This window comes from Bidens hawaiensis, unplaced genomic scaffold (assembly GCF_021521415.1).
Source record: "Bidens hawaiensis isolate Kalapana, Puna unplaced genomic scaffold, B.hawaiensis_p1.1 tig00023156_1, whole genome shotgun sequence".
Classification (NCBI taxonomy): Eukaryota; Viridiplantae; Streptophyta; class Magnoliopsida; order Asterales; family Asteraceae; genus Bidens; species Bidens hawaiensis.
In genome coordinates, this window is record NW_027493623.1 from 230948 (window position 1) to 303036 (window position 72089).

General features: G+C 37.6%; 1 protein-coding gene across 1 annotated transcript; it reads right to left on the reverse strand.

Annotated features, from left to right (window-relative positions):
• Positions 1 to 18927: 18927 nt before the first annotated feature.
• Positions 18928 to 37253, reverse strand: LOC143566977 (lupeol synthase-like). Its single transcript, XM_077053515.1, has 19 exons — positions 37223 to 37253; positions 36685 to 36892; positions 31133 to 31318; positions 30936 to 31025; positions 30645 to 30845; positions 30434 to 30518; positions 29363 to 29529; positions 29087 to 29275; positions 28894 to 29007; positions 28694 to 28813; positions 28487 to 28609; positions 28302 to 28400; positions 28147 to 28203; positions 27991 to 28037; positions 27746 to 27889; positions 26853 to 27030; positions 26687 to 26767; positions 19266 to 19349; positions 18928 to 19154 (listed from the first exon to the last, which is right to left on the reverse strand). The coding sequence occupies exons 2-19, from the start codon at positions 36883 to 36885 to the stop codon at positions 19044 to 19046; spliced, it is 2277 nt and encodes a 758-aa protein (XP_076909630.1). The 5' UTR covers positions 36886 to 36892; positions 37223 to 37253; the 3' UTR covers positions 18928 to 19043.
• Between the last annotated feature and the right edge of the window lie 34836 nt (positions 37254 to 72089).

A 72089-nucleotide genomic window follows, 5' to 3' on the forward strand; every position in this document is an offset into this window, starting at 1 on the left:
TTACACGATTTGAAACCTGTTCAAGGAGGGAGAGTGAGCTTTGCCGGTGAAAGTGGTGGCAAGATTACAGGAATGGGAACGGTGTCGAACGGAAAGATGACATTGGAGAAAGTTAACTTTGTAGAAGAATTGAAGCACAATCTGCTGAGTGTGTCGCAGATCTGTGATAAGGAGTACACCGTTCATTTCACTAAGAATGAGGCGATTGTGTTGAAACCTGGTTTTCAGATACCAGAGGAGTGGATTGTGATGAAGGCTCCACGTAAAAGAAATACATATATTATGGATATGAGATCAACTGAAATGGCCACGGCAGAATCATGCCTTATGACAAAAGCGAGTGAATCAGAGTCCGAATTGTGGCATAGGAGAATGGGATACATTCATCTTCGGAAGATGAACCACATTGTCAGGAATGGACTTGTGCTGGGAGTTCCGTTGAAGAATTTCAATTTTGAAGATAAATGTATAGCGTGCAAGAAGGGAAAGCAGCACAAGAAATCCCATCTCACCAAGAAAGTCAATTCAATTGCCAGTACTCTAGAATTGCTTCACATGGATCTCTTCGGTCCCGTGAATGCAAAAAGTCTAGGAGGTACTTTTTATTGCTTGGTGATCACTGATGACTACTCACGATATTCGTGGGTGTATTTTCTGAAATCAAAAGACGAAACGGCTCAGATGGTGAAGAATTTGATTACCAAAGTTGAGAACGTTATGGATAAAAGGGTTAAGTTCATCAGAAGTGACAATGGAACGGAGTTCAAGAATTTTGAGATGGAGATCTTCTGCCTTCAGAGAGGGATTGAACACCAATACAGCGCTCCATATACACCACAACAGAATGGAGTGGCTAAAAGGAAGAACAGAACATTAATTGAAGGAGCCAGAACAATGCTGGATGATTCAAAGCTTCCTGTGGTGTTTTGGGCTGAAGCTGTTGCTACAGCCTGTTATGTTCTGAATAGAGTCTTAACTGTTAAAAGACTTGGTAAAACGTGTTATGAGCTTATGCATGGGAGAAAGCCCAACTTGAGTGGTCTTGAACCATTCGGGTCCCCTTGTTCGATTTTGAAGACAAATTCTAAATTTGGTGAAGTAGCCGATGAAGGAATCTTAGTCGGTTATGTTGTTGGGACTCCCAACAGACGTGTCTTCAATACATCGACCAGCAAGGTTGAGGTGGTGTGTAACACCGATATCACAAGTTACCAACCACCAAAACCAAGCAACGGACCTGCTGAGTTTTTCGACTATGTTAAACTTTTTAAGTCTTTTAACATACCGTATTTGGATATTGCTGAAGAAGAAGAGAGAGTTGCTACGAAGATGATCCTTGATGAGGAAGAAAACCTATTGCAAAGACAGCTGATCGATAAATGTCAACCTTCCTCATCAAATGCTGTCGATACCCCTGCTACCTCGACTGAAGAAGAATTTTTCAATCCGTTTCACTCTCAGCATGAAACGACCATTGACGAGCTCTCTTCTAACTTGGAAGACAATTTGCATGTCGGTTCTGTTCCGACCACGAGAATTCATAAAGATCACCCTTTGGAGAATGTGATTGGTGATGTGTCCTCCGGTGTACAAACAAGACGTAGCTTGAATGAGCACACCTGTGTTTACACAAGCATCAAGGAGACAGGGATAATCAACGAATGCTTGTACACCTGCTTTATCAGCCAGATTGAACTGAAGAATTATCAAATGGCTCTCAAGGACAGCTCGTGGGTCGAAGCTATGCAAGAAGAGTTGGCTCAATTCAAGAAAATGGAAGTTTGGACTTTGGTTGAAAAACCGAAGCATGTGCATGCGATAGGCACAAAATGGGTGTTTAAGTGCAAGAGAGATGAGAAAGGGATTATCATAAGAAACAAGGCGAGGCTAGTCGTCAAAGGTTTTAATCAACAAGAGGGGATTGATTATAATGAAGTGTTCGCTCCTGTCGCAAGGTTGGAAGCCATTAGATTGTTTTTGGCGTTCGCTGCTTATAAGAAGATGAAGGTATTTCAGTTGGATGTGAAGAGTGCGTTTCTGAATGGGAAAGTTGATGAGGTAGTGTATGTTGAGCAACCTCCGGGTTTTCCTGACCCAGACTTTCCTGATCACGTGTACAAGTTAAGCAAGGCATTGTATGGACTACATCAGGCACCTCGTGCCTGGTATTCAACTTTATCAGATTACTTGCTTGAAAATGGGTTTGAAAGAGGGAAGATAGATAGCACGTTGTTCTTCAAGAGAGATGGAAGCGACTTCCAGCTAGTTCAAGTCTACGTGGATGACATCATCTTTGCTGCATCAAGAGTCTCCATGTGTCAAGATTTTGAGGCCGTCATGAAAAAGAGGTTTGAAATGAGTGCTACGGGTGAACTAACTTTCTTTTTAGGATTGCAGGTTGATCAGAAGAAGGATGGGATGTTCATTCATCAGACCAAGTATGTTCATGATGTGCTCAAACGCTTCAAGATGGAGGACAGCACTCCATTCGACACTCCAATCTGCGTCAATCACAAATTGGGTGCTGAGTCAGACGGTGATGCAGATGTGGACCCAACTCAATATCGGGCTATTATAGGTTCTTTAATGTACTTAACTGCTTCTAGGCCTGATATAATGTTTGTTGTTTGTCTTTGTGCACGCTTTCAGGCAAACCCAAAAGAATCTCATCTGAAGGGTGTGAAGAGGATACTGAGATATCTCAAGGGCAAACCGAAGCTGGGGTTGTGGTACCCGAGAGGAGGAGACTTGGAGCTAGTCGCTTACACAGATTCTGATTATGGAGGGTGCAATCAGAGTCGGAAGTCAACAACTGGAGGATGTCAGTTTCTTGGTGGCAGATTGGTGTCGTGGCAATGCAAGAAACAGACTTCGGTCGCAATTTCAACCTGTGAAACAGAATACATGGCAGCATCCAACTGCTGCTCCCAGGTTCTTTGGATTCAACAACAGTTGCGCGACTATGGTCTAAATTTCTTACTTACACCTATTTGCATTGATAACACAGCTGCTATCTCAGTAACTAACAATCCCGTGAAGCACAGTAAAACTAAACATATTGACATACGTCATCATTTTATACGGGATTGTGCTGAGAAGAAACTGATTGTGCTTGAAAAGGTGGATACGCTTGATAATTTCGCTGATCTTTATACTAAAGCGTTTGACAAAAACAAGATTTCAAAACCTTATCGAGCTGAATGGGATGATCAATCCCGAGTAACCATGCTTTTCATGTTATATTAAAAAAAAAAAAAAAAAACGTCACTATCGCTTAAAATATGTCGGTTACCTCAGTTTGAAGGACTTGTCTTCGGATATGTTTTGGTCCTCATTCTCTACTTGTAGAATTTGAGAATAGCCATTAACCAAAGGACTGAAAGTGACCGGGGCGGTTTATGATGAGTTTTCATTTTTTCGCTGAAAATTAGTCGATCATATTAATTAGTTAGAAGGACACATACTAGTATGTGGTCGGTCCAGCTGATCCATTGGATCTTCGGGATAGCCGTTTACCTGAAGACTTTGTTTTGGTCGGGGCGATTAATGTTAAAATTTTTTTTTAAGGGAAATGAAATTATTTTTCAAGTCTACTACTTCGTAAGAAGTTCGTTAGCTATGTTTAACAGAAAATTCATCCAACCTTGGAAAATGATAGATATACTGATTATGTGTGCTTAACAAGTGAAGTTATTAGGCTTAAAAGGCTTTAGGACAGTCATTGTATGTCATGGTAGCTTTTTATGGTGTGTAAAAGTAGATGTGATACAAACTAAAACTACTTGATTTTACGTGGAAACTCCTTACGAGTTTTGCATGTCTTCATATATATCTTTCCGAATGATAGGCAGAAAAGCGATTACCCAGTCATACACGAGCCCGTAAGTGTTCTGATTCCCGTGAAGATAGCGTTTCAAGAAACTGCAGTGATCCAGATTCGGGACTTGCAGTTATTTACTACTCTGAAGTCTATATGAATGTTTGAATAAAAAAAAATTAAAAAAAAAAAACTTATGAGTTATTGAAACATTCTAGAGTTCAAAATATCAAGACTTCTTAATCATGGAGTAAGAAAGAGAACGGGAAGCAGATGAAGAGTACTTACAAACTTAATCAGACACTATGGGTCGAAGTCAATTCGGGGTGACTTGGGGAAAGCCAAATACGCTTTGAGAATAGATAGGAGGCATCATAATCTCTGAGTTGTTGCCCACTTAATTTTTGAGCTTAATTGAACTTAACTCGTATCACAGAAATGATGAAAACCATCTTAAGTTATTTACCTGCTTACAACCTGTTTCTTTATGTCATAATACAGCTAAACACGGATCTATGTGACAATCACGTAATTAGTATGATTCCTGTTCGGATCTTTTCTAAAACGTAGTAGTCCCTATCGAGACTGAAATTTGATCCCTTATACTTTATTTTTTAAAAGTTTCTTGTACTTAGGTAGTTTTATAATTTTGTATTTGGTTACTTGGACTTGATCGTGTCATTTAAATTCTTAAAGGGAAGTTTTAGAACTTAATTGCAAAATTTTCGAATTATAAGGGTTGATCTTGTAAATATAGGCGATGTTGTTAAACAGGCGAACTTGTGAATAACTTCGCCTAGGCGAAGTTAACCGTAACTTCGCCTGTTTAACTCCGCCCCTATATAAAGAATTCTTAAGGTCAACAGTGTTCATAATTTCTAATCTCAGCGAACTTATTGAATATTTCTCGGCGAACTTATCGTTTGATTATCCGGCGAACTTGTCGTTATTCTGATTACTTGTTCTTTTTCCCAGTTTCCGTTACGTTTCAAGGTTCATGATGCCATTACATTGTATAATCATTGTTCTTCAATGATAATCAGTGGTCGTTTCGACCCGATTATGAACTTCGAACCGTCGGACCTTCAAATCGGACTTTCAAATCTTGTTGTTACGTGTTAATAACCAAAATGATCGTCAACATATCCTTAAAAGCTTGAGTTTAAGAGTCCTAAATCGTCAAAATACCCAGAAAACCTCAGATTTTCGAGTTTGAATCAATATATCTGTCGCCGATTCTTATTCAGGCGAACTTAGGGTTTCGGCGAAGTTATCCGTAACTTCGCCTGATGCTTATCTTCGCCTGAGGCGATGTTGTCATTAACTTCGCCTGAGGCGATGTTGTGGTAAGGCGAACTTGACGTTGAAGCGAAGTTGTGCCCAAGTTCGCCCCAACATTAACTTCGCCTGGACCTTTTTCTGATTAGTCATTAGACGAACTTAACGTTGAAGTGAAGTTGTGCCCAACTTCGCCCCAACGTTAACTTCGCCTATACAGACGTTATCACAACTTCGCTCATGGTAATAAGCGAACTTGTGTTAAACCTTAACGTTTATCTAACTTGATTTGTTTGTTGCAGATATGGCTGCTGTTGCCAGTGCTGGAGGTGCTGGAGGAGATGACGGAGGAGATAATCAGAGACAATTCTTCCCGGGTCACAACATGTTCATCACCTTAGACCTGGAAGCGAGTGGTGTGGAGGATTACCGCGAGATAATCACATTCCTCCTTCGCTCGAGGATATTCCACGCAATCACTACGACTCTGCCGATTTCCTTACCCAATATTGAGGATTTCTGGCAGACGGTGGAATACGATTGCCGCATTGAGCCCCCGGTTATGCGAGCAACCGTCAATAATCAAGAAGTTCAGTTCTCATCTGAACAAATACGGGTGGCGTTACGATTTGGAGAGGAGACTAGGGATGACCCTACGGAGTTTGTTGCTCCGTTTCGCGATGGAGCATTTCTAAGAATGGGCTATTCTGGTCCATTGGGCGATACACAACGGAGGAAGGGTTTCCTACTTGATCAGTGGCGCTTCCTCATGCACGTTATGATTGTCTGCATGTTTGGGAGGAAGGCGGGCACTGATGGTATGGGTGCGACCATGCAGTCAGCAATGACTGCTCTGACTTATAACAAACGTTATAGCTTTAGTCAGATGGTCATTTAAGAGATCGATAGACAGAGGAGAGCGATGGCCCGTGAGAGGTTCATCATGTATCCAAGATTCATTCAGATGATCTTGAATCATGTTGCTCCCACGTTGCCTCAACGACGCCCAATAAGATACGTGGAGAATGTGAGCAAACGTATCTTCGCTCAATGCCGTACATCCAGTGCGAGGAGCAAGCCTGAACTGCGTCCAAGGCATACTCCACTCTTTGGGTACTTAATAAACCCGGGGTATGTGCCAGCTCGTGGGGATGAGTTCAGAGACCCTCAACCACGACAGGTAGGAGCACCTCGAGATGTACCTGCTGTGCCTGTTGTGTCGGCTGAGGAGGATGTAGACCTTGATGCTGCATTTGGCGGCCAAGGATTCTTCGACATGGACCGGTTTGATTCGCAAGAAGAGGTGCAGGTCTCTGCTGCACAGGTTCGGGAAGTGAATGTTACTAGAGCAGCTACGACGGTGGCTGACTCAGATCTTGATGATGTTATGGATGAGGCGAGAAGGATGTTGGTGAGACGAGAAAGGACGATTGAGAAGAGAAAGAGGACAGTTGATGATACTGAGTCAGAAGAAGAAGAAGAGGACATTCACAAGCTGATTAGACGATCAAGACGTGAAAGGATAGGTGCAGGTATGGGAGCTGGAGAGACTTCAAGAGTTGTACGTTCTGCTCCGCCAGCACTGTCAGGTATGTCGATTGTTCCTACATCTGCCCAAGTCACAGGTTTATGCGCCGCGGAAGTTCCCGTGGTGGCTACATCAGCTGTCGGCATCTCATCAATCACTACTATCCAGCTGACGACTCCAGAGATTGTGTCTTTACCACCTCCAACGCTTACTCCTTCAGAGGTGGTGGCACAATTTGTAGAGTCGACAGTCGTTGCAACTGCAGGGTTGTCGGTCACGATACCACCTGCGGTTACGTCCACAACTGCTTCTGATGTCCCGGTTACATTCGAGATCCCTGCTGAGTATACTCAAGACACATCTAACATGAGGTTTGATTTCGATGCAACCCTCTCAGACTCGGAGAGAATAGCTGCACTTGAGCGGGTCGTGGTTGAACAATCAAGGGTGAATCTTGTCCAGACCCAGGCTATTCAGCGCCTTGTAGCAGAGAATCAACTACAGTCGTCCCTCCTGATTGAACATGGGAGAATTATAGATGCTATGAAGGAGTTCTTGGCATCTCAGGGGGAGACAGGCTGTAAAGGCGACGAGTTAAGGACAAAGAAGAGGAATGACAAAGACGATGATCCCAATGCATCGAAAGATGCAGGTGGTGAGTTGCCAAGAACTACTCAAGCTCTTGGGACTTCCACAGCTCAGGGGGAGTCTGCAGGTGCAGTTGGTGGTGATGAGGTGGTGATGGTTGATGATGAAGATGATGTGATTGATGCTTTGAAAGAACTAGATGATGATATGCTAGATGATGATGTGATGTTTGATGATGATGTGCTGCCTACTGAGGAGATTGAGAAGATTGGCGCACAGATTGTGATTGAAGAAGATGTTGAAGAAGGTGAAATAGTAGAAGAGAATGTGGAGCATGACATTCCAGGTGTGGAGAAAGCCGATATGGGTAATGAGATGGAAAATGATGAGACTGAATGGGAAGAGCAGCCTAGGTGGAAGGAAGGCTATGCTCAGTGGTTCATCAAAACGAAGAAACCAGCGGTCCCTACAATGTTTAAGAAGAGTTACAATATTAAAGGCTATGCCGAAGCGAAGAAAGGGATTATTGGCTGGATCTATGATGAGCAGTTGAAGCTCTTTGTGATTAAACAGTATGACGGCGTTCAGTATTTTAAAAGAATGTTAAGGTCGTTGAATACACTGCCGGAATGTGAAGTGAAAGACTTAGCCAGATTGGGGTTAATCAATCGAAATGACGATAATATGGCTAGAGTCATTGAGAAAATTGTATGGAGAGAGAGTATAAAAGAAAAGAAGTTTGAGCTGTTGAAACCGCAGAAGGGAAAACTTGTTGAAGACAAGGATAGAGGTTTGAGAGCTGATGGAAAACCTTGGATGGTCATGAAGTATAAACCGATCCGGTGCCTTAAAGAAGTACCGATGAAGCTAATGCCCAAGGATGTGCTTAAAGACCTAAAGTGGTGGTATGTGGATTGTGAGACAGCAGAGGCGGTGATGGAAGACGAGGATGAACAAGAGCTCCTAAGAGTTTACGATCCGATGCATTTGGTAAACTTATCGCAAGCTGATCTGAAGATGCTTAATGAGAAGAAAATCTTTTATATTCCTGCTTGGAAGGACGAAGCGAGGAAGTATCAAAGAGTTGTGTCAGTTTGTGTTAGAGAAGGAGTGCATGCGTGAAGAGACAAGATTGAAGATTACGAGACAAGTGCTTAAAGATCAAGATATGAAGCTACTGCCAAGGGGGAGTCTGTTGGTGCATAAATGTCAGTAGTTCATAGTCTAGTGTCTGTAATCGAGTCTGTAATGTTATTTATGTTTTTGTTTAAGCGAAGTTGTTAACAAGTTCGCCTAGGCGAACTTGTTGAACAAGCGAAGTTATGGACAACTTCACCTGAACATATCAGGCGAAGTTGTCGTGTATTTATACTAGGTTACGGCTTAGTGTTGAGGTTGTTCATCGAGTTGATCTAAGCTGGTTTGAGTTCATTGTAACGTGAGGACGAGAGTCTGTATCAGTGATTCATATCACGTGAGTTCAGTTATTAATATATAACGTGTTTCGGTTTATTCGTGTGTGTTTGTTTGATTTGCTTTCTACGCTCGTAACGATCTACGCAGGGATTCCGCACCTGAGTAGACCGAGATATCTCGTGTGATCCGTCAAGGGAACCTACATAGGGTCAGTTCTCTGCATTCGTCGACATTATTAGGGTCGGTTCCCTACATTCGCCGACATTATTAGGGTCGGTTCCTTATATTTAGTACATTGTATCATACCTGTCTTTACATACCTTTCTTAATATTACATACAATATCCAAAGATCGTTCACGGACCATCATCATAACATACATACCTCATTTACATATTATATATATATATATATATATATATATATATATATAATCATATCGTTGACTATCTCCCGGCAGCACATGCAATATCCGAAGATCATTCATGTACTATCATCATAACATACATACATCTTTCACTTATTATATATATACATCAATCATGCCTTTAACTATCACTTGACGGTACATGCAATATCCGAAGATCGTTCATGCATCGTCAAACAATCATCATACATAAATCATACAAGGCATACACTTACCACTTAAGGTAAGTGTATTAACTATCACATCGAGTATGCACATAGTCCCAAAATCATAACAAGGAAGTGGGGCTAGAAACTCACCTAAACGCGATTACGTTCACCGGTTATAGTTAGTCCTTTCCTGAGCTGGGCAAGACTAACTGTATAATCATACATATATTAAATACGGCTCTAGCTCCTCTTATCGTCTACTTAATTAATCTCATGTATCTAAGTCGGTTTTACTTTATTAGATCATTACCGATTAGATAATCGTTACTCGTTATCCTTTAAAGGTATCTTTCATAAATTATCAAAGTCCAAGGGTTATTTTGTAATTATCTCATTCTTTTCGAAGTCCAGGGACTATTCTGTCATTATGTTAAACTTCTAGTTCGTTACTTATCCTTAACGAATTGGGTTACCATAACTAACTGGTTCTTGTAAAGAATTGAACCCTTTAACGAACTGGACCCCTTAACGAATCAGTCCATGTAATGAATTTTTCCATCCAACTCATTATCTCTTCTAACGACTGGCTACAACGAATCAAGGGTAATTCGTTATCTCCTTTAACGAATGGTCATAGTGAATCGGAAGCTAGTTCGTTATTTCATGCTTAGCGAACTTGAACACGAACCAAGTCTAGTTTGTTAGGTTAACTTTAACGAACTGCTTGGCGAATCACCCCTAATTCGTTAATTCCCCGTTAACGAATTAGGGTTAGGTCAGAGAATGTCAGGAACACTCTCTGATATTCCCCCTTTACCTCGTACCATTTCCGGCGCCGTCACCGGAAAAATGCGGCTTCGCCGGAAAAAACGAGTTTTGACTCGTTTTTCACCGTTTTTCGCCCCGTTCGATCCAAATCTGAGCTAGGGTGACCACTAAGCTCATCTTAGGCTCGGTTTATACCCGATTCCACCTAGATCTCGTGACTTAAACGGTTTAACGGTGTCGGTTCGTCGTTTCGTGATTACATCTAACGGGTTTAAGCTCAAACAACATCATACTATCATACCTTGGATCGGGATTGGTTTTCCTTAGTGATTTCGGCAAGAGCGAGAGAAACTAGAGAGAGAGAGCTTAAGTGTGTGTTTTGGTGGTGTATGGAATATGTGTGAAATGAATGATTAATGGGTATTTATTACTTATATAATTATGGATCATGGACTTAAGCCCATGGTCTTTTCCTCTTTCTTTCATAACCCAAGTCCATAAATCATATCCATTTAACCCAGCACTATCCCAACTCATAATAACTCGTATTATCATTTTTCGACCGTTTTGGAGCCCAGGATGATGCGCCGGATTGTCGAGTTGCCAGAATGGTGGGATCCCTGTTCCAGTTTAGGCCAAGCCAAAGTCTCTCCAAGAAGTTAAATACTTAAATGTCTTCCCTTTCCGCCCTTCCTATTTCCCTTGCGCTTGATAGTCTGCTAACGCTTGAGCTTGGATGTTAGCATCATTTTTGCCACTACTGCAACCGCTTTGCTTCACTCTGTTGTATATCCCATTATTTTTTGGCAATCTTTGTTTATGACATTCCAATGGGCTAGAACCCCTTCTTTACCCCGGTTTGCCCGAGATCTGGACCAAGCTTAAAAAATTTTCTTCCAAAATATTTTGACGGATTGAAAGTTTGCTACAATTAAAATTATTTTTACTGTTAATATTGCTTTTTAAATTACTAAATAAAATTAAATAAATACTTAATATAAATAACTTGCAAACTTAGGATCCTCCGAAATGGTGATCCAAGATCGTGTAAGAGCTAGTTCCTCCTCTGTCGTCCATGGTATGTAGTCACATGGCGTAGCCGGCTCTCCCGGTTCCTTCTTTTTGTGTCTACGACCCCCATTTCAGGTTAAACCAGAGGCCCTCATCGACTGAGTTTCTGGAACCGTCTCCGACTGTAACACTGCGACTTAAAGAAAAATACGCTCGGGTGCCACGTACATATTGCCCATAAACTCGTAACACTGTTAATAGTGACAATATAATTATTTTAATTCATAAATTCGCAAGAACACAATAGTTTGATAATAAGACAAATATCATTACATCGTAATAAAACAACATTTTATTCTTTATTTAAATATCCTAAGGTCGACTAATGATCTTTGTCCGTAGCACATCATTGAATTCAACCTGCAATACATTTAAAATATTATATTTTTGTCAACAACACATGTTGGTGAACTTTTTATAAGTTTTACGTATATTGGGGTGTGTGTGCGTGTGACACGTTTGTCGATTTACCTTTCGAGAATATAGTGATACCACCATTCTCGTCAACCGAGTGGTAAATTTTATTTAAGAATTGGGTTGCGATATTTGTTAGTCAAACTTTATGAGTTCATCGGTTCAAGAAAGTCAAACGGGCCTAAAAAGTAAGAAAACGGTTTAAGAGAGTGGTTCGTTTTTAGTCGGACTTGAACCCGGTTTTTATGTAGGGTTCGTTTCCATCATAATTAGAATGTTATTCTTTGGTTAAAACTTTAGTGGTTTATGATTTTAAAGTTATATGTAGAAAAAAAACCAAACTTTATCCTAAATAAACATAAGCGAGTTGAGTTCGTTTTCGGTTTGTCGAATGTCGTTGACGGATATTTTAAAAAGTCATAACGCCCTAAACAAATTTAACTTTCATAAAAAATTAACAGACTAACCCGAGTAAAGAACACAAGACATAGATAAAACTTAGAACTTGGGTCGGGTTGTCTTTTTGAAGTCAAACTTATGCTAAACACCAAAGAGAGCTCAAGAACCAGGAAATTTAGTAAATTTCGATGTAGAAAGGTAAGAGACACATAATGAGATCAAACTATAGGAAAACTGAGCCAAAGATGTTACAACTTGATTGAGTTGGTCAAGGAATTAAATTGGATTAAAAGTCTTTAAAAGTTTTGAATGTAATCATCACTTTGTAATTGTAATAAATAAGATATGATCAATGGATGTTATGGACTCATAACAAAGGCAATCAAAATAGAAAACTAATTAAATCGTCCATGACTTGGATTGAATGCTCGTTTTCAAACAAAAATTCCTAACGACGACTTTGGTCGCGTATCGTGATGAACCGGGGGGTGGCTCCGTCGTGTAGCGCGATACAATGTATCCGTTGAGATTTCTGACTCTGTCGCGCTACACGGCACGTCCCTAAACTTTGTTTTAAACTTATTAATGGTTCAAAATACATGAAATTCAACTTGTAAATAATTACATAACATTCCCAAAACATAACATGCATAAGTACTCAATAAATATTCAACTTTGTTAATAAACAAAAATCTGAATTTTAAAATGGGTCGGGTTTTTGGGTTTGAAAATTAATGAATGTTACACCGGCTCCGGCTGGCTAGACCGTAACACCGGCGTGGGGTTTTGGGGGTTGAGCAAGTTGGCATACATGCTTAAGTTCGGGCCGGGGAAAGGAAATGAGTAGCTTAGGTTCGGTTGGTTTCCGGTGTTCTGGAAGTTGGTTTGTTGGTTTTGCAGAGTTGGGTGTTGCCCGAAACCGAGCCATGGATAATTTAGATTCAGTTAGTTCCGACTGTTCGGGGAATTAGTTTGTAGGTTTTGCGGAGTATGGTATTGCCCGAAACAAAAGAATGGTTGGTTCAGGTTGTCTCTATGATTCATTTTCAAATGTATCTTTGGAGAAGATATGTGGTATTTTTGTTTGAAATATTAAATTAATTTTATAGCTTTGATGGTCATATGGTAACTCAAAAGCCAACCGAAGGCCAGAACTTTCCGAAAATGAAAACTTTATCGAAACCCAACAACTGAATTGAGCTAACTAAAACTCTCAAAAGTTGAACTATAATACCTAAACACACAACACCAATATTATAAAATTATTTAAGTGTAAACTTTCAATAAAGGAAACTTTATTCACCAGGAACCCAACAAACTGGCTAGCACTTAGAATTAACTAGTACACAATACGCATACATTTTATGTTGTTGTCCATAGCTTACTATTTATTAATATATATACAAGGCGTACTTGGTGGTTCTTAGCGTAGTTACAAGCTCATAAATTGCCTTTCATTTACAAATATTGCATACGGACTCACGTGAGTTTCGTGCTGCCCTTTTTAGTTAAACGTTTTGGGTTGGATACATATTTTTAACTATTTTACTTATGGTGTGATGATTATCAAGAACTGTTTTCTACCATGATTTTATGCCACTTTAAATTACATAATAATTAACTCAGGGTGTGAACCTAAGGCTCGTATGGGTAGTACTATTTGGGAGATCCCCATGCACATTGATCCAAAGTTGGGTTAAACGGATCGTTGTAGCATATGACCTAAACATTTGATTATTGATTGGCAGGTTAATAATCGGGGGTGGGTGACGCTCGTTTGTATGTATAGGGGGACTTATGATCAGATGTAGGATTGAATGGGACTTGATTAATGTGCACCATGATTTATACTTACATACACGCAAACTTTTACGCTTTTATAACTAAACTGTATTATGTGTATGTGAGCTAAACTCACGAACTCACCAACCTTTTAGTTGATACATTTTAGCATGTATTCAGGTACCTTGTGGATAGAAATTTAGATTAGCACTGTAATGCGTATGCATAAGGATAGAGGCGTATGTCGAATATGAACAATGGAGATTAGATGCCAAGAAGATTAGCATAACCTAACACGAGATCGAAGCAGTGTCAGAGATTAGATAGTTGTATAGTTACACCTTGTATTATGTACATAATGTAAACGTTGATTATTTTCATCAATAATATTCTGCTGCTTACATTTGGTAGCAATTTGTCCATGATACTACCAGGCCCCCATGACAGGGTGTGACACCTGCATATGACCATTCATTCATCCTAAAACCAGGAAAGTTCAATTGGTTCATATCATTCAAGAGTTATTTTCTTACGGTAATAGGTTGAGCCAGTCTGCTTTTATCCTAGCTAAGACATGCGTGAGATGGGGTTGGGGGAGCTGTGATTCTTTAAGTGAGAGACACATATATTTAATGATCTAGTCAAAGCTTAAATTCTACTGCAATTTGAGCTTGATAAATCAGTGACTGGGTTTAATTGGACAAAAATACCGGCATTCGCAACTTTTGTGTTAATCTGTTATTAATCAAGTAACCTAAATGTTTTGAAAGCCAATATCTGATTATTCTTACATTGCAATTCTTTTTTGGGATGAAAAAGGCTAAGTGTGGTGATGTGATAAGTGGTTAAAAGAATATGTTTCCAGTGTTTGATATCGTGTATTTTAGTTGTTTATTTATATCGAACATGATTACTTTGATTGATTTTATGTGTATAGGTGTTTGGAGCTTAAATGAGCTAATTTGGAGTGTTCAAGATGTTGAATAATCAAGTTATAGAAAAAGGAAAGCAACCGGAGGATTTGAACAAATCAAGAGCATCAATAAAATGAAAAATGGGACGTATGACTAATGGCTGGTAGCTTAAGGCCCTGATTGGGCATAAGGGAAGGCCATAAGGCAGTCTGTGATGGTCGTAAGGTAGGGCTAACCAACGTAAGCTACGATCGTGCCATAGCTTACGACCTTCTGGACGCGCAAAATTGGATATTCATGATTTTCAAGTGTAAGGTCTATTTTCACATTAAGTTGTATGCTCTTGATACGTCAGTCATCTGGGACAATTTTGGATCAATTCTTCATCATTTTTACACTTCCCAATAATCAATTCTTCCATGCTTTCAAGATTCCAACTAACAATAGAGGTAATGTTGATGCAAAAGAAAGGCCAAACCATCCGTGACCCACTCGGGTGTGGGGTTTGTGCTAAGAACTGATTATTTTGTGATTTCTACATGCATTTGTATTATGTTTTGATTAGTCTTCTAGTTAATTGAATTTATGCTATTTTTAATTGATTAATCAACTTTTTGTCTGGGGTTTATAATTATATCAGTTATTTTGTTTGAGGTCATCAACATATAGGATTAAGTTCTTTTTATCATTGAACCATTTATCAACAATGAATTGATAGTTGTTAGGTTTTATACAAACGTGCTAGTAATTAGGTAAACCCTGTTCAGTTGTGTCAATTCATTGGGTTAACTTATGCAAATCATCATATCCAAATTACAACGTTTGGTAATTATATATTAGTTCTAATGAACAAAATCACATCCATGTGATTTTCCAATTGGTAAAAGTTATAATTAGTCAGTTCATGCGTAACTTGAACCTAAAGTTTGGTCACTAGTTCACTCATTGATTTCAAAAGTTATATTGAAGATTTTGATCAAAGTATTCTCATAATCAAATCTTTAAAATGGTTGAAATCGTTTGTATACCCTTAGTTGAATAATTAGTAAACAATTTCTCTTGTTATCACTTTCAACTAATTCTCTATAGATTCGACACCTTACTTGCCCTTACTGGTAAATGTATTTTATAAATATTTTTGATTAACCTTTCGACATCGATCAATCATGCTACTCCAAGATACTGGAACGAAACACGAGTTGTGCGTCATCAAAACATTGACCAAACAGATTAGCACGACTGTGATGACATAGGAACATGGTTTGAACAACATGATTTTTAAAAAAGCACAATTGCGCCGACCAAGAGCTTGACTTTGTCAACACAATTATAAAATATGGATGACTGTGCCTTTGCATTTGCATGGTTGAGTTTTTATGATTTGCCTCGTTATGGCATGGTTGGGTCGACACGATTATTGGAAGTCACGCTAGTGCTCGAAGAAAGGTACACTTGTGCTAAAAGAAACTGTCATGTGGTACAATAATCTATGTGAACATAGATAATGGCCTGAGTGGCACATGTTGGTAGGCCATGCTTGACTAAAATTTTCTTAATAATAGAGGATATCATTTCCTAATTTCTCATTGATTCCACTCCTCACCTCACATTATATTGATCGAGTTTCAATAGTTCCAAAACGTTTCATCATATGTCGAGTGTCAAAAGGTATGATTAAACCAAGTGATGGTGCCTTTCTTTTGGACCGTCGAGGCTAAGCTTCTTATGTTCTGATTAATACTATTATGGTTGTGTTTAATTGTTTTTTTAAAATGCGATCGCTAAAGCTAATTGATCACGAAATCTACTCCTTGAGCCTTTTATTTCCATTCTCAAAGCTACCATCATTTACTATGTACGATAACATGTATGAAGTGTACCTTCAAAGAAAACATTTGAAGATTGGTGGATCTAGCATGCCGAGATGCACATCCATTGTGTTAGTGAAGATATGCAAGTATCTTCACTAACATGCTCCCTTAACATTTGTTCCAGGGCTTCATATCTAGTTTGAATGTTTGTACTATTACCACTCAAACAGGGAAGATTATAAGAATATATTTGTGTAGATTTTATTTATTTGTATTCATCTCAGTCCTTTATTCTTGGCCGATTAGTTGTAATATTTACCCTATATATTGGGTTTTTGTAACATCCCGTTTTCTAGTTTCGGTTAATAAATGATAATACGAGTTATTATGAGTCGGGCTAGTGTTGGGTAAATGGATATAGGTTATGGACTTGGGTTATGAAGAAAAGAAGGAAAGACCATGGGGTTAAGCCCATGATCCATAAATATATAAACCTTTAATCACCTATTTAATTTCATTTCACACCTATTCCATACACCATCAAAACACACACTTAAGCTCTCTCTCTAATTTCTCTCCTTTCTCTAGCCGATCCAAGATAGAAACCGATCCTGATCCAAGGTAATGATAGTATGATGTTGTATGAGCTTAAACCCGTTAGATATGGTCATGAAACGACGAGCCGACACCGTTAAACCGTTTAAGTCTCGAGATCCGGTGGAATCGGGTATAAACCGAACCTAAGATGAGCTTAGGGATCACCCTAGCTCATATCTGGATCGAACGGGACGAAAAACTGCGAAAAACGAGTCAAAACTCGTTTTTCCGGCGAATCCGCGGTTTTCCGGCGACAACGCCGGAAAAGGCAATACGAGGTTAAGAGATGTCAAAGAATGTACTGACATTCTTTGACCTAACCCTATTCGTTAACGGGAAGTTAACGAATTAGAGGTAATTCGTTAGCGGTGAAGTTAACGAATTAAACGCAATTCGTCAAGCGATTCGTTAAGGATAAGAGGAAGAACTAGCTGTGATCATTCATTAAAGGAGATAACAAATTGGAAGGTCCAATTCGTTACTTGGACTTATTCGTCATATGAACTGATTCGTTTATAAACCAGTTCGTTAAAGGGTTCAATTCGTTACAAGAACCAGTTCGCTAAGATAAGCCAATTCGTTTTGAACCAGTAACGAATTAGAAGTTTGATAAATGATAAGAACAGTCCCTAGACTTAGTAAAGAATGAAATAATTACACAATAACCGTTGGACTTTGATAATATACAAAAGATACCTTTAAAGGTTATCGAGTAACGATTAACTAATCGGTAATGATCCAATGAAGTAAAACCGGCTTAGATATATGAGATCAATTAAGTAAATGATAAGAAGAGCTAGAGCCGTATTTAAAACATGTATGATTATACAGTTAGTCGTGCTCAGCTCAGGAAAGGATTAACTATAACCGGTGAACGTAATCGCGTTTAGGTGAGTTTCTAGTCCCACTTCTTTGTTATGTTTTCGGGGCTGTGTGCATACTCGATGTGATAGTTAATACACTTACCTTAAGTGGTAAGTGTATGCCTTATATGAATTATGTATGATGATTGCTTGACGGTGCATGAACGATCTTCGGATATTGCATGGGCCGTCAGGTGGTAGCTAAAGATATGAATGATATATATGATGTATGAATGATGTATGTATGAATCATGTATGATGTATGAATGATATATGTATGGTATGTTGGATATTGCACGAGTTATATGTATGATATGATGTATGAATGATATATGTATGGATATTGCACGTGTTATTAAGGCAAGTATGTAAAGGACAAGTATGTTACAGTAGCACAATATAAAGGGACCAGACCCTAATAATATCTGTGAGGATAGGGACCAGACCCTAATAATATCTGTGAGGATAGGGACCAGACCCTAATAATATATGTGAGGATAGGGACCAGACCCTAATAATATCTGTGAGGATAGGGACCAGACCCTTATAATATTTGTGATGGTAGGGACCAGACCCTAATAATATCTGTGATGTTGGGGACCAGACCCTTATAATATCTGTGAGGTTATAAGACGGAAGGCTCTTTATATAGTATGGATATTTATGCAAGTAAAATAAAGTATGAATAATGTACACACCTTCGGGCATGTGCGCAAGTATGTGAACAGATTGTATGTCGTGTGATTAACTAAAACTCATTCAGCGTAGCTGACTTTTAGTATGCACGCAGGTGAGTAGATTGAGACAGCTTGCTTAAGGGGGAGCACATGACATGATCTTGAAAAAGCTAGCATCTCAAGAAAAGTTATGTTATTTTAAAGACAATATTTTATGATTAAATGTTTTGAATGCCCGTTAAGACAAGAATGGATGGGTATGTAATATAATGGTTTGAATGTTTTAATATTCCGCGAATGTTTTTATTAACTCTGATATTGTGAACTGTGTTTATGAGTAAATCCAACGTTAAAGTAAGGCACCGGTAACGGAGCCCTACAGTTTTTTTTGGGTTAATGATATTATTCAAAAATTCAAACCATAATACTTTTAAAGTGTTGCTCTTAATCTCATTATTTTACATGTATGCTAGTGCTATTCATAAAGTCCCGTCAAATACAAGATCAATGTCCATAAAAAGAGAACATAAGTAATATAAAGAGTTTCATGCATAGTTGACGATGCGGCAGTATTCCCCAAGAGCCCATATTGGGAATATGTTTCGATATGATGAGTAATTGAGGGTGCAATTCTTCATAAAAACTCCTGTGATTTCCTGTAATTCAAAGATAAGATGTTTTCGGATCATAAAATGATATTTAGGCATATGATCAATTGCAAAATGTTTACAAAATTGAGGAATAACTAAAAAACATCATTGATAAACCTGCTGAGGGAAGTCCCCGTCTTCCATTTGTGAATTTATGAGGAGCCGGATTCCACGTTTTATAGGTGTATGATCAACTTTAGACTGGCCAAAATAAATAAAACTGATTGTATTTGGTTTCGACTATACACGAAAGAGAGAATAAAACAATAAACCCCAAAATTCAATTCTTATATATGAACTATATATCTCTTTAACATTCAGTTGTTATCAAGGTGCACAATAACCTTACAAATGAAAATCACAACATGATCGTACTAAATGTTACAATAACTGAAGGGATCTAGCCTAATGATACAAGTACCCCCTTTGTATTTAGGTATGAGGATTCTATTAATATAATAGGGGTTTTCAGTATATTTAACAGGTGTAGTTTAGGAACTGTTCAAAAGTAAATAAAAAAATAACAACCTTGTCTCCTGCTACACGTCTATGCCACTCCACCAAGTATCAACGTCACTTCTTCAGCCAAGTGATCTTTTCCAACATATTTTTGACGGAAAGAAATTTATTAACCAAATTTTAGAAAAGATATCGCTATGACTTATGAGTCTAATGACATGGTTAGGTAGTAACAGACAAGTAATTGATTAAAAATTGTTAATGTATATTAATTGTATTAAAACTTATATGTCACTATGTGGTTAAAGTATTCTTTCAACATTATTAAAGGGTCTTCAGGCGGGTAATATGGCATGGAAAAGTCCTCGTAAGATAGAAAGGCCTTCACGCAGCGGCGTAACTTTAAAGAAGGGTAGGGTGTTCCCGGTTACGGTCGTTTTTTCGCTTCGTCGGGCAAATTTTTGGTATTTTGTCCGAAACCTTTTTTAGATATTGAGCCCGGTCACCTCTCAATAACTTCAGTAACTGATAGGAATTGATATGGCTTGATTGTGATAGAATGGATTTAGGGAAGATAATAGGAACAAAATATACATAACGATTGTAATACTGAAATGTAAAAGGAAAGTTACAAGATAATCTTTGGCTATGCCCTTTCTCCATGCGTCACACATGAGCCTTAAAGATATACACAAACTCAATCCTAACCTCACAATCCTTACCATCCATATAATACTTATACTACCCCGTATTACACTTTAGCCACTTGTATTATTTTTCCTTTGCCTCCTTGAGAATACGTATACGTTAGTTTTCCGTCATAGCTCATTCCCATCACTACTCCTCCATTCAAAACAGTCTTATCCTCAAGACTCGGATATCTTAACTAACTCCAAATCCAATTCAAAACAGTCTTATCCTCAAGACTCGGATTAGTTAACTAACTCCAAATCCAAGTGGAGGTCCACGTTGTTCTCAAGGTAACTTCAAGAAAGGAAACTAGCCGAAGAGTTTGGACAAGATATGAAGTTTGAGGGATATAAGGATCTGATGGTTTTGGCTAACAATGCAAAACTTAAACTTAGGAGGGAAGTGACCATGATGTTGAGTGACAAGGGATGTGGTGTACAAGAACATGCAATTGAACCATGGGAAAAAGAAGAAATTCATATAATCGGGGCCGTAATAACACGGTAATTGACCAAAATCAAGGTATAACAGTGAAGGTTGGCGATGAGGATTGAAATAACAACCAAACAGTGTGCTATTCCCTTAAAACCTACTCTAAAAGGTGGAATGTAACCGACCATAATCTTTGGGGGTCTAGAATATTTCATGATGGGGACTGTAATAGTTAGATGTAGACCCAAAATCAAATTACAGAGTGCCATGATTGCAACAGAACCCTGGGTTATTAGTTGGGACACAATCACAAAGGGAATGGAGGGTATAGGAGGTGATACCTAAACTACAAGAAAAAGTCCAACATATGTTTATAGGAGGTTTGTGATATGTGGCATCCAGATTCAAGATGTAGGGTGCAATCCCTCCTTTGGGACACAGACGTCGTTGATTTTGAACATCGAACACCACTGTTTCCATCAGAAGTTATTTTGTCAGCGATGGAGGTTACTAAAACAAAATTACAGTGATTAAGAAGTTCTTGGAACCTAGGGATGGCAATGGGTCGGGTTTGGGCCGGGTATTGGTAATCCCATGCCCATACCCGATTGTAAAATCGTGTCCCATAACCGGCTCATTACCCGTCGGGTATTTGTTGGGTAATTACCCGTCGGGTATCGGGCATACCCGTTGGGAATTTCAAGTACATTGTTTTTAGTATTAAAATTAATTTATACCTTTTATTCATACAACAATTATTACAACTTTAAATATAATACACTGCATATATATAAGTGTGACAATAAATATATAATATCATTATACTGTTTATATGTATTTTTATATATATGCTTCACAACCTATGAAATACGAAGAATTTTTCGGGTATATAGTTCGGGTAAACGGGTATGTGTTTTCGGGTAATCGGGCCAGGTATCATCTAATCTCATACCCGGCCCGTACCCACGAAAATTTTTAAATCCTAATCTCCTACCCGGCCTATACCCATCGGGTTTCGGGTATACTTGTCCCATTTGTTTCGGGTTTCGGCTAAACCCGTCGAGCTCGGGCTTTTTTGCCATCCCTATTGGAACCCCGAATCGACCAGCAAATTGTAGGGGTGTTCACGGTTCTGTTCGAAATCGTAAAACCACCCAAACCGGTCACCAGTTTGGTTTCACGGTTGGTTTTTTTATAGCTATTGGTCGGTCGGTTTTTAAATTTTCAAACCGTAACGAACAGTTTTGTTTACGCTTAAACCAAAAACCAACCGCATAAAACTGTATCGGGCCGTGTGATTTAGTTATTTAAATTTTTTAAAATTCAAATTATATATTTATATATGTATGTATTCAAATATATTACTACACATATTTATATTAAAATTTTTAAATGTATATTAGATATATTACTAAATACTTAACACTAACAGTTAAGTAAAAGATGAGTGAATCCCAAATGTATACAAATAATTTACTGGACACCTTGTGGGCATGTTGCTAGATTTGTGTTTTTCTTATATATGGACAACTTATGTTTAAACGTGTTAAATTCTTCGAAATTTTGACAACTCTACCGGAGATATATCATATGTTGATTTGGGTTTCTTGTATATAAACCCAACTCTAAACCGTGAAACCAAACCGTTACTAACGGTTTAGTTCGGTTTGGTTTAAGAGTGCTATGGTTTGGTTTTGGTTTACAAAAATAAAATCCGTTAGAAACAGTTTGGTTCACGGTTTGACCTAAAAACCAAGAAAACCAGACCATGAACACCCCTAACAAATTGGGTGGGCATGCCCTTAAATAAAATTGACTTCGATAGCAACCCTAAATCAACAGATGGAAATACAGTTAGAAGCACTAGGATCAGAATGGAATGTCCTCCACCCTTGCGTAATGATTTAATAGTCATACCGGAGCTAGATCATGAGATTATAGCCATAGTCTTCAATTGGTTTAACGGATATTTGACAAAAGAAACTAGAGTACATGGATTCAGCAGTTTAGAATCATAACCTAAAGAACGTGAATCTGTATGATTAGTCGACATCAAATGTCCATAGCTATGCAAGCGCTCTTTAGACCTGGAAGCGTGCGCCTCCAGTTGAGCTACTAGAGACGGAAGAGCACCAACCAAATCCCCGTCAAAAGCATATATTGGATCATATCCTTATTGGAAACATATTTGGGATGAGAATAGGGAAGTACCTCACTGAAATTACCTCCCAAAACCAGTCTTTTTCTCTTGTTGTATCATCCAATTCATCACCACGTTTCGAAATTCGCTAGATTCACCACGATCAACCTCCAATGCTTTTAGTGTAGCTTTTAGTCTCATAAACATGAGATTGTAATTGTTGAATATATTGTTCATGAGCATCCAATCGAGAATTCTGATTCACCATGATCTCGGCAGATCAAGAGCAGGTCGGACCAATGATAGGAATTGATATGTATTGATTGTGATAGATTGGATTTAGGGAAGATAATAAGAACAAAATAGACCGAATGATTGTATTAATGACATGTAAAGGGAAAGTTACAAGATATTCCAGGGCTATGCCGTCTCTACATGCATCACACGGGAGCCTTAATGATATAAACAAACCCAATCCTAATCCCCACAAGCCATTCATCATACTACCCCTTCTCCGTATTACACTTCAGTCACTTGTAATATTTTCCCTTTGCCCCCTTAAGAATGCGTATATATTAATTACTTTTCTATCATAGCTCATTCCCATCAGTCACCCCTATGATTTAGTCTAAGCTTCGTCACTGCCTCCATGCATAATAGTATGGACTTCTCATAAGTCATAAGTTAGGCAAGCATTTTGGTTAATAGTATATATGTGTAGGACAAACTTGAGTAACCTAAATGATAGAAATTTAAACTAACTTTTTTTTGGCATGTATAATTCGAGCTGAAAAGAGCTTTGTAAAATGAAAGAAGTTTTATGAATGATATAGGTTCACAATTCTTTAAAGGCAAACTGGATTATAATCCTAACTTAATGAAGTTGGTCGATAATAATCCCAACTTTGAAAATAGTTGTTACTGGTCCCAACTTTCACACTATTTGTTTTCATTGAACATCCGGTAAAAAAAACTTAACGACGCTAAGTTTTTTCCAAATTTCAAACTGATATTTTAGGGTTTTTGATCAGAATGAGGATACGAGTCGATTATTGTAAAAGTTACCTCCAAGCAGTGGTCCAAATGACTATAGGATGGTTAAATTCTGGTGTTTAAACTTTTAAAATTAACAAAAATCAAGTTGTTTGAAGCATCGTTTCAAGTTAAGATTTGCAACAATCAATTCGTATTCTCATTTCGATCAAAAGCCCTAAAACATCAATTTGAAATTTGAGAAAAGCTTAACGTCGTTAATTTTTTTAACAGGGGTCCAATGAAAACGAACGGTGTGAAAGTTGGGACCAGTGACAGTTCTTTTCAAAGTTGGGATTATTATCGGCCAACTGCTTTAAGTTGAGATTATTAAAATCCAAATTTCCTTCTTTAAATGGATTCGTTTTGATAAGAGGATAGGAAAAGGTATGTAATAGGATTACTGGCAATAACTTGGGTGGTTTTTATCTCGTGTTGATCAAAAATGCCAGGTGTATAGTTTGATGTAGACCTATAATTGAACCGAGCGTTTAGTGAACTGTTCAGAAGAGATTTCGTTTATATAATAAACGAACCAATATGAACAAAGGTTCCGTTTGTTCATTTATATTCGTGAACGTTCGTATATGTTTGTTCATTCATGTTTCGCTTGTGTTTGTTCACATATGTTCATTTATGTTCTTATATGATTGTTTGTGTTCATTTATGTTTGTATGTGTTCATTTAAGCATGTTCATATATGTTCAATTATGCTAATTTATGTTCGTGAACTATTGGTTTGATTTTAAAGGGGTATTGGTTTTTAATACTTCAGACTTTCATCCGTTGGTTAATACCACTCCCAACTTTTAATTTGTTACTCGTCACTCCCAACTTTCACTCTATTTGTTTCTGACACTCCCAAACTTAATGGACCCTAACTCCGTTAGTTTTCTTGCTGACGTGGCTTTGTTCTTGCTGACATTGCATTGATCTTGGTGACGTGGATTTGTCTTTGCCAAAGGTGTTTTGTTGCACCACCACAACCCACCATTACTACCCACCACTACCCATCTTACTTCTCCATTCCATAGGTTCAAACAAACATCCCATTCTCTATATAAACCAAGAACACACCTCTATCATCATTATTGCTCTTCAGAGAACACACTACTTAGCTGCGATCATAATCAACTAGCTAATAGCCAGAACCACTGTCGTCAACAACTCAACACCGGAGTACCACCATCAAAACCAAATACACCCGAATTCATTACAATCCCTACCATAACCCTGAAGAATCCGACAATTCCTCTTGTTTTCAAATCAACCTTCATCGCTGTCCTTTTCCCTTACTCAAAATCGGTCACCTATGCTATCATTTTGCCATCGCTGCCGTCGATTCTTCCGGCCAAGCTCCATTATCATCGATTCGTAACCAAGTCGAGGTAATAATACCATCACTCTAGTCGTTTTCATTTACCGAATAAAAGCCCTAAAGTCCTGACTGTTAATTTGAATATCTGAAATTAATTTAAAGGACAATGGGATGGTTCCTAGGGTTAATACATGAAGAAGATGAAGTTTTGTTTTAATTTGTTTTCAGTTTGTGACCAACAAAAATGGGAAAGAAAGGGAGACAGTGGTGGAGGGTGGTGATTATGGTGGGATGTGATGTTAGATGATGATGATGATGGTAAGATTATTGTAAGTTCTTTATTAAAAAAAGGTTCGGTGGAGGTTATAAGGGCCAGTGGGGTTGGGTAGTGGTGTGGGTCCCGCTTTTTTATTATAATTTCATTAGAAAATGCCACGTCATCAGCTGAAACAATGCCACATCAGCAAGAAAACAAACGGAGTTAGAGTTCGTTAAGTTCGAGAGTGATAGAAACAAACAGGGTAAAAGTTGGGAGTGTTGGATAACAAATCGAAAGTTGGGAGTGATATCTACCAACAAGTTAAAGTTGGGAGTATTAAAAACCAATACTCCATTTTAAATAAACAGGCATAAACGAACACGGGCATGTTCATTTTCAAAACAAATGAGCATGAACACCAAATATTTGTTTGATTAAGTGTTTGTGTTTGTGTGTGTGTCCATGTTCATTTGAAGTTAGATGAACAAACATGTAAAAACTCTTGTTTGTGTTCGTTCGGTTCATTTACAAACTTAGTTTGGTGATGCAAAAGTGCGATATTTATAATGAAGCGTTTTGAAGAATTACAAATATTGAAATTTAAAGCTTTTATATTTTATATTAAACTTATCCGTAAGCTAGTCCGTGTGGATACATCTCTGGCTATTTGACAAGACCAGAGAGGACATTGTCGAATAGTGAATTGCTTTAAATGTATTTTTATTAAATTCACAGTTTTTTTCTTTTGTAAAGTTTTGAATTTGTAATGGTCACGAATTATGAGATGGTATTAAACGCCTTCCGTAATGTTTGTTGTGTGTAAACCAGTTTATAACATGTCCAGGTTTCGAGGTGTTAAACGGCTTGTGCTGACTTGCACCCATTTTGATAGAAAACCCAAGTTAATACATTACTCAATTAACAATAAAATTTCATTAAAGTCCGTCATTATATATGTTGTGGTTTTGGTTGTTTTAACTGATTTTCCCAATATTCTAATTTTAAGTTTATAAGGGATTTTTAATGTACAATAACGATTTTCCAATAATTTTTCTTCCATTTAAGGTTTCTGGTAGGCAAGTTAACCACTTGAAAATGTCTAGAATATTGTAAATTAAATAGAGTTTCTACACATTCCCTCCAAAAAAATCTAGATTTGTAGCCAAGTTGTGATGAGTTGACCTTATAATTAAACAAGCATAACGAACCTGTCCGGCTTTTATAAGTGATATTAAAGCCCATGATGTCTGAACTAAATTCGATCGATTTCCATCCAAATTTGTATATTCCTATATCAAACAAGAGATACAAGACATTAGACCAACTATTTGTTAAATAAACCCGGCCTACAAGTTTCTATCATCCCATTCTTACCTTATTTGCACTCGAAAGATAACTCTCTCCCCATCCACCATCAGGAAGTTGTTTGGATAGCAGAAATTCACACGCTTTTCGAAGGGTGAGACTGTTATTAAGGGTCTCACCGCAAGCTACTAGTGCATCGACAGCGAACCATGTACCATAGGTGTAACATATTCCCCAGCAACCATACCTACACAGATTTCAAGCTTACATGTCAATATTTTAAACTTCATGTGCAAAATTAGCTAGTTTCCAATCTTAACTGAGCTAAAAATTAAGGGTTGATAAACTAATATAACAATAAGAACGACCTCACCATGCATACGCAATATATATTACGAGTATACGGCTATATGGCCTAATTACTTCTTGTACTTCCAATGAGTGAGGGATAGTCAAATAATTTGATACGGAGTTGAACAAAGGGTTAGACGACCCCTACTTGGACAATCTAGACAATGATAAACTAGACAGAAAGCGCACCAACATATAGAAAAACATAACTTGGGCTACCAGTGGGCAGTGGAGTTACAAATCAATCATTAAGTAGTGGACGGAAAGGTCTTGTGGAGCCGGATAACAAATGACAATAGGCAGATCGGCAACAATCAGACTTAAATTCCATCATCTACAGCTCCGATTGTCATTAAAGATTTGCCTCCGGTTTTAAGTCATGTCTAATTTTATCCTTATTTAATTTGAGACATGAATATCACTAATTGAGTTAACTTACATGGTTATTTATGTATTTAATCTCATAAATTAAGTATGTTTTCAATTTCGATGATTTAGCATTATTTGTCAAATTTAAAAGATAAAGTACGTTTTTTCCTTGGAATTTGTTTTTGTTTATCTTCTGTGCTTCCACTCTGCATCATACTCGAATTGAAAGAAGACACGCTTACCATGAACCATCAGGGTTTCGTGTGTCATGAATGTACTTCAGAGCCCTTGAAATGCAATTTTCGATCTCCTCCGTTCTATGCCCGGGGTGCAACTTCTTGAAGAGTGCCAAACCTTGGATGGCAGATGATGTGCATTCCACATACCTGCAACAACAATAGATTTAGTAAATTCTTTATTTTAGAGAAACAAAAACCATTTAAACATGATGAGCATTAACACAAAATAATTTAGGTGCGAATCATACTCTCTTTCTATCAACACGTCTTCAAAAAACTCTGTTGGATTGAACTTCTGTAATTCATAATGAACATACAATGTAGTTACGATTTATTTTTGGCATGCTAGTTTTGTTTTGTGTTTTCACTAAATATAGAGTTTCAAATAAGAAAAAATTAAGTACCTCCAGCCAAGAATATGCTCTCTGTGGTTCCCAAGCTGGAAATCCACCATTTTCACTCTACATTTAATTTACAGAACATTACATCAGAGTAATATCCCAAACGTTGAATTAATATTGAACAATGCCAATATAACAGAACAATGTTGATGACATACCTGCAATGAAAGAATAACATTGACAGCATCGTAGAGACACTCAGTTTCAAGTTTCTCACCAACAAGTTCTTGGCTCATTTCTGAATATAAAAGTGCAACCTATAAAACAAACATCAATTTTAAAGAAGATAGATTATGGTATCATTATCAAAAAGCATTAGTACTTATTACAACTAAACAAGAACCTTCAAGCCTTCCGCTGTACAATCTGAAACTTGCCAACCGTGGTCTTGAATGGAAAAGGTCCAAGCACCTTTGGAAGTGTGTCTGTACATTTTACTGAAATCTCCAGGGGGGTTATCGCGAACCTGAAAAACATTTAATACGTATACACAGTTTAATTTGTATAACCCTTTATATTTTTTTAAGAAGCTTTATTCTTGTTGTCATACCTGTGAGGATTTCACAAAGTCATGTGCTTTTTTAAGAGTTGGTCCGTATTCTTCTGTTAGATTACTTGACATAATCGCCTGAATAGCAAAGGCTGCATCCCACATTTGACAGCCAAAACTCTGAAAAATCAACTGCTTAACAAAAAATTTAAAAATAACACATGAATGAATGACCAAATTTGGTAATAAGTGACTAAAACCTGCATTTTCATTCCATCTTCGGCAACCCAAAAATAGTCTGGTATTCTTGCAAGATGATGCTTATATGCATCCCCATTCGGATCTTCCACCCAAGTCGCAATCAAGCATACAACCTAGTAAAATTAATTTTTGCTTGTTAAAGTTGTGACAACTGAAATAGGTTATGGTTTTCTCATGGAAACAAATTAAAACCTTTTCCACACATCCAATGCAAAGATATCTACTACTCTGATCTTCATAGTGAACATGCTCCATTGCGACTTTTAAGGCCTTTTCTCGTAATTTCGAAAAGGGCCAACGTGCTAAGATCGGTTCAGCAACATTATGAAGAACGCCCCATACCATATCCTGAACAAGAGGATGCGGATAGTAGAGATCTTCCTGAAATACATCATCCACATGATATATATTTGGCATATTTTGTTAGATTGAAATGAGAAATCTGAGCCTTTTCAGGATAAATTAAACCTTCGCACAACTATTTCGTGCTTTATTCCAAATAATGTCTTCATACGGCTCTCTATAAATCTCTTGCCTTAGGGCTTTAACCAAACTAGTTATTCTTCCCACAAATCTTTTGCCATATAAGTATGACATTGGCATGTAAACCAAGCGACAATAACATAACATTTTGCCTGTGTGTTTTACATCAATGACATTATTAGTTGAATTTTATTGAGATTAAATATAGTACAAAGAGAAATATTAAAACTTAGCCTGGACTAATATAGGACAGGGAGAAGATATTGACATAGTATGACATTGATGTTTCTTTTCTCACTCAAAGCATAACAAGACAATGCATATACATGGTAATTAACCACATGCACTTTGGCAATACCCATTACTTAACAATTAACAATCACCACATGATAATAATAAACTACAGAAATACTAATTATTAATTAATATTATGATAAACTACATAAATACTAATTATTATTTAATATTATGACGCTTAATATTCTAACATGCCGTCTAGCTAAACGTGATTTAGATTCGATGTTTAGCTTGAAAAAAAAAAGAGTGCAACAAAAAACAACCATGATAAGTTGACTCTCAAAGTTGGGAATAAAATGTGAATGATCTTGTCATTGAGCTTTCTCCTTTTTTCCTGTCCATTATTCTTCATACGTCTTCTTTTACATTGCAGACTAGTGTTGTATTTTATGGTTCCGGTCATTAAAGTTTCGGGTCAGTACTTATTCAAACAAACTGAAATCATTCAGTCACCTTTAGCGTTTGAATCCATATGTCCCCATATTGATATTAAAATTTACAGAAATTAGAAACTAGCTTACAATAATCTAGGCTCCGGAGGTCTTGTGACATAATATGTAATTAATGTTAATGTATGATAGCAATATGTCAATATTCAATTACCCATTACATTAAAATTAGCTATCAATATATGGTAATAATAAACCACAGAAATGCTACTTTAACTAATGTTATGATGCTTAATATTCTTAACAATTAAGTAATACCAACGAGAAAAATTATCCAAGAAAGAGGTCGCGAGATATAAAAGAAACTAACCTGGATGAATCGGGAAAAATTTAGGGAGGAGCCAAAATTCAGGTGGCATAGGGTTACAACCTGACCACTCGTATACTCCAAGTACCTACAAAGGCACAAATGATATTGGATATATATCTTCTAAAACGTTGCAGTGACATACATATATAAACTATGTTAATGTAACAAAAGCGAAAACAATGTGCAATCATCATAAGCCAAAGAAACGGACAGTAAGCCAAAACTTCCCCCACGAAGGAGTCCCAATTGCACCACCATGGTCAAGGATCCATTTACGACCTTTAACCACCGCCATGTTCTCTGCACTACTATCGGCTTCTTCTCCAAGCAATCTCAAGGTGATGTAACTAAGTACGGATCCAAACATTGTGCTGTGACCCTCAATATGTAATCCCCAACCTCCATCTTCATTCTGTTACAAAAAGTCGAAATCAAAACAAAACCGAATGGAATATAAAATCATAACATATACTTCAAAAGTATACAAAAATCTTTATAGTACCTGATGGTTATATATGTAGCGTTTAATTTCCAGTTGATGTGCAGGTGTTAGAATTGCAGTCATGTCTCCTGTCACATATAGTGCTATCACCTGTGTATATATACACATATTACTAAATCAGGCAAATATTATATACTTGGGTAACATAGATGCATATTATTATTAGCGTGTACGATTAATGATCCTAACGTTGTTACCAGTGGAGGAAGGAAGAACAAAGGGCCAGCAGATTCAGCAGGCCAATGGCCATCATGGGCCTGGATAGTGGAGTAGAAGCTAATGGCTCTTCTGAGTGTAATTGTGACTGCTTCATTTGTTACCTCGTCTGTTTCTTCCAATTTTATTGCTTCTGGTATTTCTTTAACTGGATTCTCCTTTTTTAACTGAGTTCACAAACAGATAGAAAGTATTGAAATAAGATAAAAAAAATGACATTTTTTTTGGAGGAAAGTATAGTGGGCGAAATAATAGCCAATGTTTGGAAATTCGGACTGGACTAGCTGGTAAATGCAGTTGAACCGGGATCGGTGTCATCAGCAATGTGAGTTTAATTTGATAACCAAACCATGCATGAAGACTAGTAATAAACCATGCAACAACTTTTGTGGTGACTTGTATGGATTTAACTTTACCAGCTTTGAGTTACAATTTGTAACAATTCAATTATTAAAGGTAAATTGGTTTTAAATAATCTTAACTATATCTTATTAGAAAGACTTTCTCCTGTAATGAATAGAATAGGCCCGAGAGCTATGAAAACAAATAACAATCTTAGTTTAACACTTTGCAAGTGAGAGTTCTAACTAAAGGTTTATTTGTTTCCCACAATCCATGACTAACGGATGGTTAACTCCGTCAGTCCGATGGGCACGCTTTGTTGTCAAAAATTTGATCATGTGACAGCTTACTAGAAACCAGCACCACCCATCCAACTTTTTTTCCAGCCGCACCACGCCGGAAACCTGCAACTCATACAATCTATTGCGGAGACAAATTCAGCTGTGTTTTGTTTAGTTTTGACCTAATAATCAACACACTCATTTTTTCAGTAGTGTTTTGTTTATATTCAAAGAGTTAGATGAATAATTCTTCTTTCAATTTTGATTTCAATGAATTTGTGAATTGGTAGAACATAGGGTTGTTGATATTAGGTTATGGGATTTGATTTGTTAATTGAGGCCAACCTGTTTATTGATCTTGATTTTATCAATTTTATCGATCTGGATTTCAACGATTCTTAGCAGATTTTCCGATTGAATTCACAAATCGATGGATTATACTATTCTTGAAATTAGGCTTAGGGTTTGATTTGTAAATTTAGGTGTTTTTGTTTATTGATCTTAATTTCATGATTAATGTGTAGTTCAGTAGTTGTCTAATTTTGTGGTCAAATACTTTCAATTTGTTCTTAACAACAGTATTGATTTGAAATTGAACATACACAAATCTGTAAAGGCCTAACTGGCAAGACCATAAATCTTACGTTCTGTTCTTGAGTTTTTTTAAAAGAGGGAAAAGAAAGAAAAAACTAACTATAGTTAAAAAATGGGTGTTCTTGAGTTTTTTTAGGATGGAAAGGAAAGGAGTAGGAGTTGGGAGGGATTAAATTAATGTATTTTCTCAATAAGTTATCCTCTAAAAAATGGGATGATTACTAATGATAACTACTTTTTAACATAGTTATCCGTTCTTTCCTCTAATTTCCTTCCAACTCAATAACACACCTAATTAAAAAAAATTCCATTCCCTTCCCTTTCTTATCCTTCCATCTCATTTCATTTTCTTTCCTTAGTTAAAAAACTCAAGAACAAAGCGTTAAGGTCCAAAGCTCTGGCACTATCAATAATGTCAGAGCCAAGATCCAAGACAAGGAAGGAATTCCATCGGAATAGGGGAGGTTGATCTTTTCCAGTATAAACAACTTGAAGATGTCTAGACTTTGGCCGACTACAACATCTAATAAGAATCCACTCTTCACGTGGTCGTCCGTCTCCATAGTACTGGTATGCAGATTTTCCGACAAGGTGCGGCCTGAGAAGAATGTGGATGGGTGGTGGTGGTGGTGAGACAAATGCCATGTAATCAAGTTTTTTATAACAAAGTGTGTCACGTAAACATCAGAGACTAACGAAGCTAACCATATATTAGTAGAGGACCGTTGAAAACAAATACGTATTTAGTTTGGACCACCGCTAGCCAAATGTTAAATTGAAACTGTTATAATATGGCATAGTATGGATTATTTAAAACCAATTTACCATTATTATATATAAGGGTAAGGTTAAAATACAAACTAAAATAAAAATGTGAAGTTGAGAAGGAATCTAATCTATTGATCTTAAATTTGGATGATGTAGATTAATTTAAGAATAAAAATTTATGATAATGACATAAATGTAATAACCCAATTATGATGAGTTTTTCTCTCAATATGCAAGAAATATGTCAATTTCTCCATCATTTTAAAACGTCTATAATTTTTCATGCGACATTTTTTTAGAAACTTTTTTTTACCATAAAAACAAGTGTTTTTTTATCTTTGAATGATTATCATATTGTTATATAAAAATAAAAAAAGTTAGTATGTTTTTTTGTATTGTGTTATTTGGTTGTCCATTGTGTTTTTTAATTGCGTTTTTCTATGCATTTTGTTATAGATTTTGGTTATTGTGTTTTTCAATTGGTACTCATATTAAAGAAAAAAATTAAAACAAAGATTACGTCATTGTGTTTTTATGCTCAACATTTGTCTTTCTACTTATTATTGTGTTTTATTTATTGTGCTTAACATTCACTTAATTTGAGAAAATTAGTATTATGTTCATTGTGTATTACGTTCATGTCATTGTGTAATAGTAGATTCCATTGTGATTTACGTTTCAGGTCATTGTGTTATATGTATTCATTATTGTGTTTTACGTTTCAGTTTATTGTGTAATATGTATTCATCATTGTGTTTTATGTATTAGATAATTTGTTGGTATTTTTCATTATATTTACATATTATTACACAACAGTGTTATTAATATTTATTTAAAAAAACATAATGATCTACACAATGGCGAAAAAACACATTGAAAAACAGAAAGACACAATGGTAAGCAAAAATACACAACAACGTAATTTTTTTTATTTTTATATAACATAATCATACTCATATTAAAGATAAATAACGCTTGTTATTATTGTGAATTTTATTTTTGGTGACGCGGATAAATAAATTTTTAGACATCCGAAAGTGACTCATAAAAGTCTTCGGGTTCTTCTATCTCGGCGAGTCGTTGAAGTAATTCGCCATCAACTAGTCGTTGGCGAAAATACGGTATCGTTCAATATATGTTCTTTTTGAAAGGGGGGGGGGGGGGGAGAGCTAATAGAATTCATATAACTTTTCGCAAGCACAATCGCACTCGTAACCGCCTCTTTATCCGCGTGGTCTTCGGCTTGTCGGTCGGGCCGAAAAGTTGGTTATATATAAAAGTGGGAGAATCCATAGATTAGGTTTTATAGAGAATTTGGTGTGAGAAAATATAAAGTTTAATAAATAAAGGTTTATATATTTGGTGAGTTTTGATTGGGGATGAAGATGATTATATATAAAAAAACTGTTTTAAAACAAATGGTAATATGACCGTTTTTCAACGGTCAGTTGTTGAAAATGTTTAAAAGTTTTTGCAACGTAAGAGTTCTGTAAAAAACGCCAGTGACGGATCCAGAAAATATTTTCACAGGGGTCGAAACTATTCAAGTGTCTGATATGTATGCTAAATATTAAAATATTTTTGTCTCTATTTGGGTTGGTTCGGGTCAGGGTCGGGTCAGGTCACATAATAAATAGATAGGACCAAGTTAATTTCTATTACACAACACAAATACGTCAATTGTTTGAATTTAATAATAAAGATACAATATAGTTTTAGTTATCTATGAGTTTTGTTTTTTAACATGTCTACAAAAATGTGTGTGTATATATATATATAGAGGATTAATATAATTACAGAACTTTTAAATTATTTAAGAATTTGAAGAAACCCTTGAAAATTAATGTTTCTTACAAATTTTTTTGTATGTTGGTGTTATTGGAGTGTAGTTTTATCATTTTTTATATTTATAATTACGATTACAATTAAGAAAATTAGTTTTTACACATATCTAAACTTTTTTCTGCATATATGTAAATTTGTTATTACATAAATTTTACACATATATAAACTTGTGATTTATATATATAATAACAAATTTATATATAAAATATGGTAAAACTAGTTTTAAACAATGTTAATATATGAACAAAATTAAAAAAATATTTCTTTCTTATGAGTTCCTAGAAATTCTTAACTTTTTTGAAGTTCTCAAATGATACTAACCCTATATATATATATGATTGATTTTTTAGAACCACTTTAAGTTTTAAGAACTCGAAAGAACTCAACGTAACAAGTTTTTTTTTTAACTTTTTTTATAAATATGTAATACGTAAGTGTAAGTAACGTAAAAAAAATTATAATATTTTTTTACACACCGAATTAACTTATTACATATGTGTATTTAACATTTAAACTTGTGTAATTATCAAAAAATATTATTCTCTCTCATGATTAATTTTTTAATCAAATTTATTCTCAGCCACATATTCAATATTCATTTAATTGATTGTGTGATTCATATTAAGTTCTTGAAGTTCTTACAACTCATCAAGTTCTCAAAATTCTTCATATATATATATATAATATATATAATATGTAGCATTTATAGAGTAAATTAAAAATCTAATTAAGTCTAAATAAACAAAAAGCTTAATACTTTAAAAGCAATAAGTCCAATGGAAAATAAATTCAAGCTTGAGTCTTTGACAAGAGTTGCACATGTTAGTCATAATTATCGCTTTGAAACAAGATATTTTGGTTGGTGTGTTTTAAGTTACATATAAAACCCTACTAGTCTAAATGACTTTAACAAATTAAAAAAAAAATGCCATCTTCTTCTAAAAAGACCTGTAACCATCGGATAACTTCCCGGTGACCTCTTAAAAACACTTGCACTCTTTTTTTCTTAAGTCATCTTTTTCCTATTTTATTTCTTCAAATTTTACAGGGGTCGATGTCGAAATTTCATAAAGGTCGATCAAAAATTATCATTCCCTGCAGCTTGGCAGTTGATCCGCCACTGGAAAACGCCTATTCAGAAACAAGACAACCCCCTCCCCCCCCCCCCCCGCGGGTGCCCCCGACGTTTTCACCACACAACGGCACAACGTAGGCCATTACGGATGGTCTTATATATAATTCGTAGTTATATAAATTTGTATAATACACGAGTTCCAAATGGTTTGTATTAATTTATAAAGTACGGAGTAAAACACTTACATATTTGGTAACTGTTTCTTTAAGGACAAAAAGGAAACTTATATATTTGGTAAAACACTTATATATTTGGTAACTGTATATATTTGCTCATGCAATAAATATACGAATTAGATAAAGATCTATAAAACGGTTGCAACAGTACGTTTATTCATATCTTGAAGCACCATACTCGTACACCTAGTCACCGCACAATTAATAGACCGTCCATGGGTCTGTGAGGCAGATGCATCAGTAACATCATGTCAATTAATATCAATAAATTAATAGTATATACTGTTTTTCCCCCCTATGAACCGACTTTCTATTTACTCTACTTATGTTAACTTTCGTAATTCGTATCTACTGGCCGGATTTGCTTAAATGAATTACCATGATTAACTTACTTGCATCCGCATTAACAGATCGGCGCTTTGTTTGAACTCGAACCGATTAGTTTTGAAGTTATTACGAATCTTGTCGATCGTAGCTAGTTCCTCTTCAGTTCCTGCATCCTGGCCGAACTCCCAGTGTTGGCGGCCGACATGGTTGTTGGTGGTTGTTAGCCACTCTTCACCACCTCCTTCTGCTATCTTCAACTTCCACATGTTCCTGCTTCAAAATTCATCAGCAGTTTTGTTACCAATAGAAGAGAAACAACGATTTGTTTAACCTATTACACATATACTTTTTTTCTTTTGAATAGCTAGCGCGGACTCGGTAATTGCACTTCTAAATTTAGTCTCTTGTTCACCACTAGACTCAAACTTTCAATCACATAAGAAATAATTAATGACACATTTTTACACATCTTGATATCCATGGTCGACGTGCAGTTGATTGTTAACCTATTGCATGCACATACCCTAATAATACTTGCCCAACCATAAATACATACATAGAGGGAGAATAAGTGGTACTGGTAGGTATCTTTTGTGAAAATACCTTGTACTTAGTGGGCTCTGATATGGATGGTGGAGAGCAAGACACAATGCACCGTTTATATAGAAAGCACATATAAGCAATGGGCTATATAGGAAAGGATTATATCATTGAAGTTTTATCAATTTATATAGGGTTAACTTAAAATACAACGGCCAACAAAAATGAGAAGGGTGAGAAGGAATTTTGTTCATTGATCTTAGATTTGAATGGCTGAGATTAATTTAATAAATAAAAATTGATGGAAATGACATGAATGTAATAACACACCTTTGTTGACTTTTTCTCTCCACATGCAAGACACATGTTAATTCTCCCATCATTTTAAAATGTTCATAACTTTTTCATAAGACATTATTTTTTTTAAAAAAAATTCACCATAATAATAAGAGTTTTTTTATCTTTAATATGAGTATCATATTGTTACATAAAAATAAAAAAAATTAATGGGTTTTTTAATTGTGTTTTTTTATTGTTCATTGTGTCATTGTGTAATATGTTGTTTCCATTGTGTTTTACTTTTCAATTCATTATATTCACCATTGTGTCTTACATTTTAGGCCATTGTGTTAAACGTATTCACCATTGTGTCTTACGTTTCAGGTCATTGTGTTATACGTATTCATCATTGTTTTTTACGTTTTAGGTCATTGTGATATACGTATTCACCATTATGTTTTACGTTTCAAGTTAAAGACACAATGGTGTGCGAAAAGACACAATGACGAAAAAAGACATAATGATAAGCGAAAAGACACAATGGTGTGCGAAAAGACACAACGGTATGCGAAAAGACACAATAACGAAAAAAACACGATGATAAGCGAAAAGACACAATGGTGTGCGGAAAGACACAATGGTTTGCGAAAAGACACAATGGCGAAAAAAGACACAATGATAAGCGAAAAGACACAATGGTGTGTGAAAAGACACAATGACGAAATAAGACACAATGATAAGAGAAAAGACACAATGGTGTGCGAAAAAACACAATGACGAATAAAGACACAATGATAAGCGAAAAGACACAATGGTGTGCGAAAAGACACAATGACGTGATTTTTGTTTTAAATTTTATATAACAAAAATCATACTCATATTAAAGATAAAAAAAACGTTTGTTATTATGATGAACTTTTTAAAAAAAAAAAAAATATCATACGAAAAAGTTATAAACGTTCTAAAATGCTGGGGGTATTAACATGTGCCTTGCATGTGGAGAGAGAAAATGTGTACAATTACCTCTATACCCTTTTTCTTTTGATCCCCACTTGACACATGTCAATTATTTATGGCTTCTCACACTTCTTATTTTTGTTACCCTTTATAGAATAACTTGACTCATTTATATAAACGTTTAATTTTTGTTATTATAAATTCAAAAGGCGTACACGAGGACTTCGGCATTTAAAATACTGTTGGGATGATTATTGATTACTAACGTACAATCATTTACATGTGTTTTAAATACATATAAATCATTAGAGTGATCTGTCAAAATCTTTCATGAGGTTTAGTCAGTTTATTTATTATTTTTGGACCTTTAAGGTTTTCCAGTTGTTGTTGCCAATGTGGTTTCGACAGGGTTGCGAATCAATTTCAGTTTCCGATGGAGATCAATGGGATTACGAACACATAAGAGCATACATATGCCATCTCCTTCCCATCTCTGTATTTTGATTAAAACATGTCGGTTTTTTAATATATCTCTCGTTCTTTAAAAACATCTTAGAGCATCCACAATAAGCTCCATCTCCATTGGTCCGGATCTACGTGGCTGGCGGCAAACTTGAGAAAAGTCAAGTCCACCACTGTGGAGAGAGGTCTTTAAAAGAAAAGTTTGCTTTTGCAAACTTGAAACAATCTTTATGTGATTTTTGTTTTAAATTTTATATAACAAAAATCATACTCATATTAAAGATAAAAAAACGTTTGTTATTATGATGAACTTTTTTTTAAAAAAAAATATCATACGAAAAAGTTATAAACGTTCTAAAATGTTCAGGGTATTAACATATGCCTTGAATGTGGAGAGAGAAAATGTGTACAATTACCTCTATATCCTTTTTCTTTTGGTCCGCACTTGACACATGTCAATTATTTATGTTATCTCACACTTCTTATTTTTGTTACCTTTTGTAGAATAACTTGACTCATTTATATAAACGTTTAATTTTTGTTATTATAAATTCAAAAGGCTACACGAGGACTTCGGCATTTAAAATATGGTTGGGATGATTATTGATTACTAATGTACAATCATTTACATGTGTTTTAAATACATATAAATCATTAGAGTGATCTGTCAAAATCTTTCATGAGGTTTAGTCAGTTTATTTATTATTTTTGGACTCTTAAGGTTTCCCAGTTGTTGTTGCCAATGTGGTTTCGACAGGGTTGCAAATCAATTTCATTTTCCGATGGAGATCAATGGGATTACGAACACATAAGAGCATACATATGCCATCTCCTTCCCATCTCTGTATTTTGATTAAAACATGTCGGTTTTTTAATATATCTCTCGTTCTTTAAAAACATCTTAGAGAATCCACAACAAGCTCCATCTCCATAGGTCCGGATCTACATGGCTGGCGGCAAACTTGAGAAAAGTCAAGTCCACCACTATGGAGAGAGGTCTTTAAGAGGAAATTTTGCTTTTGCAAACTTCAAAAAATCTTTATGTGACATATTCACTCTCTTTTTCTATCTCACATACATATATACACATTATATGTATATAACTTTAATAATTTTTTTATAGGTTTATAGAGGTTTGTTGTTGTGGAAAAACAATAATATTATTAAGAAAAGTTTGGAATCTGATGTGACGATAATGTGACGGTTTGTTATTGTGGATGCTATTACATCTCACCCCAAAAGTCTATCCTTATTCAATTAAACAATACATTTTTATTTTTTTTAATTATTTTTTTTTCTTTCCCATCTGTTCACATTCACTCACAAACAATTTTAAAAAATAGATGTGGGGTGCACGATGTGTATGTTTTTCTCTAAAAATGTAAGGTTGAAGTACGGAGATAGGGGATGAGAAAGATGAGTTATTAGTTGTTAAGGAATTTTGTTAAATTATGAAGATAAGGTTAGGAAACAATAAAGGTTATCATCAAAGTTTTTCATTTTATATAGAGTGAATTGCGGTTTTAGTCGAATAGTTTTATATTTGTGATTTTCGCTCTTTTGGTTTTATTTCACTTGTAATTAAACTTGACCTCACTAACCCTGTTAAGTCTGATCGTTAAACTCATTAGCGTTCCCTTCACATGAGGGGCGGACTTTCCCTTTTTTTCCCAAATTCACCACAATCTCTCACGTGAGGGTGCTTGCGAATTTAAACGAGATTTATTTGGAGAGGAAAAAGTCAAAATTGCCCTTTACGTGAGGGGCACGCTGACGGGTTTAACGACCAGACTTAACGGGGTTAGTGGGACGAGTTTAATTGCAAGTGAAATGAAACCACATGGATGAAAATCGCAAATTAAAACTATTAGACTAAAATCGCAGATTTGAACAAATCATAGGGACGAAAACCACATTTTACTCTTTTATATAGTTATTATTAATTAAAAAGACACGAACTTTAGCTTTTAAAATATAGTTGGGATGATTATTAAATATGCCTCCATAGTTAACGCTATTACATATTATACTGTATATGGTTATTCAGTATACTCGCAATTCTCTATTTTTTAATATATTACGTCGGTATTAGATGATTCTACATGCATTATTAGTCATGTAAACTAACCAAACGTTCAATAAATTGTTTGTGAATCGTTTGGCAGGAAGTTCGTTTATTTAATAAATGTATGAAGATGAACAAAAAGATTGTGTTCGTTTAATTAAACGCACGAACATGAACATTTGTTTCGTTTATTCATTTATGTTCGTAGACGTTAATATATGTTCGTTTATACATTGTAGGTCCCGTGACCGGATCAAACAACAAACAAACTAAGTACTAGTCGTCTTGGATCAACCTCTCAACTAGTTGGCGAAAACAACTAGCTAGGACCGAGATCTCGGATCTTGTGATGTTGGTAATGAGGGCCGAAGGTAGAGAGAGGGAAAGAGAGTTTGTGAGTTTGTAAGAAAGATAATTTGCAAAAGGTTACTTGGTGTATGTGATACACACACTATATATATGTGTGTATTCCCATACACCTCTTTCATATAACATGCCCAATGGGCTCCAAATACAATAGGCCTTGGGCACAATACATACAAAAGTAAACAAACTAACAACATAAACGAGACTACATACAAATACGAAAGACTAATACAGAAATGGGCCTTACAATCTCCCTCTAGTCTTTAATATTTGCTTTATTTTCTTCCATCATCACTCTCACTCGGACTCGTAGTTGAAGACAACATCTGGATCTTCAACAAATGGTTGCCTTTCAACAAGTAATTTGACAAACTTGTTGAAGTTTCCGACGATAGTGTCCGTGTTGTCACGACGGACGTCTTCAACAGTACAAAGTGGCGTCTCCACTAGCTTCTTGAGGTCGCTGAGTCCAAATCCTGCAAGTTCATGCTCATCAAAGAACCGCAGCTCGTGAGTGCGTGTGCTGTGAATAATGACTTCACCGTGCTCGTTGTCAAATTCTCAGGCGATGAAGTCGTAGAGAAAGTCGTCCTCGAAGGGCATTCTATGGCAGATCAGCTCGCTATGATCATCAGGTATCTTGTATCTTCGACCCTTGGATGGCTTGTTAGTGAATGGTTGATTTTTCTTGTCTTGTATGACTTACCCTCATAAACCATGATTCGATAGTGTCTTTGCTATAATCTCGATCTATAGTCTTGCGAAAGTAGTTCATGTCGAGATGAGACAAAGTGTGCATATATTTGTAAGTATGATATGGCAGATCTCCATTTGCACGTCGGATAGCCCAACTTTTGCTATCATTGTGGTGTTTGGAGTACAAAATAAGATCCAAATCATGGTAAGGCTTCGACCTCCATCGCAAGCTTCCCATTCTTCTCACCCTGTAGTACTTGGTGCCCTTTCTCTACTTTCTTCGAGCAGAAGTAGCAATAGGAGTGACAACAGGTTCATCAGCAGCCGACTCAACATTCTCCCTAACTGGTGGTGTGTTGGGGTTGGGGGAATAATTGATGCCATTATCACTATCTTCTTTATTTTCATCCACGGCTTTCTCAACTGTCGGGACGGTACCTGCAAAAGAGCAAACGTTTAGTAAAGAGGCGAGCTCAGCCTTCACCACAACATTCGATTCCCTCGTCTTCTAAGCCTCCTTTGGCGGGTCATCATCAGTTGCCTTATTTCTGGTAGAATCACCGCTACCATTTCCACTATCACTACCACTGCCGTCACCGTTTCCACCACCACGAGTATCATCAAAGCTATCGTACTCGTGGTTAACATCCTCATCACCATTGTCCTCATCATCATCCTCGTCTACACCATTAGAATCGTCATCATCATCCTCATAATCACCGTCATCACCATCATTATCATCACCGTCATCACCATCATCACCATCACCTTGTGCTAATCGTTGTGCTTTAGGATGAACAATCATAGCAGTGGTGAACACAACACTTACTTGCGTACTCGTGGTGGGTGCAACAAGTGGTGAACTTGTAGTACTGACCTGCTCAGATTAAACAACACTAGTAGCTACAGGCTTAGTGCCGGCAACGGTTCCTACAACAACTTCAGGCTCATCAGCAGCATTTGAATCGGAACCTCCTTCTCCTCCATCCTTATTAGGTTCTCCCGTGTAGAGGAAGCCATGTACACTTCCAAGAACTCTGACCCTCTCGGCATCAGTGGCTAAACGAGCAAGCATATTTTGTCGTCGGTTGACTTGCTCAGCCCTTGGCTCGACTACACGAAGAAACCTTCGAAAGGTCCCCATCAAGTGAACACATAGGTTCTCAACATCCTCATCGGTTAACCGCATAACCTCCATCACAGTGAGGTATCAGTTAACCAACGACTCATTTATGCGCCCTTGTTCAACGCGTTGGTTTTCCAACTCTTCCTCAAGCTGCTCAACAAGATTCTGTAGCCTCACACTTTCTCCCATAACCCTGCTCAAGTCCTGACTCTCACAACCTTCCAACCCACTCACCCTTGAGCTCAACCGCTCAAAATCAATCCACACTTTATCAAGTGTAGACTCAATCTCCCTTATGAAATTATCAGTAAAGTTAGAAGAGGAAGGAAGATCAGTCTCCAAATGTCTAACTCGAGACTCAAGCCTTTCCATGTCAACGTGTTGATCAACGTTTTGGAGAGAGTTTTTGTTGATTAACTGCTGCTGATTGTCAATTCTTTTCTGCAACATGTTGATCCAGTTTTGCTGACTTTTGATTCTGTCTTGATCCAGGTCACGTCTTTCTTGAAGAATGGCCAATTGATCGGCCAAGGCATCACATTGACGAGTGACCTCCTGGTTGATGGCTTGTTGATCCTTCAAGAATTTGATCAATGAGTTCCCGCTTTGCATGGTTCTCATTAGCCTTTTCCAGTGCCACAAGCCTATCGTGGAAAGGATCTTTGAACACGGGAGACTTCTTCGATTTCCCACTTGAGATGGGAGTGGCGGTAATCATAGGGCTCCTAAGTGTTGAGGGAGGTGTTTTTGAAATGTTTTAGTGTGGTGTGGTTGGGATGGGTAAGGTTAAGGTTAAGGTTAAGGTTGGGAAGGATGTGGTTATGGTTAGGGGTAGGCTAGTTGGTGTGGTGGTTGTTTCTATGGTGGTTGAGGTGGGTTGGGTTTGGCTGGATGTGGTGAATGTAGATGACCAAAATGAGGTATCCCTAATAGGTGAGGCAAATTGGTATGTGGGTGAGGTGACGGGTATGGTGGTCCTAGGTTGGATGGTTATAGGTATGTCCTCAAACATTGAGAACATTGGTTCGTTTAAGCGGGCTGGGGAGGTTTCGAGTGAAGTGAACGGTTCATCTACAATGGATGGTTTCTGGGTTTTGGCCTTTTTCCTAAGGATTATTCTAGGTCTAGGTTTGGTTGGGGATTTGGGTGAGGTCATTTTGGTTTTGGGTTTGGATTTGGGTGAGATTGGGGTTTGGGTTTGGGTTTTGGTGACTTTGATTTGTTTGTCTTGGAGGGCTTTTAGGTGGCTAAAGTCCTGGGTGATCCTATGCGTGGGTCGGGAATGGTGGTTTATGGTGATGTGGTTTGGGTTGCTAAGGAGTGGGTTATCATCTCAGAAATCGAAGGAAAGGTTACCTTGATTTGAGGTAACTTAGAAGGAGAAGACTACTTGGAGTCCTTTGCCTTCTTCAACCTTTTAGGAGGACGCTCAGGCTCCTCTTCCTCTTCTTCCTCAGCAGCAACAACAACAGATCCTTTGGAGGACTCACCAACTTTCCTCTTCTTCTTATCATGCTTTCTCTATAATCTATGCTCGCTGTTAGGGCATGAATTTTATGCTGAGGATCCATTATCCTTGAATATCTTGTGGATAGATTATCCTTAAGATATGTTTAAGGTTATGAAGGATCAACGATCCTCGGTATTATTTGTTTACTAATGATTGCATTTTGAATGGTGATGTGTTAGCCAGGTATAGAAACTTTGTGATCTAGTCTACCATATATTTTGTTACAAGTCACCTACATACATGCTCGGGACTGAAGACTAAACTAACGGGAGAAGTGGAAGAATAAGAGGACTTATTGCTGAGTCACCAATTGATGAGTACTAAGGACATGATATATTATTCTTGAAGACGTGCTTAAATCAAGAATTCTAGGCTAAGTCTGGATCCAGGATCCTTACTCAATTTGCTATTAATGGATGATTTTCGTATGAAGAGATGTTTAAATAACAGCAACGGCTCCTAGACTTCGTCTACCACTTATTTCGTCATTAAGCTTCAATAAGCACGTGGTCAAAGGAAACGATGGAGAAGAGTGGAAGACTAGCGAGTTTATAGGACCTATTTGTTAGTTAGTTATTATTTTCTTTTCTTTATATACTAAGTTGTGATCAACATTAGACACACATTCGCACTTACTCTAGCTGCTAAGTTATTTGTAATCACACACACATAGCATTCATTGTATTCGTTGATCAACAACTCCACCTTTGTAACCTATTTTTGATATTAATAAACCGATGATCGACAAGTTGTCATCACCCGGGGTTTTTTTCTTTTGATCTGAACAAGGTCAAAAGGTTTTTCCTCGCAACAAATCATTGTGTTCATTCCATTTTTGTTCATATAATAGTCGTTGTTACCATAACACTAGACCTTACATTGACAGATTTGGATACATTATCCTTAGCTGATTTTTATCCAAAAAAATTTGGCGCCCATCGTGGGGCAATGGTGCCATAATCCAGAAAATACCCTATCATTTTCTACCTTTTCATACCCGTATCACTATCAATGGCCTCTCAATCAACCTCTGCTTCATCAACCATGCCGTCTACGGTTCCTCTCTTATCAAGGACTTTTCCGCAGATGCCTCCGCCAATCACGGGAGCACCACGGCCTGCTGTTTCTGGAAGCAAAACACAGCTGCCAGTCTTCCAGAGCTCAAGAGCCACTGCTACCATGCCGGTGGTTAGTACTAACAATGATGTTTCATCTATGTTTTCGCAGGTTAAAGCATACATGGAGCAGCAGAACAAGATCAACAAGTGGATCCTTCGTGAGATAGAAGATCTCAAGAAGAATAAGAGGCCAGTGGAGGATCACACTCCCCTGATACCCAGGATGCTGGATTTCACCAGTCCAGGATCCATGGCTCAGTTTACTCAAGGGTCATCTATCCTTCAACAGGGGTCTATGGGTCCACAGACTCAAGGACCCTCACTGTTTCAGCCAGGATCATCTATCATTCAACAAGGGTCCACGGGTCAGCAAACTCAAGGATCCTTATACTTCCAGCAAGGATCATCTATCCTTCAACCGGGGTCCATGGGTTAACTAGCTCAAGGATCCTCAACTTTCCCACAAGAATCATCCATCCTTCAACCGGGATCCTCTGGGTTATATCACCAAGGATCCTATAATTCCCAACCTCAAGGATCCTTCTTTCAGAATCAAGGATCCTCAGGAATACAACATCAACGATCCTCCGAAGTCCATGAAGGAGATATAATCCCCATGCAGACCATAGCTTCTGGAGGACCAACTCCTATCGCAGATTCTTCTTATCCCAACTACTCATCCGGGATGCCGACCTTCACCCAACAAAGAGGTAACTTGTATGATCCTATATCCTTAGATACTAACCGTGGTTCTATGCAGGATACAGGTATCAACCAGGTTATGGCCAAGGAGCTACAGAAGCTCAAGGATATGATATCCAATGTTCTCGGGGTGATACGCCCAATTCCTGAGATACCAAAGGGAAGCCACAAGTTATCCAGATTTTCTCCACTTATCTGTGAAGCTGAAATCCCGAAGCGATTTCAAACCCCCAACATGAAGACTTACGACAGAACCACTGATCCTGAAGAGCATGTGGCATAATACAGAGAAAGAATGGAGTTCAATCCCATTCCTGAGAGACTCAAGGAAGCTTGTTTGTGCAAAGGCTTCGGATCCACACTGACATGATCAACATTAAAATGGCTGCTAAGTCTTCCTCCCTTCTCAATCACTTCTTTTTCACATTTAGTTAACTTGTTCAACAGTCAATTTTCTTGTAGCAGGAAATTTGAGAAGTTAACTAGTGATTTATACCGAGTTATCCAACCAAGTGATGAATTCCTTAGGGATTTTGTCATGAGGTTCAGCAGGGAAGCTCTAGAAATCCCTAATCTTGACATGGCTACTGCTGTTGAAGCCTTCAAGATGGGACTTCATAGGGGCTCCTCCTTTTATGATGATATTGTGATGACTCCTTGCAGGTCTCTAGATGAAGTAAGGAACAGAGCACTAAGGTTTATACGGCTGGAAGATGACAAAAGGATCCAATAAAGATTGGGGGCTCAGACAAAACAAGAATCCCCTGACAAGAATAAAAGATCCTCATATAGGAATAACAACTCAAAGCCGTACAACAAGTTCAACAATCAAAACGTGCGAGCAGTTGAAGAAGGGGATGATGATAAAGACTATCCCTGCATCTCTGAGTATTGTTTCTCCATAGAAACCCATGTATTGATATGTGCCATAAAGGATCTAGGGGAGAAAGCAAGGTGGCCCCGAAAGAACGAGAAAACAACCACCTTCAAAGACAAGTCTAAGTGGTGTGCCTTCCACGAAGATTTTGGCCACATGACAGACGAATGCATTGGCTTAAGGAGAGAAATTGGATATCTCCTGAGTAAGGGCCACTTCAAAGAGCTCTTGGGAAGGAAGAAATCCAAGATCCAGGATCCTGAATAGGGCTGTGCAAATGAAGATAACCGGATCGAACCGGGCTGAACCCGACCCGACTCGATAACCGACAACCTATACAAATAAGAACCGATTACTGACCTTAACATGCAATTCGGGTACCCGGTCTTTCGGGTTCGGTTGTTCGGGTAACCCGTCAAAGACCAAGACCGATGATATCCCCTAGGACTACGGTGCTGGTGTTGACAACTGTTAGAAATAGAGAGGAATCTTTGAGATTCAAAACCAAACTTCAAATAAACATCCATAAGTCACCTCTAAACTATTTCTGGTGTGTGAGACACTTGAGAAGCATATGGTTGAAGCCTTGAAACTAAAAGCATCTTGAAAGCTAGTGGTGGTAATTTCATCTTTTGAGTTATTGAAGGTTTTAAGAAGGATATAAAAAAAGAGTATTGTTAATCTTGATATGGTTGAGGAGAGATGAGAGAGGAGAACAAAATATTAATTCAATACTAAATGTCAGAAACTTTTCATACGTCTTGTTTTGTGTAAAGTTGGGTTTTCCATCTAGATAAATTAAGCCCATATTTTCAAATAAGAAGTTTTTGTTTTATCAAATTTATATAGAAAAAGAAGACAACATTGGGAAATGAAAGCCAGCTGGTTTCCACTATGTTATAAATCAGTGTCTAAAAGAAAAAAAAGGGGGGAATTAACTTCTCACATCATAATATCATTGTTTGTAGTTCCATCTCCCCCATCTTCTTCTTCTTCTTCTTCTTCTTCTTCTTCTTCTTCGTAATTTCTCAAATCCTTTTGCTTCACATCTGCAAACCCATCGATACATCAATACTCGTAGGTCCTCTCACCTAAGTCTTCCAAAACCAACAAGCATACTCTGATACATGAACTCATTTCGAATATTGAGATTATTAGAAGTCGGGTCGGTTCGTATTCTCTTGGTTTTACTGAATCCAAACCCGAGGACCGACCCGAACCCACATTTTTGCATATATATGAGAACCGAAGGCCAACCCGAATTAACATATCGGTCTCGGTTTCGGTTAATTTTCGTTCTGGTTTTCGGGTAATTTCGGGTCGGACCGATTCTTGCACACCCCTAATCCTGAAGATCTTTCACAAAAAGCAACACCACCACCACTAGATGCTCACGTGATCAACTTCATCTCTAGAGACTACGACATATTTCAAACTTCTTATTCTGCAGAAGAACAACCGGCATAAGAGTTCAAGTTGGACGATGAAAGAAGACCACTCATCCCCACTACTCGAATAACTGATGAGAGAATATTCTTCGATTCGAGTAACCAGTATCATCACCAGGATGAACTGGATGTGTGAATGGTTAATTTCATCTCTGGAGGATCCGACATATGTGGAACTTCCTTCTCCACAGCAAAAAGGTTCGCCAAAGAGATCTAGTTGGATAACGGAGACCGACCAATAGTATCCACCACTTTGACGACAGACAGAAGGATCTTCTTTGATGAGGAAGACAAACTAAACATCCAGGATCCTCACCACTTTGGTTATTATTTTATTTATCGCTAACCATTATGTACGCAGGATCCTAGTTGACGGTAGGAGCTCGGTCAACATCATCCAACATGATGTCCTCAAAAACTTACAATTGGTATCAGAGCGTTTGCTCGTGATTGTGTGGTTCGAGATTATCACACGGGTGTAGAAATCGTTCCGTTCGACTATTCGCGGGACGAGTTTACGTTAATATACCGAGTTTTTGTGTCCTACTCACCTCCCACCATCAAATACAACCCATTACACCTTCGCATACCTCGCAAAACGTTAAAATCAAACCTGCAAAAACAATTGTTCATCAGGCGAAGTTGCCGCTACTGTTTGTAGGGTTTAGGCGAAGATATAAGGTTAAGCGAAGTTATTAACAACTTCGCCTACCTCACAAGTTCGCTTAACTTAAGCGAAGTTATCTACAACTTCGCCTAATCAGGCGAATTTAAAAAGGAGCAAAGTTAAGAATTCAAGCGAAGTTAAGACTTAAGCGAAGTTAAGTTTAACTTCGCCTACAGTACTGTTCAGAATAAAATTTTTATTTTTGATTTCTTTGAGTGCTCGTTTGTATTTCTTCCAAAGATGACTTCTATAAATATTACGGAACTGGTGAAAATGGAAGTGGAAGCGGGTTCAGCTACTAAGGCACCGAAAATGCTTAAGGGTACCGATTTCGTGGCTTGGAAAGATCGGCTTGAACAGTATGTTAAATATCAAGATGCTAAGATGTGGGTGTGCATTCAAGATGGATACATTCCACCAACGGCTTTGTATGAGGGTCGTGAATAAATTAAGAAATACAATAAGATGGAAGAGGAAGAAAAGAAGATGTATGAGGCTGAAAGCAAAGCTCATGCTGCGATAACAATGGCTCTTCCACAAGAGATTCTTCACACCTTCAGGAAATATAAAACCGCTAGAGAGTTATGGGAAGCGCTTGAAAACCGATTTGAAGGTAATGTGGGGATACGTGCATCCAAGATTAAGCTACTCAAAACCCAATTCTCGGTGTTCAAGTACTTGAAGAATGAATCACTTGATGATATCATCACAAGATATTATCACCTGATGACCGAACTCAGCAATTATTCTATTGTTTACAAAGAAGAGGAGATCGTAGAAAAACTTCTTGATGCTCTCCCACCGAAATGGGAGATGTACACTGTCTTGATGAGAGAAGATAAAGAGTTTGCCAACATTGACTTGGAAACAGCAGTCAACAAACTACGAACTTTTGAACTTAACATGGTTCGAAAAGAGACACCAACTGATCAGGTTCAGGATCCGGGAATGTATGGTGCGAAAGTTAATTCAAGTTCAAGTTCGAAGTCAGAATCATCTGCTTACTACTCAAAGGGAGACTCGAGCGCTAACTCAACTCGTGAAGGTCATGTAACTCTCAACATGGATGGTGATGTGTGTTTCGTAGCTGGTGGAACAAATACTTCTAAACCTCAAACAACAAAGGGTAGTTTTTCTTCAAGTGTTCCGAACAACAACTACTCTCAGAAGCCCATGAGTGTTAAATCTGCTGAACAACAGTTTGCTCTCTATGCATCTTTCATTGCTTCTTACGAAAATTACATTAAAGGTAAAATCGTTGACCCTGCAACTTTAGATGAAGACTATGATCAGATCGATGCTGATGATCTGGAGGAGATGGATCTGCAGTGGCAGATGGCGATGATAGTAAGAAGAGTCAAAAGGTTTATGAAAAAGACTGGTAGAAAGTTTGTTGGCGAAAGACCAGGGTTTGATAAGTCAAAGGTTCGGTGTTATAACAGTCAACAGAATGGACACTTTGCTAAAGAATGCACAAATGAACGAGCAGAACGTAGTCAGAACAGGCCAACACAACCGAATGGGGGAAGTAACGAGAATAGGGCGATGATATCCAGACAGAACGGGGAATACAATTGGAATCTGCAAGTTGAGGAAGCGTTCGAACAGGCCAACTTGGTTAACATCGAAACTGAAGGAAAAAACAGAGAGACAAGAGAAGATCAAGCTTATATGGCAGAGGTGACAGATCAGCTTTCTGAGGTAAGTTCTAAACTCCCTTGTACAAAATGTGAAAATCTGTCTGAACAGTTGAAAACAATAACTGATCAGTTTGTTAGTTTGGATGCTCAATTTAGAACATTAAAAGAAGATCATTATTACACTAAAACTAGAGAAAAAAATTACACGGTAAAAATAAAAGCTAGTGAGAAAGATATCAGAAGTCTTAAAGCCAGTCTAGCTGAAAAAATACAAGTAATTGATCTTAGCTATGAAGTGTTAGAAGAGAAAACCAAACTAATTGCTGAAAGGGATAAACAGATAGCTGATTACCAGGTGAAAGTGGTGGAACTAAACAGAAAGCTTGAGCAATTTAGAAATTCCTCCGCAATACTTGATCACCTCGTAAGTGATCAACGTTCCCCAGTTAAAAGGGGAGGAATTGGATATTCTGAAGTTCCACCACCTTATAATCATAACTATACTTATGATCCTAGTAATCAGAAATCTGTTGATGTTGAAATTGGTCAGACAGTTCCTGTTAAAGTTACGATTAAAGATCCAGAAGTTAGTAAAAGCGAAACGAGTAAGCCTGTTTCAAATGTTAAGATTTCTGTTCCTAGTTCTGTCTCATCAAATTCGGACAAGACATCTGAGTCTAGTGAGACAAAAGAAGAGGCAGTGTTACTAAAACGTGGAAAGGAACATAAACCAATTGAAAAGAATTCTCCACTAAACCCGTATGTCCCACCATATGTTAGACAAACGGGCAGTAATGCAACCTCAACATCTAAAACAACTGTTGAGACGAAAGTTGAACACGTGATCTGTTCATATGCAATCAAATAGGACACCTGATTGCTGATTGCTCTCTGAATCAGAGATTCAGAGGTATGAGGCCTTCGAAAACTGAGAATAGAACTAACAGTAATTACTATAAAGGTAAGAATGAAAACTCATCAAAGTTCAGATATTGGACTAATCCAGGTTTTCTAAGAAGTCGATCTCAGTTTTTCCCTGTTAACAACCAAATCATTAGTCATAATTCATTTAATTCACGAAGGTTTGGATGGCCTCATAGTCAATCTACTAGAAGGTATCCTTTTAGGACTTACAGAAATCATTATAATACTAACTTTGGACAGCCAAAGTACGGGATGCCTTTTAACAGATTTAATCGACCCAAGACCAATAGGTCTTGGGTCCCCAGATTTTAATCCTTTGCTTTAATCGTGCAGGAACAGTTGAACAGGGCTGCAAACAATCTATGGGTTGTGGATAGCGGCTGTTCCCGGCACATGACGGGTAACAAGAATTTGTTACACGAATGGAAACCTGTTCAGGGAGGTAGAGTAAGTTTTGCTGGAGAGAGTGGTGGTAGAATTACTGGAATTGTGACGGTGACTAATGGTAAAATGAAGTTAGAAAAGGTGAATTTCGTTGAAGAGCTGAAGCATAATCTGCTAAGTGTGTCTCAGATCTGTGACAAAGAGTACACTGTGCACTTTATCAAAAATGAAGCGATCGTACGGTATCCTGGTTTTAGGATACCAGAGGCATGGATAGTAATGAAGGCTCCAAGGGAAAAGAATACATATGTTATGGACATGAGGTCGACTGAGATGGCAACAGAAGAATCATGTCTTCTGTCAAAAGCAACTGAATCGGAGTCCGAGTTATGGCATCGAAGAATGAGGCATATTCATCTTCGAAAAATGAACTACATTGTCAAGAATGGGCTGGTGCTGGGTATTCCCTTGAAAAATTTCAACTTTGAAGACCAATGCTTATCGTGCAAAAAGGGAAAGCAACACAAGAAATCTCATCACACCAAGAAGGTTAATTCAATAGTCAGTACCCTAGACCTACTTCACATGGATCTCTTTGGTCCCGTGAATGTAAAAAGCCTAGGTGGAACATCATACTGCTTGGTGATAACTGATGATTTCTCTCGATATTCTTGGGTATATTTCCTGAAGACAAAGGATGAAACGGTGCAGTTGGTAATGAATTTGATTACCAAGGTTGAGAATATTATGGGGAAAAAGGTTAAATACATCAGGACTGACAATGGGACAGAGTTCAAAAACTATCAGATGGAGATATTCTGCTTACAGAAAGGGATAGACCACCAGTACAGCGCTCCGTATACTCCGCAACAAAATGGGGTGGCTGAGAGGAAGAACAGAACGCTAATTGAAGGAGCCAGAACCATGCTGGCTGATTCTAAACTTCCTGTGGTGTTCTGGGCTGAAGCTGTTGCAACAGCCTGTTATATCCTTAATAGAGTTTTAACTGTTAAAAGATTGAATAAAACATGTTATGAACTTATGCATGGTAGAAAGCCTAACTTGAGTGGTCTCGAACCATTCGGGTCCCCGTGTTCGATATTAAAGACAAACTCAAAATTTGGTGAGATAGCCGACGAAGGTATTTTAGTCGGATATGTTGTTGGAACACCCAACAGACGAGTCTTTAATCTATCGACCAGGAAGGTTGAGGTGGTGTGTAACACTGACATCACAAGTTACAAATCACCAAAACCAAGCACGGGACCCGCTGGGGCTTTCGACTATGATAGGCTTTTTAAATCTTTTAATTTGCCTTACTTGGATTGTGCAGAAGTTGATGAGAGAATAGCTACGAAGATGCTTTATGATGAGGAAGAAAATTTTGTGCAACGACCGAAGTACGATGAATGTCAACCTTCCTCGTCAAATGTTGTCGATACCCCTGCTACCTCTACAGAAGAGGAATTCTTCAATCCTTTTCACTCTCAACAACAATCACCCATTGATGAGCTATCTTCGAACCTGGAAGACAATCTGCAAGTCAGTTCGGTTCCGACTACGAGTGTTCACAAAAATCACCCTTTGGAGAACGTGATAGGTGATCTGTCCGACGGTGTACAAACAAGACGAAGCTTGAATGAGCACACTTGTGTTTACACAAGCATTAAAGATACAGGCATCATTAACGAATGCTTGTACACCTGCTTCATCAGCCAGATTGAACCAAAGAACTATCAAATGGCTCTCAAGGACAGCTCGTGGGTCGAAGCCATGCAAGAAGAGTTAGCCCAGTTCAAGAAGATGGAGGTATGGAATTTGGTTGCAAAACCGAAAAATGTGCATGCTATTGGCACAAAATGGGTTTTCAAATGCAAGAGAGATGAAAAAGGGATAATTATCAGGAACAAGGCAAGGCTGGTTGTAAAAGGTTTTAATCAGCAAGAAGGGATCGACTACAATGAAGTGTTTGCTCCTGTAGCGAGATTGGAAGCGATTCGATTGTTTTTGGCATTTGCTGCACACAAGGAGATGAAGGTGTTCCAGTTAGACGTGAAAAGTGCGTTTCTTAACGGTAAAGTCGATGAGGTTGTGTACTTTGAGCAACCTCCGGGTTTTCCTGACCCAGACTTTCCTGATCACGTGTACAAGCTAAGTAAAGCGCAATATGGGCTACATCAGGCCCCTCGTGCATGGTACGCAACTCTATCCGATTACTTGCTTGAGAATGAATTTGAAAGGGGAAAGTTCGATAGCACACTGTTCGTTAAGAGAAAAGGAAAGGACTTTCTTCTGGTTCAAGTCTACGTGGACGACATCATCTTTGCTGCATCAAAAGTCGCCATGTCTCAGGAGTTTGAAACCTTCATGAAAAAGAGGTTTGAAATGAGTGCTATGGGTGAACTAACTTTCTTTTTAGGATTGCAGGTTGATCAGAAGAGAGATGGGATGTTCATTCATCAGACTAAATATGTCCAAGACGTTCTCAAACGCTTCAAGATGGAGGACTGCACTCCATTTGATACTCCAGTTTGCGTCAACCATAAATTGAGTGCTGATTCAGACAGTGATGCAGACGTGGACCCCACCCAATATCAGGCAATAATAGGTTCTTTAATGTATTTAACTGCATCTAGACCTGATATTATGTTTGCAGTTTATCTTTGTGCTCGTTTTCAGGCAAACCCAAAGGAATCTCACATGAAGGGTGTGAAGAGGATATTGCGATATCTCAAAGGCAAGCCTAAGCTAGGGTTGTGGTACACGGAATGAGGAGACTTGGAGTTAGTCGCCTACACGGATTCTGATTATGGAGGATGCAATCAGAATCGGAAGTCAACAACAGGTGGATGTCAGTTTCTTGGAGGCAGATTAGTGTCATGGCAGTGCAAGAAGCAGACCTCAGCCGCCATTTCTACATGTGAAGCAGAATACATGGCAGCATCGAACTGCTGCTCCCAGGTTCTTTGGATACAACAGCAATTGCGCGATTACGGTCTGAATTTCACTCATACTCCTATTTGCATAGATAACACTGCTGCTATCTCAGTAACTAACAATCCCATAAAGCATAGCAAAACTAAACACATTGACATCCGTCATCATTTTATACGGGATTGTGCTGAGAAGAAATTGATAGTGCTCGAAAAGGTTGATTCGTTAGATAATTTCGCTGATTTGTTTACAAAAGCGTTTGACAAAACTCGTTTTCAAAACCTTGTTGAGCTAAATGGGATGATCAATCCCGAGTAACCGTGTTTTTCGTTTTTATTTTGTTAAAAAAAAAAAACGTCACTATCGCTTAGAATTATATCGGTTGCTTCAGTTTGAAGGACATATCTTCGGATATGTTTGGTCTTCATTTCTACCTGTAGAGTATGAGGATAGCCATTAACCAGATGACTGAAAGTGACCGGGGTGGTTTATTATGTGTTTTTATTCTTTCGCTGAAAATTAGTCGTTCATACTTAGTTAGAAGGACACATACTCGTATGTGGTCGGTCCAGCTGATCTATTGGATCTTTAGGATAGCCGTTTACTTGAAGACTTCGACTTGATCGGGGCGATAGAAGTTAAATTTTTTTAAGGGGGAGATGAAATAATTTTTCAAGTCTACTGCTTCGTAAGAAGTATCTATACAATGTTATAAAGAAAATTGATCCAACTTTGGAAAGTGATGAACAAACTGATTCTGTGTGCTTAACTAGTGAAGTTATTAGGCCTAAAAGACTTTAGAACAGTCATTGTATGTCATGGTAGCTTTTTATGGTGCGTAAAAGTAGAAGTGATACTAACTAAATCTCCTCGATTTTACGTGGAAACTCCTTAAGAGTTGTGCATGTCTCCATATATATCTTTCCGAATGATAGGCAGAAAAGCGATTACCCAGTCATACACGAGCCCGTGAGTCTTCTGATTCCTGTTAAGATAGCGTGTCAAGAAACTGCAGTGATCCAGATTCGGGACTTGCAGTTGTTTACTATTCTGAAACTGTGTAAATATTTATTAAAAAAAAAAATCATTATGTGTTATTGAGACATTCTAGAGTTTATAATGTTAATACTTCTCAATCAAGATGCAAGAAAGAGAATGGGAAGAAGACTCTACAGATCGACGTGTACTTACTATTTAATCAGACACTACGGGTCGAGGTTAACTCGGGGTGACTTGGGGAAAGCCAAATACGCTTTGAGAATAGATAGGAGGCATCACAATCTTTGATGTGTTGCCCATTTAAGTTTTGAGCTTAATTGAACCTAACCCGTATCACAAAAACGATGAAAACCATTTTAAGTTATTTACCTGCTTACAACCTGTTTCTTTATGTCATAATACAGCTGAACATGGATCTATGTGACAGTCAATTAATTAGTAAGATTCCTATTCGGATCTTTTCTAAAACATGTTGATCCCCGACTAGACTGAAATTTGATCCCGTGTACTTTATTTCTAAAATTTATTCTACTTACGTCGTTTTATGATTTTATACCTGGTTACTTGGTTCTTGATCGGATCAGTTAACTCTTTAAAGGAAGTTTTAAAAGTTAATGGCATTATGTTCAATTTATAAGGGTCTGTTTGGTAAAGTTTCATATTGAGCGAAGTTGAGGAAAGATGCGAAGTTATGGGGTAAGCGAAGTTAACCCTAACTTCGCCTGTATAATGTCAGACATATATAAAGAGCTTTTTGGTCAAACACCTGTTCATATTCAAGCGAACTTATTCACCCATCATCTTCGGCGAACTTATCTACTCAATCTAACCTTAATTCTAATCCGTTTCAACCCGATTTAAAGGTGTGTAGTGTCATCATATCGTATAATCACTGACAATGGTGTTTATCAAGGTCGTTTTGGTCCGTTTTGTGACCCCGTTCATTCAAACCCTTAACACCCGCTTATCACACTTATTTTCACGTGGTCGTAATCAAATTGATCGTCTATATCTCCATAAAATCATGTGTTTAAGAGTCCACAATCAACAAATTATCCAATTTCACCTCGTTTGGCCGTCTATACTGTTGCCGCTTCAGATTCAGGCGAAGTTACAGTTTTGGCGAAGTTATCCTTAACTTCGCCTGATATTTAATTATTTAACAGTATATGAGGCGAAGTTGTGGTTAGGCGAAGTTATCATTAACTTCGCCTGGCTCTTTTAATTTTTTTATTATTAACTGTTGTCAGGCGAAGTTAAAGTTAAGGCGAAGTTGTTCCCAACTTCGCCCACCCCTAACTTCGCCTATACAGAGTAAATCATAACTTCGCTCATGGTAAAAGGCGAACTTGTGATTTGACTTGACGATTCTCTAACTTAGACTGTTTTTGTTGCAGAAATGGGAGCTGTAGCTGGAGCAGGTGGTGCAGGTGGTGACGAAGGAGGAGATAACAATCGGCAGTTTTTCCCGGGGCGTAACATGTACATAACTTTGGACCCGGATGCGAGCGGTGTTGATGATTTCCGCGAGATCATCACGTTTCTTATCCGCTCGCGTATCTTCCACGCTATTACTACAACGCTGCCCATCTCTTTGCCAAACATAGAAGATTTCTGGCAGACAGTGGAATATGACTGTCGAGTCGAGCCCCCGGTTATGCGTGCAACGGTTAACAATCAGATAGTACAGTTCTCGTCTGAGCAGATCAGGGTGGCTTTGCAGTTTTGGGATGAAACGAGAGACGATCCTACCGACTTCGTGGCTCCATTCAGAGATGGTGCTTTTCTGAGAATGGGCTATTCTGGTCCATTGGGGGATACTCAAAGACGAAAGGGGTTCTTGTTAAACCAATGGTGCTTTCTCATGCACGTGATGATCGTGTGTATGTCTGGGAGAAAGGCCGGTACGGATGGAATGGGTGCGACGATGCAGTCGGTGATGACATCACTGACTTACAATAAGCATTATAGCTTTAGTCAGATGGTGTTCTACGAGATAGACCGTCAAAGACGAGCGGTGGCGCGTGAGAGATTCCTGATGTATCCAAGATTCCTTCAAATGATCTTGAATCACGTTGCTCCCACGTTACCTCAGCGCCGCCCGATTAGATATGTGGAGAATGTAAGCAAGAGGATCTTCGCTCAGTGTAGATCATCAAGTGCAAGAAGTAAGCCTGAGCTCCGTCCTCGACATACTCCATTATTTGGGTACTTGATCAACCCAGAGTATGTTCCAGCTCGTGGGGATGAGTTTCGGGATCCGGCACCACAACAGGCTGGAGCACCTCAACCACCACCTGAGGTACAACAAGCTTTACCTACTGCTCCTGTTGTGGCACCAGAGGAAAATGTAGACCTTGAAGCTGCGTTTGGCGGTCAAGGTTTCTTCGATATGGAACGTGTTGATCCAGAGGAAGAGGTGCAAGTCTCGGTTGCACGGGTTACTAGTGTGGATGTGGCTATGGCAGCTACGACGGAGGCTGATTCTGATTCTTCGAATGATGATGTGGCTGAGGCTAGACAGATTTTGATCTCTCAAGAAAGAATTCATGGGAAGAGGAAGAGAGACACTGATGACAGTGATTCGGACTTTGAGGAAGATTTACATCAGTTGGTCCGTAGATCGAGAAGGGAAAGGGTAGGTGCAGGTTCGGGAGCTGGTGAGAGCTCAAGGGTGGTTCGTTTCACTCCACCCGCACTGTCTGGTATGACTATTGTCCCTACACCATTGCCAGTTACAGGGCCAAGCGCCACGGATGTTTCCGTGGTGACTACCTCATCTTCGTTTGGCATACCACCTACTACTTTCCAGCTCTCGGCTCCGGAGATTGTGTCCCTGCCACCTCCAACTCTTACTCCATCGGAGGTCGTAGCAAGGTTTGTTGAGTCGACAGTTGTTGCCACTGCAGGGTTGTCGGTTACGATACCACATGCGGTTACGTTTCCACCTGTTTCTGAGGTGCCGGTTACATTGGGAATCCCTCCTCCGTACGCTCAATACATATCACCTATGAGGTTTGATTTCGATGCAACCTTATCCGATTCGGAAAGAATAGCAGCGCTTGAAAGGGTCGTGGCAGAACAATCAAGAGTAAATCTTATCCAGACTCATGCTATTCAGCGCCTCGTTGCGGAGAATCAAATTCAGTCGTCCCTCCTGATCGAGCATGGTAAAATAATTGATGCCTTGAAACAGTTCTTGGCATCTCAGGGGGAGACGAGCTGTAAGGGTGACGAGATGAGGACAAAAAAGAGCAACGATTGAGACGATGATCCCAATGCATCGAAAGGTGCAGGTGGAGAGTTGCCAAGAACTGAACAAGCTCTTGGGACTTCCACATCTCAGGGGGAGTCAACGAGTGCAGCTGGCGGTTCAGGGGGTGATGATGTGGTGGTTGTGGATGCTGAGGAGGTGTTAGATGGTGATGATGATGTGTTACCATTGGAAGAGATTGAGAAGATAGGGGCTGAGATCGTGATTGATAGTGAAGTCGAAGAGGGAGAGATTGTGGAAGAGAACGTTGAACATGAAATTCCAGAAGTTGAAAAGTCAGATTTGGGTCAAGATACGGGATGTGATGAGACAGAATGGGAGGAGCAGCCAAGATGGAAAGAAGGCTACGCTCAGTGGTTCGTAAAGACTAAGAAACCGGCGGTCCCTACTATGTTCAAGAAAAGTTACAACATCAGGGGTTATGCTGAATCGAAAAAGGGGATTATATGTTGGTTATATGATGAGCAGTTGAGACTTTTTGTGATTAAACGGTATGATGGGGTTCAGTATTTCAAGAGGTTGTTGAGATCGTTGAATACGTTGCCTGAATGTGAAGTGAAGGACTTAGCCAGGTTGAGGTTGATCAACAGGAGTGATGATAACATGGCTAGGATCATTGGAAAGATAGTCTGGAAGGAAAGCATAAAGGAGAAAAAGTTCGAGCTGTTGAAACCACAGAAAGGAAAGCTCGTTGAAGACAAAGACAGAGGAATGAGAGCAGATGGCAAGCCTTGGATGATAATGAAGTATAAGCCGATCCGGTGTCTAAAAGAAGTGCCGATGAAACAAATGCCCAACGATGTGCTCAAAGATCTGAAATGGTGGTACGTTGATAGTGAAACAGCTGAAGCAGTAATGGAGGATGAAGATGAACAAGAGCTGATGAGAGTATATGATCCTATGCATTTAGTGAATTTGTCTCAAGCTGATCTGCAGGTGCTGAACGAGAAAAGGATATTTTACATTCCTGCTTGGAAAGAAGAAGCAAAGAAATATCAAAGAGTAGTTTCAGTTTGTGTACGAGAAGGCGTTCATGCTTGAAGATGGAAGATACAAGATTTTTGGGATTACGAGACACGTGTTTGAAGATAGAGATATGAAGCTACTGCCAAGGGGGAGTCTGTTGGTACATGATGTCAGTAGTTCAGTATCTGGTGTCTGTAATCGAGTTAGTATGTTTTGTATTTATGATTAAGCGAAGTTGTCTCACAAGTTTGCCTGATATGGGCGAACTTGTGGAACAAGCGAAGTTAGTGACAACTTCGCCTAAACATGTTAGGCGAAGTTATCGTATGTTATATATGTTTAGCTGCGGCTAGGTTTGGTGAGAGTTGTTCAATTCGTGTAATCGGTGATTGATATATCACGTGTTATCAGTTGCAATACAACGTGTTCTTTGTTTATTGTAACGTGTGTTTGCTTGTGTTTAACGTGTATCGTCTTCTACGCTCGTATCGTCTTACGTAGGGATTCCGCACCTACGTAGAACGAGATATTCCGTGTAGATCCGGCTGGGAACCTACATACTTCTCCATGTGTCTCATAGCAAAAACCCCACAGTCTACCACATTTTCGGTTGTTCTCCATGCCATCCTTAATCTTGTGATTGGAGCCTTTTGGATTTGATCAGTAATTGGGTGATTGATTTTCTTAAGATACATGTAAAAGACAAATTTCTAAAAACAAATTAAAAGCACTTAAGTATTTCACAAATTTATAATACATATTGTTGAGAGTTTACCAGGATTTGAGGATTCTTGTTGTATCTTTCTTCAAAAAGTCTTCTGATTGCTTTTTGTTTGTCCTCTGGCCTTTTAAACTTTTTATCAGCCGGTACTTCCTGATGTGCACTGTTGTCAAGAAAATCTATCACTCATGTTTGAAGGTTGAAAGCAACCACTTAGAAGTGATCCTTTTGTAGAATTGGCACAAGGAATAAAGCAACTTCCTTCATTGTTTTGACCTCACTCCTCATCATCTGTGTGTCAATGTCGTCCATAAACACTTCGAGTCTTTGTTCGTATGTGTGACCAAATGCCTCATCATAATGGTTACTTGTCTTCATAAGAATTCAAATAAGCGTTTTGATAAGCGTAGATACATAATATATGTTCAAGCGTTTAATAAGCGTTTAAAGATAATAGGTAGATTAAAGCATACCAGCAGTGTGCTTGTAGTGAAGAGCCTGAATGGTGAGTTTGTAGATATTTTATTTTCTTCATAATTCATCAGTTCACAGAATGCATCCATTGCATTTGTTGTTAAATACAAACCGGAAAAAAACTCTCAAAAATCACCTTAAATTAATCTGTGTAAGTAGAGTTGAAAACCTCTTCCCATATGTCTTTAAGGCAAAAAAATATATACTCTGAAATTATTTTTTCATCCTCTATGACATTTTTGCCTATGTCAACCTCTCTTAAAAGATATGGTGATTTCAACGCAGGAGCTAACTTTCTCTTTCTTTCTTCTTTCACCAACTCTTTGTCTTTATTTTCTTGTAATAATGATCCAGAGATGTAATTATGGGCATCATCTTTGAAGTTGATGTCGGTGTTATGAAATTTTCACTTGGTGAAAAACTAGTGTCAACTTTGATTCTTGGTTTTTCTCTTCTACTTTACTAATTGAAAAACAATAAGGACAACTCACTATAGCAGTTTTCTAAATTTATTTTTATAAACCAATGCATTTTTTTTCGGTGTCTTACCTATGATATCTTCTAGTGTTTCATCAGTGTTTATGAGATTAACATCATCTCTGGTTTCACATCCTTTTTGTTCACTAGACTCCTGAGCATTTGTATGAACATGCACCATACCGGCTCCAAGTGAGATAGCTGTGAAGCAACAAGTGTGGGTGTTTAATTAGCGTTTTATGTATGAATATGTTAACAAAAATTTGATACCTTCAGCTTCTTTTGGGATTTCAGTACACACTAGACTATTTGTAACAGTGTGTTCCATCTTGTCCTCTTTCGATCCAACTTGTGTATCTTTCATATAAAATATAAACATATTAACATGAGCGTTTGATGAGCGTTCAAGTTGTATGAAGATAACTTTAACCATATTAATACTTTCCTTATCCCATGCAAGTACTGTAGTAACAACTAAATCAAGTTTATTATTCCCTTCTAGTTCTGTTACTATAATAACTTCATCATTGTTTACTTCAGATTCATTACCAATGACAGCTGCGTCTGTCATATAAACTTTTAAATAATAATCTGAGCGTTTTTTGAGCTTTTAAGTTGTATAAAATAAGTTATATAATTTATATACCTTCTTGAGCCCCCTTAACCCCTGTATTTACCACTTCATCACCAACTCCTGCATCACCAACCCCTGCATTAGTAACCACTGCATCACTAACCCCTGCATCACCAACAGTTTCCCAGATTTTTTATTTTCTTCAGATAGATTATAAACTTCAGGAATATATGGGATTAAAAATTTAAATATCAGAGTTTGTTGAGCGTTTATTATATAAGAATATAGAATAGTACCACTACCTTCTTCACTAACTACAGTATCTGAACCAACTACTGCATAACCAACTACAACATCTGAATGAACTGAATCAATCGCGGCAGTTGTATAAGAAGTGGGAACTTTCAAAGTTATATATATATATATATATATATATATATATATATATATATATATAATGAATGAAGTGCATATGGTTGAAAATTGAAAGAAAATTATATTGTTTTCTCACCTAAATTAAGGAGTGAGTTTTTTTTCACGGTTTCGCTTTCTTGTGTTTTGGGAACCACATTAGGATTGAATCTGTCTTCCCAATCACAACACCTGGCAAAGATCTTGCAATTTGATAGATGTTTGTCCTTTCCTTCATGGACCAATTCATTGATTACTGGGCAAAGTATTTCAAATTTCTTCAACTTTTTATCTATTGCATTATTCCAAGACTGTAAATGAAAATATAGTTATTAATTAATTTAAGATATTCTGATTTGATGGATGTCTCACCTTTTCTTCCTTTGTTTCTTTTGGTGGTATGTAAGTAGATATTCCAGACAGCTGAAGTGAGGTTATATAAAAGTCGACCAGCTCTTGCGTGTGTGTTCCCATTGGCATTTTCAAACTCAAATGTGAATACGTATCATCATCATCATCATCATCATCATCAAATTCGCCTTCGGCATTGTGATCGGCATTATCTGTTTCTGTTTCACTTCCCCCATCTGTCCCCGACAGATGCTCTGTTATAAATGTATCATTAGAAGAAATACACATTAGAGAGTTTTTATATGAAAATAACAAGTTTTGTTACCATGTTTTTGGTTGTCACCATCTACATCAGGCTAATGCATCACTTTGTCACCAGCAGCTGCCTAACCAACTATATTTGCAAGTTTATAAGCAGAAGCAATATCAACTGTATTATCAGCAGCAGCCTTGGAAATTATCTTGTCACCAGTAGATGCAATCTCACCAGCAGCTGCAACATCATATTTACCAGCAGTAGTTCCAACATCAGTAGTATCGGTTGTAGGCTCAATCAATCCTTTGTTTGCAGTTTCAACATCAGCTTCCACACCAACCGTTTCAACATTCTCATACGCAGGAGCGTATTCCTCGTTTTCAGAATCATCACTAAAGGAGGTCCATTATTATACAAGTATCTCTCCATCTTTGCAAGAGTTGTTGTTGTTATGTAGTTGACTGCAGGTGTTGTGACCGGAGCCCCAAATGGACCATATCTCTTATCTCTTCTGGTACTCATGTGTGTAAAGCATCGCAAGAAAGGTGATTGGACCGTGGTATTGTTCATTTACATCTTTCCATTCTTCCTTTGTCATCTTCAGGTTTTGAATTACATAGCTACACCAGTCCATATTTAGAATATCTAAGACTTTATCGATTGCGGTGATGAATCGTTGGTTGATTGTTGTTGATTTTGTTATAAATCCTATACATGTGTTGAACAACACAAGGAAATTAATCTTAAACAAGTCACCAACTCATTGATCTCCCGTCAACTTCTCTCTCACATGCTTTATACTTATTCTTATAGTCGGGAATTGTTTCTTGAACAGATCTGTAGTTGCATCATCCCCCAATATTGGTCTACTTCTGTCTAAAACTAGTATTTTACCCATTGGTATCCCCAACACTTCATGAACTTTTGTTGCTATTAGCTTAATAACATGGCTGCCGATGTTCAATATATTAAACCGCTGATCATAGTTCATCAGCAACCAATGCCCTAACATTGATGGAGTTTGATTTACTTGTAGTCTTAATATTGACCCAAATCCCATTTTTTCCAAACAAACTTTTTGGTCAGAGTTCATTGCACTCACTGCATCCACAATGTTAAATGGTGCACATCTAACTCGTAACTTTATGTCTATAAATTCAATAAAAGGTTTCCTTTGTATCCTCCCAGCTGACTTCTTTTCTTTAACAACCTTCTTCCTTGGTTTTTGAAAGTCCGAGTCAGAACTATTGCCTTCTACCTCTTTCCTCTTCTTTGTTAAAAACTTATTGATTGAAACTTCAAAGTCCGAATCAGAGTTTGCTTCAACATGTTTTGTTTTAATCTTTTTCACTCCGGCATCAACTTGTTTTGTTTTAACCTTTCGCTTAACTTAATCACACATAAATCTCAGAATAATTGCATAGTTTCAGATGTTACAATCATCCCAAAACGCTTATCAAACGCCTAAGACTAGATACATGTTAACTGGACAGAATCAGTTGTTCAGTCATCACAAACACGCTTACTAAACGCTTAACGTGAATTTGTCAGATTCGGATGTTACAATCATCCCAAAGCGCTTATCAAACGCATAAGACTAGATTCAGGTTAATTGGACAGATCGAGCTGCCTAGTCATCAGAAACACATATACTAAACGCTTAACATTACATTCACATTAATTGGACAGATTCATATGTTTCAAGCATCCCAAAATGCTTACGAAACACATAAGACAGATTCAGGTTAATTGGACAGATTCAATTGTTATAGTTATCACAATCGCCAAATCATACTAACAATTTAAACCTAAATCACAGATTATTGACAAACACGCTTACTAAACGCTTAACATTAATTGGTCAGATTCAGATGTTACAATCATCCCAAAACGCTTATCAAACGCATATGACTAGATTCAGGTGAATTGGACAGATCCAGTTGCCTAGTCATCACAAACACGCTTACTAAACGTTTAACATTACATTCACATTGGTTGGCCAGATTCATATGTTGCAATCATCCCAAACGCTTAAAATCACAGATTAATTGACAATGAAATAACCAATAATAAAAAACAAATCATCCCAAAACGCTTATTAAACGCCAAATCATAATAACAATTAAAACCTAAAACGATTTCATCTACAGATTTTTGTCAAACGCTTACGAAAACAACGGTTAAAACCTCTCTAAAACCTAAAACGATTACAGGAATAATAAACAAACACCTAATTTATCAGTAATCTGAGGTTTATCTTGTTTTTGCTTTGATATTCGTTCCTTGCTCGAATCAGTTGAGTTAGGGTTCTTTTTTTTATCCATATTCGTTATGCTTGAATGTAGTATAGTTCAGTTGATTTACAGTAGTTTTCTGAGTATGTTAAATCGTCGCCGGGATCAGTTGATTAGAGGTTGATTATTGCCAGTGATTTTAGGTTGAGTAATGGAGACTATTTGACGATCTTACCCTTATAGAAGAATACAGGCGCGTGTTTTAAATTTTTGATCGGACGCTTGAATTTGTCGCGTACGGTTTGTACGAAATAAGGGATTAATGTACAGTAAACGCTCTCCTATTTTATAACCAATTAATTAATTAACTTGTGTAGTGTTAGACTATGTGTGGTGGAGGTCTACAAAATGAGAGGGATTTTTGATACATAGCGTCACGTTAGGAGGAGAACAATTTTTATTTTAAGGGTGTAGTGGTGTTGTAGCTCCATCACATCGCCACGTCATTCTTTTTATTTTCTTTTTATAATTAAATAATAAAAAAATCATTAAATTAATTAAATTAAAAAAGAAATACCGAAATAAAAAAAATATAAAAGAAAAAAACCATAAACCAAAACTACTTTCATATGTTGTAAACTTCACGTATTTTTGTAATCGTCGTTCTTCCAATAATGCAGCCTCTTCGATAAGCCCATTTGAGATGAGGTAATCGTGGTTTCGTTCCGTTGGCCGCAATTCATATACACTGGTAAACTTATCATTGGCTTTGGTGCTAGCATAGAAGTTAGCAAAATGTTTCACGTTTTGGGTTTCGAAATGACCAAGCATATCATTTAGTCGGTCCAAATATTCGTGAGCTCCCACATCGGTTCGTATCGAAGACGATCCCTCCACATTTTTTCTATTCTTTTTCTTCCTCTCCCGGAGGGTCGACGCAACTCTTGTATGTCGTCGTTCCCTAAATTAACCTCGTCTTCGTTAGCGAGGTGGAAGTTATGAGCATCGGAAGGTGTTGCAAGTTGTAAGACCCCGAACCCGGTAGCCTTACTTTAACGTTGGATTTACTCATAAATACAGTTCTAAATATCAGAGTTATTTAAAACTTTACGCGGAATATAAAACCTTCAACCATTATATTACATGACCATCATTTCTTGTCTTAACTAACATTTAAATCGTTTAAACATAAAACATGTCTTTTAAATAACATAACATTTCACGGAGATACCAGTGCCTTCAACCCCATGCCATGTGTATCCCCTCAAGCGAGCTGCCTCAATCTACTCACCAGCGTGCATATTAAAGTCAACTACGCTGATTGAGTTCTAGTAAATCCGATGACATACAATACAATCACATATTACATATGCACCCGAAGGTACATACCTCCATATTTACTTACATACTTACATACACATATACTTTCATTCTTTCTTTCATACTTACATAAATACTTTCATTCATACATATACGTTTAAAGAGCATTTCGCCCTATAAACTTCGCCGATATTATTAGGGTCGGATCCCTACATTCGCCGACATTATTAGGGTCAGTTCTCTGCATTCGTCGACATTATTAGGGTCGGTTCCCTACATTCGCCGACATTATTAGGGTCGGTTCCTTATATTTAGTACATTGTATCATACCTGTCTTTACATACCTTTCTTAATATTACATACAATATCCAAAGATCGTTCATGGACCATCATCATAACATACATACCTCATTTACATATTATATATATATATATAATCATATCGTTGACTATCTCCCGGCAGCACATGCAATATCCGAAGATCGTTCATGTACTATCATCATAACATACATACATCTTTCACTTATCATATATATACATCAATCATGCCTTTAACTATCACTTGACGGTACATGCAATATCCGAAGATCGTTCATGCATCGTCAAACAATCATCATACATAAATCATACAAGGCATACACTTACCACTTAAGGTAAGTGTATTAACTATCACATCGAGTATGCACACAGTCCCAAAAACATAACAAGGAAGTGGGGCTAGAAACTCACCTAAACGCGATTACGTTCACCGGTTATAGTTAGTCCTTTCCTGAGCTGGGCAAGACTAACTGTATAATCATACATATATTAAATACGGCTCTAGCTCCTCTTATCGTCTACTTAATTAATCTCATGTATCTAAGTCGGTTTTACTTTATTAGATCATTACCGATTAGATAATCGTTACTCGTTATCCTTTAAAGGTATCTTTCATAAATTATCAAAGTCCAAGGGTTATTTTGTAATTATCTCATTCTTTTCGAAGTCCAGGGACTATTCTGTCATTATGTTAAACTTCTAGTTCGTTACTTATCCTTAACGAATTGGGTTACCATAACTAACTAGTTCTTGTAACGAATTGAACCCTTTAACGAACTGGACCCCTTAACGAATCAGTCCATGTAATGAATTATTCCATCCAACTCATTATCTCTTCTAACGACTGGCTACAACGAATCAAGGGTAATTCGTTATCTCCGAATGGTCATAGTGAATCGGAAGCTAGTTCGTTATTTCATGCTTAGCGAACTTGAACACGAACCAAGTCTAGTTTGTTAGGTTAACTTTAACGAACTGCTTGGCGAATCACCCCTAATTCGTTAATTCCCCGTTAACGAATTAGGGTTAGGTCAGAGAATGTCAGGAACACTCTCTGATATTCCCCCTTTACCTCGTACCATTTCCGGCGCCGTCACCGGAAAAATGCGGCTTCGCCGGAAAAATGAGTTTTGACTCGTTTTTCACCGTTTATCGCCCCGTTCGATCCAAATCTGAGCTAGGGTGACCACTAAGCTCATCTTAGGCTCGGTTTATACCCGATTCCACCTAGATCTCTTGACTTAAACGGTTTAACGGTGTCGGTTCGTCGTTTCGTGATTACATCTAACGGGTTTAAGCTCAAACAACATCATACTATCATACCTTGGATCGGGATTGGTTTTCCTTAGTGATTTCGGCAAGAGCGAGAGAAACTAGAGAGAGAGCTTAAGTGTGTGTTTTGGTGGTGTATGGAATATGTGTGAAATGAATGATTAATGGGTATTTATTACTTATATAATTATGGATCATGGACTTAAGCCCATGGTCTTTTCCTCTTTCTTTCATAACCCAAGTCCATAAATCATATCCATTTAACCCAGCACTATCCCAACTCATAATAACTCGTATTATCATTTTTCGACCGTTTTGGAGCCCAGGATGATGCGCCGGATTGTCGAGTTGCCAGAATGGTGGGATCCCTGTTCCAGTTTAGGCCAAGCCAAAGTCTCTCCAAGAAGTTAAATACTTAAATGTCTTCCCTTTCCGCCCTTCCTATTTCCCTTGCGCTTGATAGTCTGCTAACGCTTGAGCTTGGATGTTAGCATCATTTTTGCCACTACTGCAACCGCTTTGCTTCACTCTGTTGTATATCCCATTATTTTTTGGCAATCTTTGTTTATGACATTCCAATGGGCTAGAACTCCTTCTTTACCCCGTTTTGCCCGAGATCTGGACCAAGCTTAAAATTTTTCTTCCAAAATATTTTGACGGATTGAAAGTTTGCTACAATTAAAATTATTTTTACTGTTAATATTGCTTTTTAAATTACTAAATAAAATTAAATAAATACTTAATATAAATAACTTGCAAACTTAGGATCCTCCGAAATGGTGATCCAAGATCGTGTAAGAGCTAGTTCCTCCTCTGTCGTCCATGGTATGTAGTCACATGGCGTAGCCGGCTCTCCCGGTTCCTTCTTTTTGTGTCTACGACCCCCATTTCAGGTTAATCCAGAGGCCCTCATCGACTGAGTTTCTGGAACCGTCTCCGACTGTAACACTGCGACTTAAAGAAAAATACGCTCGGGTGCCACGTACATATTGCCCATAAACTCGTAACACTGTTAATAGTGACAATATAATTATTTTAATTCATAAATTCGCAAGAACACAAATAGTTTGATAATAAGACAAATATCATTACATCGTAATAAAACAACATTTTATTCTTTATTTAAATATCCTAAGGTCGACTAATGATCTTTGTCCGTAGCACATCATTGAATTCAACCTGCAATACATTTAAAATAATATATTTTTGTCAACAACACATGTTGGTGAACTTTTTATAAGTTTTACGTATATTGGGGTGTGTGTGCGTGTGACACGTTTGTCGATTTACCTTTCGAGAATATAGTGATACCACCATTCTCGTCAACCGAGTGGTAAATTTTATTTAAGAATTGGGTTGCGATATTTGTTCAAGAAAGTCAAACGGGCCTAAAAAGTAAGAAAACGGTTTAAGAGAGTGGTTCGTTTTTAGTCGGACTTGAACCCGGTTTTTATGTAGGGTTCGTTTCCATCATAATTAGAATGTTATTCTTTGGTTAAAACTTTAGTGGTTTATGATTTTAAAGTTATATGTAGAAAAAAACCAAACTTTATCCTAAATAAACATAAGCGAGTTGAGTTCGTTTTCGGTTTGTCGAATGTCGTTGACGGATATTTTAAAAAGTCATAACGCCCTAAACAAATTAAACTTTCATAAAAAAATTAACAGACTAACCCGAGTAAAGAACACAAGACATAGATAAAACTTAGAACTTGGGTCGGGTTGTCTTTTTGAAGTCAAACTTATGCTAAACACCAAAGAGAGCTCAAGAACCAGGAAATTTAGTAAATTTCGATGTAGAAAGGTAAGAGACACATAATGAGATCAAACTATAGGAAAACTGAGCCAAAGATGTTACAACTTGATTGAGTTGGTCAAGGAATTAAATTGGATTAAAAGTCTTTAAAAGTTTTGAATGTAATCATCACTTTGTAATTGTAATAAAAAAGATATGATCAATGGATGTTATGGACTCATAACAAAGGCAATCAAAATAGAAAACTAATTAAATTGTCCATGACTTGGATTGAATGCTCGTTTTCAAACAAAATTCCTAACGACGACTTTGGTCGCGTATCGTGATGAACCGGGGGGTGGCTCCGTCGTGTAGCGCGATACAATGTATCCGTTGAGATTTCTGACTCTGTCGCGCTACACGGCACGTCCCTAAACTTTGTTTTAAACTTATTAATGGTTCAAAATACATGAAATTCAACTTGTAAATAATTACATAACATTCCCAAAACATAACATGCATAAGTACTCAATAAATATTCAACTTTGTTAATAAACAAAAATCTGAATTTTAAAATGGGTCGGGTTTTTGGGTTTGAAAATTAATGAATGTTACACCGGCTCTGGCTGGCTAGACCGTAACACCGGCGTGGGGTTTTGGGGGTTGAGCAAGTTGGCATACATGCTTAAGTTCGGGCCGGGGAAAGGAAATGAGTAGCTTAGGTTCGGTTGGTTTCCGGTGTTCTGGAAGTTGGTTTGTTGGTTTTGCAGAGTTGGGTGTTACCCGAAACCGAGCCATGGATAATTTAGATTCAGTTAGTTCCGGCTGTTCGGGGAATTAGTTTGTAGGTTTTGCGGAGTATGGTATTGCCAGAAACAAAAGAATGGTTGGTTCAGGTTGTCTCTATGATTCATTTTCAAATGTATCTTTGGAGAATATATGTGGTATTTTTGTTTGAAATATTAAATTAATTTTATAGCTTTGATGGTCATATGGTAACTCAAAAGCCAACCGAAGGCCAGAACTTTCCGAAAATGAAAACTTTATCGAAACCCAACAACTGAATTGAGCTAACTAAAACTCTCAAAAGTTGAACTATAATACCTAAACACACAACACCAATATTATAAAATTATTTAAGTGTAAACTTTCAATAAAGGAAACTTTATTCACCAGGAACCCAACAAACTGGCTAGCACTTAGAATTAACTAGTACACAATACGCATACATTTTATGTTGTTGTCCATAGCTTACTATTTATTAATATATATACAAGGCGTACTTGGTGGTTCTTAGCGTAGTTACAAGCTCATAAATTGCCTTTCATTTACAAATATTGCATACGGACTCACGTGAGTTTCGTGCTGCCCTTTTTAGTTAAACGTTTTGGGT

Bases quoted from the DNA above. Each gene is read 5' to 3' on its own strand.
- LOC143566977 (XM_077053515.1), bottom strand. From the start codon at position 36,885: ATGTGGAAGTTGAAGATAGCAGAAGGAGGTGGTGAAGAGTGGCTAACA. The intron at 30,846-30,935 runs GTACTATAAAGA...TTTTTGTAACAG, and splicing joins GCTACATATATAACCATCAG to AATGAAGATGGAGGTTGGGG. The intron at 29,276-29,362 runs GTTTAATTTATC...GATGTATTTCAG, and splicing joins CACGAAATAGTTGTGCGAAG to GAAGATCTCTACTATCCGCA.